Source organism: Cupressus sempervirens, chromosome 9, assembly GCF_028749045.1.
Source record: "Cupressus sempervirens isolate cs-2001-9-10 chromosome 9, ASM2874904v1, whole genome shotgun sequence".
NCBI classification, from domain to species: domain Eukaryota; kingdom Viridiplantae; phylum Streptophyta; class Pinopsida; order Cupressales; family Cupressaceae; genus Cupressus; species Cupressus sempervirens.
The window spans coordinates 78737482-78809570 of record NC_143126.1 but is presented as its reverse complement, the minus strand read 5'-3'; the positions used below and the strand labels follow the sequence as shown (position 1 = coordinate 78809570).

The following is a 72089-nucleotide window of genomic DNA, read 5'->3' as shown; positions in this document are numbered from 1 at the left end:
GGTAATGAACTTACTTCTATCTCTAGTCATGTGATGTGAACATCCAATATCAATGATCCATTTGTCATTCTTGTTCACACAAGACACAAGAACAATTACCTCATCTTCATCAGATTAATCCTTCATTACAACATACACCACTTCATCATCATGTTCATCATTTTCATCTTTTGTTTCCTCTTTAGCAATGTAGCAAGACTTCTTGCCTTTGTCTTTGTAATCCTTGCTATTTTCATCTCTTCTAATTTTGTACTTATCACCACCTCTGTAGTTCTTCTTCTATGGACATCTAGTAGCAATACAACCAACCTCATTGCAATTGAAACAAATGATAAGTAATTTACCTTTGAACTTGCCTTTACCTTTGTGGAATCTTTTTCCTAGTAGTGCTTCAAATTCATCTACATCCTTCTCTTTTGTATCACTTTCATTGGACACATACTTTATGTTTTTCTTCTTCTTCTTCTCATCAAGTTCCTTCAATGACAACTTAGCTTTGAAAACAGATTCAACATTTTTTAGGTTTTTAATTATCAAAGTTAGATAGCTCAAAAGTAGTGAGCCTACCTACTAGACCTTCAAGTGATAGATTATTTCTTGGTATACATCTCAATTCTTGAATTGCAAAAACTCTAATATCATATATGTGCATCAATGTTCTTAAAATTTTGCTTCATATAGTATCATCACCTATTATGCTAGTAGCTCCTCTTATTGCATTAACAACATCTTTTATCCTTGAGGTACATTGAGCAATATTTTCACCTTCTTGCATTCTCATATCATCAAACTTACCTCTTAGACTTTCAACTTTAACTCTTAGGACATTAGTGTCTCCTCCATAGATGGTGGTTAAGGAATCCCAAATTTTCTTTGCACTGTCAAGACTTTTGATATCATCAAATTCAGCACAACTTAGGGTAGAGTCAATCTCCAATATTGCTTGGTTATGTTCTTTCTTCTTTTTCATATCCTCGGTAGTTGAGCCTCCAGTAGGATCAACATTTTTAGTAGTAATGGTAGATTGTGCATGATCTCAAAGTCCTCTTAGGTGTAGCTTCATCAAACTATTCCATGTAGGAAAGTTATCTCTATTAAGCTTGGGTACATCTCTTTTTGACATCTTGATCTTTGTGCTTCTAATACATTCAAAACTAGTCCTCTTAAGAAGACGGCTCTGATACCAATTGTTGGAATTCTTTAGAATAACTGTGAGGTGGGGGGGGGGGGGGGGGGTGAAATAGTTATCTAAGGTCTAGATGTTTAAATAAAATTTTTCATAGCTTAGTGAACCCATAAAAAATTTATCATCATGCATGAATCCATAATATTATGCAATCACTTAATACTTATAGGTTACTGTCAAATTAATTTGTAGAAATGTAAATATGAAACATAAAAAATTCAACAACACAATTGGCACAATGATTTACATGAAAATCTAATTTGGAAAAAATCACCAGTAACATGCTACTCTTTTTTACTCTTCTGAAGTGATGCCTTGTGAAAGGCCAACCCTATTAAAGGTTACAATACACACTATTAAATGTGACCCTATTAAAGGATTTCAATCACCTTGTTAGAGGACTTTAGACCATTCACTTGGAATGTCACCCAATTAAAGGATTTACAAATGACTCTTAGGTCAACCTTAATCCAAAGGATTTACCCTAGACTGATACAATTATTAAAGAGTAACAATAAGGCTTGATCTGATAATAACTTACAAATCCATTTTCAAATTACAGATCTTTGTTTTAGTACTCCATTGTGCTTGAATTTTAGACATTTAAGCTCTGATAGCTTGCTCACCCTTCAAGCATTCACACCCTTAAGCCTTCTTTCTTAACATGCAAATGCAGACTCTTCTTTTAGATCATTTGATGAAGCAAAACCCTTGACTCCTTGTCTTCCTTAGGTTCTCACACATGACAACCCTTTCTTGTAACCAACCATTCCTATAACTAGGAAATTAAGATCTTTTTTCATTCATTCTTCATCATCCAATTTAGGGCTAGGATAGATTAGGTAGGATTCAATGAATATACCCCTCATTCCATATCAATTCTAGAAACTTCTCCTTTAATCCTCTTTGAACTTGCCTCAAAATGGTTTACCATGAATTTTGTGCCTCCAACTCATCAATATTATCTTTGACCTAGTTCACATAATCCATGAAAACAAACTTGTCAGCTCAGATCCATCAAATTCATGATCTTTTAAATAATGCAGTCACTCGATAATAACTTGCTTCTGATGCTCAGCATGCATTGCATTGCTTGACATCCACTAAAAAATACTTGGCATTAAATAAAGTTTACTAGTGCTCGACATCAACTAAATTTTACTAGACATCTACTATTTTTCTCGGCATACAGTAGAATAGACTTTTACTTGGCTCATACTAATTTTCTACTCGGCTTGCACTGACTTTGCTCTGCTCCTACTATCCACTTGGTCAAGATTTGCAGACAATTTTTTTTTAACTTGTTCTTCTAAACTTGCTTAGTGTAATCAACCTTTGCAACCATAAGTAGATTATCAATGCACTATGATATCACTTTCTTAACTGATTCTTGTACTCCTTTACATAACATAACTCAACCTTTCCTCTAGGTGCTATTGTTACATCTTTTGATCAAATCCTCTTCATCAATCAAATTAGTGATAGTAATTAAATCATATAAACAATTATCTTACCAGAAAATAGCAGGTTTGACATCAGTGACAAAATAATTATTGAAACATATTTTTCATACTTGTACCAATCTGTTCACAACAATTTCCTTCTTCAACATGTCTTACTTTCATGGAAAGAATTCTGTGAGGGAAAGAAATACACAATTTTCTTCCCACAAATAGAAAAGTGGGATGATTCAACTAAAAAAGAGGCTTTTCATAAAGGCAAGAGGAGGTATTTTGCAAAGATTAATGACACTCCTTGTGACATACCAGAAGCTGATCCAGATGCATTTATTAATGGAATTGATTGGAATCCACTTGATATTAGAGATGTTGACTAGCCATATGAATATGCATTTGATTCAAAAAATGTAAAGAATTGGTACAATGAAAGCCACATGATGGAAAATCTACCAAATTTATATCAAGATATGACAATATCTAAAAAGGAGAGATATGAAAAGAATAAAAGTCAGTAGAAGGAAAGACCTTTTGGATATGGGAAAATCTACTGTCCTAAAATTCTCAAAACACGTACAATTATTTACAGGTTTGTTGAAAGTGGACTTGTGGTTAGAAATGTCAATGTTTCATGCAATCAAGAATGGTTTTTGAGTTTATAGGTAGGGTTCAAAATTTGAGAACAAGAAGGAAGTAATATGCTATTGAGCTATTTTTCCTTTTTAATAAGGATACATTTTCTAAAAATGTACTCTTGAAATTTATAGCAATGATTGATTTCATGAATTCTTGATTATAGATTTAACTTCATCATAGCAAGTAATCAAATAAGTATAAATCATTACAGATGTTTTACTATCTTGTACTTGAAATAATGTGGATTTAAAAAGTAAGGTTGACAATCAAAAAAGATTCATAAGAAAGAAATTCAAATTATGATATTCCAAATAAATAGAATACAATGATATTCATATTATTATTAATTTTAAATCTAACAAGACATTTACATATCCCAAAAATAGAACTAATAACTATTCTCACCTCATTACTTAGAATATTGTAGTGGGACGATGAGTTACATTGAGGTCCTCTTCCAATAGTAAGCATGGTGTTGAAAAAATTGGTTGATTAAAATAGTCTTTGGGTGAGCAGTGGCTTTGAGAAAGTAATCAACCACCCAACGAATTGCATTCCTTGCATGTGGGAGATTGTCACCCATTTTTCCTCCAAACTCCAAAACACTCCATGACAACATTGTGGTAGTGAACATCATTGGCAACCCAAATTTTACATTATCTCCTGCATCATAATATCCTTATGTCAAATCTACTTGTCACAACAACAATGATAATAAACTATATAAAAACATCAAACTACATTATTTTTAATAGAATAGAGCACCTGAAGCTAAAGAGACAAGGTATTGGACATAGTATTAGACCACTATCACTTAAAAGGCTTACCCACTTCATTATTATTGAACAAAAACTATCAAAATTAGTATACTTAAGCTTTCAAAGAATTTGAATGTACCTTTTTAGAAGACCCATAAAAAAGGCTAATATATCCTCGCCATCTCATTCTATAATCAGCTAGAATTTTCCTAGAATGTTGGCCTTTGAAGAAAAGAAGAGATTTAGTGAGAGCATCTTTGTAGTTATGAGACAAAGAAGAGCCTTGCCTGGCATATACATAGCACATATTATTTTAATAGTTGGCTTCTGGTGTGATAGCAAAAACCAAGAACATTATGATCACAATGCAACTCCCACTTTCCATTGCAATTCACATTTTTTTTTTGCCACAATGGATTGGTGGTGAAATCCTCGAGTCACAATGTGGTGATTTATAGAAAAATCAGCGAAGATAAAAGTTAATGCAAAGCAAAGAGCATCTAGTTCATTTTCAGGCCAGTCCACTATAGGATGCCACTTGCCTCCAAGCTAAATGTCTTGTTTTCTCCCAAATTTATAGGTTTAGTTTGAGCTTCACTTGGTTTCGAGAATCCCTTCATATTCTCTACTTAATAAGGTCAACCACGTGAAGGTGGAAGCTCATATGGCCTCTACCCCCCCATAATCATTCTAAATTCCCCATTAACAACTAAGTAAATATTTCATTAATTCATTTTATAAACATATCATTGAATCATTACAATCACATAACATTCATTAACATGACACACAATTAATACATACATACAAACATTCATCAATAATTTGTGAACACATCAATCATTATATTCACATAACATTCATTAAAATGACATATAATTCATTAATACCTATAAAAATTCATCAATAATTCATGAACACATCAATCATTATAATCACATAACAATATTCAATAACATTACATAAAATTCATTAATAAGAAACATTCATTAACATGACATACAATTAATTAATACGTATAAACATTCATCAATAATTTTTGAACACATCAGTCACTATATTCACATAACATTTATTAACATGAAATATAATTCATTAATACCTATAAGCATTCATCAATAATCTGTGAACATGTCAATCATTATAATCACATAAAAATATTTGATAACATGACATTAAATTCATTAATAAGCAACATTCATAAAAATTCATCAACACATTCATCATCAAACAAGGTTTTTAACATTCATTTCTTCTTTTTTCTTTTTTTCTTTTGTTGAAGATAAAGGCTAATATGCACATCATGGCTATCTTCAGCATTCTCCTATGGCTCTTGTTGTTCTGATCTTATGACATGAGGCTTCCTCTTCTTTTTTTGAGGACAAGGTTGATGCACCCCTGTAATAAGAAATAAATGGGTTTAATTCTAATTTTTTTATGATGTTATAAGTATTTCATTAATCTAAAGAACATAACATGGATTTTTATTTACCTGATAGTGCCACATCATCTGCTCTCACATTTTTCTTAGCCTCAACCTCAACATGCTCAAAACTGACATCACACTCTGCACACTAAACAATTATCACATAAAGGTTACACCAATTTCAATTTAAGAGGTTAAATTTTATTAATAATTACATGACTAATTTTCAATAGAAATTGAATATGCACTTGTATCATTATGATGCACATAAATGTCTTCGTCATGTGTAGGATCCATGCCTTCATCATCATGACTAACATCTGTGCCAGGAGTAGTAGGCTGCAGTGAAATTTCATGCATGCATTGTTATCATTGTTTGAAATTAGCATCAAACAGATTATTTCTCATGAAGTTCTCAATTACTGTTATTATTCATTAGGCCTATTTACTTGTGTGTGAATTGGTGCACCAAGATCTTCTACATTTGTTTGGCCATTGGAATCTTTACAATGGCAGACAACCACTACTTTATAGCCTTACTTGAAGCCAATTTGTTTGTACTCTTTTGTGGGTGCTATATTTGAGGCCACTTTGTTTGTCATTGTAAATTTTGACCAATTTTTCTTTGTCACACCTTCCATCCAATATTTTACATAGTGTCTCTGCTGCATTCTTTCTAATATGCATAGCATCAAACAAATACACGATTGGGAGGTGCTCATAGTATGACAACCTACTAAATTGTCTAGGAAATTTTTTAGGTCCTTTTGGAAGTTGCTCATCAATGCCTTGATGACCTTCATTAAAATCAATTATATCATTATTATACAAAAGACAATATCCAAATTTAAATTTCATATGAAAACCTACATTAGATGGAATGACATTACCTTGATGATTCATTCTATTGTATTTCAACTTCCACATGTGAGGTGTCATTATTTGTGGCTTTGATGTTGTCTCTTCTTTCTTATTGAAAATATTTTTTTTGGCAATTTGATACTTATTCTTTTTTTTGAGAAAGTGTCTATGCTCATCGAACACTTGCTTTCCTGAACTTTTTGAATGATGAGATTTCATCTTTGGACCACAAATTGGATAGGAAAATTTTCTCTTTGTCTGAAGATCTACAAGATCGTGTATAATAATCTGTAGCCATGATAATGAACTTATGTCCATTGGAAGAGGTTGGGTGAATTTGCCCCACCAAGTCGAAGGCCCATTGTTGAAATGGCCATGTTGTAGTAGAGGGAATCAGCTCTCTGGCTGGAGCGTGAATGAGATTTCCGTGTAGCTGAAATTGCTTGCAGGACCTAGCATACTTAACAGCTTCTTGCTCCATTTTAGGCTAGTAGTAACCATCATGAAGGAGTTTGCGAGCGAGTGTCAGGCCATTGGAATGAGATCCGCAAATTCCTTCGTGAACGTCAATTAGTGCATGTTTAGACTCGTCAAGTTCTAAACACCTAAGGAGTGTTCCATTGAGACCTCTCCTATACAGATCATTAGCAATAATGACATAATGTGAAGCATTATGGATTAGGTAACATTTCTCATTCTGGGTTAGACCTTCTAAAATGGTTTGATTACAAAGGTAGGAATAGATGTGATGGTAGCAGGATGATTCTTGTCCTATAATAGAATAGATCATCTTGGAATCAGGTGTGTCATAGGCTGGGTAGTGTAACGCCTCCACCAAGAACTCATGTCAGAGATCATTTTTTGGCATTTGTAGCAGGGAGGCCAGAGTGGCCATGGCATCAACCACTTTATTATCTGTGCATGGAACTTGTTGGAATGTGATGTGTGCAAAATACTTTGTCAAGTCATCAACCATGCATTTGTAAGGAATTAGTTTCTCATCCTTTGTTTGACACACATCATTTACTTGGTTGATAACAAGCTGAGAGTCACCGAAGATTTCCAACTGATCTACTCTCCATTTAGCTATAATTTTCATACCATTGATCAAAGCTTCATATTCAACAATGTTATTTGTACAAGGAAACAAAATCTTGTAGGCTTTGGGCAATGAGTATCTTTGTGGTGTAATGAAGAGTAATCTAGCACCTGATCCTTGTTGTGTGAAGGACCCATCGAAGAACATAACCCATGTATGTTGTGTGAGTGTCAGAATTGACTCATCTGGGAAATCAATGTTCATTGGTAGAAGACTTTGTATGGGTGCCTCAACCAGCTGGTTTGCAATTGCCTATCCCTTTATAGCTTTGCGTTCCACATATTGGATGTCAAACTCACTCAGTATCATGACCCATTTAGCCAATCTTCCTGTGAGAGCTGCCTTACTAAGCAAGTACTTTAATGGATCTATTTTAGCCACAAGCCATGTAGTGTGGGCAAGCATGTAGTGTCTCAACTTTTGGGAAGCAAAGACAACTGCCAAGAAAGCTTTCTCAATAATACTGTAGTTTTTCTAATAAGAGACCAATGTTCAGCTCAAGTGATAAATAGCTCTTTCTTTGTTGTCATTGTCTTCCTGAGCCAACAAGATTCCCAAAGATGTTTTAGTGGCTAAAATGTATAAAAGAAAAGGCTTCCCATGCATAGGAGGCATCAGGATTGGTGGATTGACAAGATATTGTTTGATCTGTGTTAAGCTTTGCTCACAATCCTGGCTCTAATTGAATTTCACACCCTTATGTAAGGTCTTTGTGAAGGGTTGTGATTTATCTGCCAATTGTGAAATAAGCCTGCGAATAGATTGAAGCCTTCCCTGTAGTCCTCTCATCTGACTGATGTTTCGAGGTGGTGGCATGTCCCTTATTGCTTGTACTTTTTTTGGATCTACTTCAATTCCTTTTGTAGAAACAATATATCCCAACAATTTCCCTGATGTGACACCAAATGCACATTTCTTAGGATTGAGCCGAAGACTAAATTTTTCCATACGATCTAGGATGGGACCCAAATCTTGTAGATGGGTATTGCGTTTAGCACTTTTGACCAAGGTATCATCAACATAGTCCTCCATGGTTTTATGCATCATGTCATGGAAAATTGTAGTAACAGCCCATTGATATGTAGCACCAGCATTCTTTAAACCAAATGGCATCACATTCCAACAAAAGGTTCCCCATGCACATGTGAAAGCCATTTTCTCCTGGTCTTCTGGTGCAATTTTTATCTGATTTTATCTAGAAAAACCATCCATAAGTGAGTACATCTCATATCTAGCCATCATGTCAATGATTATATCAATATTAGGGAGCAAAAATTCATCTTTAGGACATGCCAAGTTAAGATCACAGAAGTTTGTACAAACTCTGATAGATTTATCGTGCTTGGAAATAGGAACAATATTGGATATCCATTCAGCATAATCAATTGCACGGATGAAACCAACCTTTAGAAGTTTCTCCAATTCAGCTATGACGAGCAATGCAACATTAGGGTGCATTTTTCGAAGCTTCTGTTTAACTGGTTTGATGCCTGGTGCTATGGACAAGTGATGCATGATAAGATCAGGATCCAATCTTGGCATGTCAGAATATGTCTAAGAAAAATTTATTTTCTTTTCCTTGAAAAAGGCAATGAATTGTTCCTTCTCTTCAGGTGACAGTGACTGTGCCAGATGTATCACATGATGATGTTCTTCTATGTCCAGGTTAATTGGTTGCATTGGCTCTATTAACATTGATGATCTCTCCTAAAAGTGACTAGGAAGGACATCAAATATCTCATCCACGGGTGCCTCAAAGAGGTTTTCACCCTTGGATATGTCTTTTGTTTTTACTTTTTTGGGATCCGACACTGCCACAATGTGGTTTTTACCATCGGACCTCTTGCATTTTTTCTCAGCTTGATTTCAACCAATTCCTCTAGAATTCTCATTCTCCTTTTCATTCTCAGCTTGAATTCATCAAAATATCCATTCATTGCATTATCAAAATTGTCTCCCAATTGAGTAATAAACTCATTGATTTTCCATGTTATTGGTTTATCTTGATCCCATGCAACATTTCCTATACCAGGAAAATACTTCTAAATATAAATGAATGTACAAAAAATTAAGGAACCAAACTTACACATTGAATTCTTTGCCTTTTTATTGATGATAGATTTTCTAGTAGTTGTAACATTTGCAACTCAACAAGATCATAGTCATGATCTTTCATCACAATCTTCCATGCTTAGTCCACAACCATACACGACACACTATTCATTCTACTAGATTGGTAGAATTTGTGAGCAATGTCTCTCACTAAAAATTCTACGAGTGGATCATAAATGCTTGTAATGGATAGACCTCATCCATTCCACTTGGCTCCTATATTAGCCTCAATTTCTCCTTGGCTCAAGCATCGCATGGTTTTCTTCCTATCTAGGGTTGGATAACCTATAACCCTAGGCATCATCATCTTCATGATCTCTATTGGTCCATTCTGTAACTAGTATTGCATATCATGAACTCTTCTTAAAATAACATTGATCCATTCCGTTCTAAAATTTTTCAAAAATTCTAGGGATCGAGTTAATCCTTTCCTCTCAACAATTTGAAATTCATCTTTCAAAATTTCTTCATCACACTGATTCTCATAAGCTTCCCTAATTTCATAATCTCCCATTTCTCCAATTTTGCACATGTAACAAATTTTGACATTGTGAATCATGATGACTTTAGGTGGTATCGAGGATAACACACCCATTGAGCCTCCTTTTACAACAGTCTCTAGAATAGCACAAAATTTAGGTGGAGGACATACATCACTCTTCACTAGTTGAATTTTACTAACCTTTTGACTCATTCTAGTAGTTGATGAAGATTCTATGATCGTGGTTAGGGTTTGACGATCTTCCTTCTTTGTATACTTGACACTTGTTCAAACTTCTTGATCAAATTGTTCCTTGAAATCTTTGATAGTTGATTGAAATTACTTAACTGCTAAATCACTAAATTGCTCAGAGCTCTTCGAAAATCTAGATGCAAGGTATAAAGTAATGTATTCAAAATTTGTTATATAACTCATCTTTTGATTGATCAGGTTTGCCATTAATGCTGTGTATTTTGTTGAGTGGAAAGCCAACTAGCAGAACAACTCAATCTCTATTGGAATGCTTAGTCTATGTTGCAATACTTAGTCAACACATATATTTTATTGATACTCGACAACCTTTCACAAAATTTATTCTCTTGCATCTTTTATATCCAGATATGAACTTTTGCACACATTTATGTAAGGAATTGATGTATGATAAATCATTTAAGCATACAGTTCCACACATACTTCTTTTGCTTAGTTAGAGATGACATGATCACCCTCGATTAGGTGACCTCAGTTCCATTAGTTCCACTATTTCCATCTTGTGTTCTCTTTTTTATTTCTAGTTCATTTCATTCCTCTCTCAATGTCCATTTTGCCTTTTCCTTTGTCCTTTGTCTAATTTCCTAAATGTACTTGAGTTTTTCAATTCTTGCTTTGATGTCCAAACTTGTGACATTTGGAACATGTATTGTTAGGTGCATAATTTTTCTTTCTCTGATTTGGCCAGTAGGGTTTTGTTTTTGATCTGCATTCAAATGCCCTATGCCCATACTTTAGACAATTATGACAATATCCTTCAAATCTAGGTGTAGTAGGTGTATTCCTTAGTCTTGACCTACACTCATGTATTTGATGTCCTTGTTTCTTGCAATAAAAATAGTAGCCAATAAACTTAGGTTTTAGAATTTTGCATACCATATTTTCTTTTATGTATATTTGTAGTATGATCATTTTTTCTAGAGTGATAGCATGTTGGTTTGTCTTTTTCCTTTTCATTTCGAATTTCTCCATTCCTAGATGATTCTCCTTTCTTAGTGCATGAATGTCCTGATCCATTAGAAAAAAATTGATGACTTCATAAGTTCTTCAAAATATTTCATTGCTTCCTTTGGTTTGTTGAATTTATCCATAGATTCCTTCTCATTTTTTAGTTTATTCTCTAGTATCTCATTGTGTGATTTTAGGTTTTCTATATTCACATCCTTATGATCCAGTTCCCAATTTTTAGTCATTAGTTGATTCGTCAGTCCATTTGTGTATTTGTGAGCTTTTGTACATGTGATATCCTTTCTTCAATTCTATTAGCCATTACCCTTTTTCCTTTTTCTACCACAGTCCTCTCTTCTTCAACTTTCTTCCTTTGTTCTGTCACTTCACATAATCTTACTGATTGGATTTCATGTTCTCTTTTTAGTGCTCTTATCTCTTCATTGAGGAATTTGTTCCTTTCAAGTAATTCAATAGATACCTGTCATTAGGATTGAATGGCTCAAATAGTCCTTCATTCTCAACTTCTTCATAAGAGTATTGCTTTATTTGGATGGTGATTTTTTTTCTCTTTATAAGAGAATCCTTTATATCTTGTCTTAACTTTTCAAGTTTCTATAGTGTGAGTTGGATGTCAACCACCTAATTGTCAATAGTCTTGTCCAACATGCAAGCCTCCATCTCCAAGATCTAATTTACAAGCCTTTAAGATTCTTTTAGAGAACTAGAGCTCTAATACAAATTATTGATTTATGGAGGTGTAATTAGATACTAAAAGGGGGGGTGGGGTGAATCAAAATTTATAACATCTCATACTATTTTCAAAGATTCATCCACATCCAATAATAACTTGTGCATGCAAAACTATAAATGTAAACTTTTCTATAACATGTAAAATAGTTCAATCACATGCATGAAAGTAATAACACATAACACAATATTTGTTACCCAAAAACCCTCCAAGGTGAAGGTAAAACTGGGGTGGGGTTGACACCCACAAATCTTCACTACTACACTAATAAAGCTAACTAGTTAAGGTTACAACATTTGACCATAAAATATGATCTACCATGCAAGGAGTCTATCTTGTTAAAGACTTTAAAAATTTTTAGGTTTCACCTAGTTAAAGGATTTGACACTTACAACTAAGTAAGGACTCTATTAGGAGATTTACAAAGATCTCTTAAGATCACTCTGTTAAGAGATTTACCTTGATTTAAGTCTGTTAAAACTAACATAGTACCTAATTCTTAGTTTTCTCCATAAGCTAATTTTGAGTCTTCTCCTTACTAACTAATCCTCTCCTTTGATATGAAAGGTGAGGTAGAAGCTTTGAATTTTGTTGAGCAATATTTCTTTTTGGTGCAAGTAATCTGCTTTAACACCTAGTATATTGATTAGGCTCATGAGGTAAGCAAGATTCTGTCCAATGCTCTTTGTACCAAAAAGTTCTACAATACATTCTATATGTCCTCTTTCCTTATTTACATGTTAGCTTCTTTAAAATTATGGCCAGGCCTCCCAAGGGTGGAAATTTTTCTTGATGGTGTGGAATCTTATGAGTTTTACCCATGCTTACAATTGGAAAATAGCTGTGCAGAGTATGTGAAATTTAATGATGCATTCACCGTGAGAATTTGCAAGGAGCTATAGGGATCTCTAGAGAGGAGATTCAGTCCTTAAGCCATGACAACCATTAATCATTTTGGAAGTTATTTCATCCAATTCTCATCCTTTTTGTTATTTGCATCTTGCATCTTTTGATGGTTTCCCCTTGAAGCTGTTGAAATATCCTAGTGATATGATCATGTTGATCAAGGTCGTGTGACAAGCTACTCAAGTGAATGTGTTGACCAGGAGTCTGAAGAAGAAAGGGTATGAGTTTCTCATGGAGGTGAGAGACTTTAGTTGTGAAACCCATTCTAATGCCAAGAATATGCTGAAGGTGTTTGAAATGAAGTATAAATTAGAGCTGTATGAAGTCTTGAGGCCCATGTTCGATCCAAATGGGTATGCAAGGGAGGTTTTGAAGATTGGAAGTGTTATCAAGAACATCAATAATATTGAAGACTATTGGGCTGATTGCAAAGACAAGTTTGAGAGACGTGATCGTGCTTTTGCTATATTGATAATTGATTAAGTGAAAATGTATAAAATCAATATAGATGTAGAAGGAATAGAAGATGATGGTCAAAACATGTATAGTAATACTTACCTAACCAAGTTAAGAGGAACTCCCATAAGCTTAGAACCTTATGGGGATATAAGAGAAGAGCTAAATGTAATGATGGCTTGGATTATCAAAAGGATCAGAAAATGGGTTGAATGGACCACATCCAAAAGGATTCAAAGTAAAATTACATCCGCTCAATCTTCTCTAGTAGTTGCAATAGCTTCCACCTCTCAAGGTGGCACATCAGGTGCAACCTTGGCCATTACTCAAGGACCAACACAACCATTAGGTGGAGGTGATCAACCTCCTAAAAAAAGTGTTCCTTTGGCTAAGATTTTCCAGGATGGCTATCTCCTAGTGATCAAAACACAACCAAAAGCTGAGAAGAAGAAGGTGGATGAACCAAAAGATGGTGTGGTTACTCTTGCCCTATCACATCATGGTAGTCCAATCCCATATATTAGTGTTTCACTTCTCCTTTTGAGTAGTGCCCAAGCACAAGTAGTAGATCTCATAGAAGGTGGGAGTAGTGAGAGTGAGTCACCTAAATCTAATGAGGCAATGAAGAAGAACTTAGAGGTGGAGAAAGGCCAAGGTTCTTTAAATCTCATTTCATAGGCCCCCAAATAATCCTCTCTTTTTCCACAAAAGTAATCACCCTGGTCAAGAGAAAGATGTTCAACAAAGACTCTCTTGGGACTACCTCCAAGGTGATAGGAACAAATTCATGGCTGGAGGGCACTCTAGTAGAAAGAGAAAGATGAAAGATGAAAGAGACCCCAACAAAGATACCTTATCTCTTGCTATCCGCTTTGGATCAACACTGAGCAAGGTCCATGCTCAGACAAGATCCCAAAATAGGGAATCTGACAATGGAGATTACAAAGCCTACCAAAGAAGGAAGAATCAAAGATTTATCTACGAATGATTTTTCCTTACACTCCATGGATCTCGAAGAGGCCAAACATGACACTAAGGTTGGCTTGTGGAGGTCAACAAAAAAGGTAATAGAGGGACAACTTGAAAGCCTCAAATTATGAAAGGTTAGAATGAATGCAAAAATCCAAGAACTGAACAACTTCATCAGGCAATTGGTCACCCCATTGGAAAGCATCTCTGGAATGCCTATCACTAGTGATCCTACTACTACCAATGTCCAAGAACTCATCTCTAAGTGCCAAGAATATAAACACTTTGGAAAAATTAGTAGAGAATGGAGTGAGAAACTCAAACTGGAGGGACTCACTATCATAGAATAGATTGGCAATGTGATACTGAGGCTAGAAATAGAGAAATACATCATTTTGGCTAATAGAGCTACCCTGGCAGTAGGAAAGGTTAAAAGAAAAGATTGTGTCTCTTTCCTAAAGATGATTATCCGTATGAAGACTAAGGAAGCCATCAAAGAAATGATTTTTCCTATAGGAGATGAACCTTTTTTTGAGTGGCTTCAGAGCATGTAGTTCAAGTCTGAGATGATCATGGCAACAGAGGAAGGGCTTAAGGAAACTAAAGCTAAAGTGAAGAAGGATTAGGATAGAGACTATGAAATCTTAAGAGGTGTACATAAAAATTCCCAAACTAGTGGACAAGGGAAGGGAATCATTGGGATAACTATCATGCAAACTAAATTCTCCAACTTCATAGATAGTTTGATAGGTGTATCTTTCGGTCACCAAAATAGAGTTTCTAAGCTCCAGAAACTTGGCAGGTGTGTACACATGGTTATGGAAGAGATAAAATATTGGTCAAATGCTATTAAGGATTTAGTCAGAGAGCATTCTGAATGGTTCTTAAGATATACTAATGAACATGTAGATAGGCATGAGGAATTGATTCCAATTATTGTCACCACTAAGGCCTACAGGTCCAAATCAGAAAATGGAAAGAAGACAGAGTGATTCATATTCTGCCTCTTTCATATTTTGATGTAATTATTATAATGGAAAAATTGGCTCCTTGCCATTTGTCATTTTTGAAGAGATGAAACAATTTAAATTCCTTTGTAACAGTCATCTTGGAATCCTATATGTACTAGAATGAAAGATTAATAAAGGGTTGAACAAAGAATGAACAAAGCTTCATTCCCCTAAATTAAAACAAGGAATGAACAAAGCTTCATTCCCCTGTTTTGAGGTAGAAAATTGAATATGATAATATTGTCATCATAGGTTCAAGAGAAATCCTTTTTGTGTTTTCCTTCAAGTTAGTCCTTCTTTCTCTATAGTTAATTTCCTATTGAATTAGTTTAGTATTAGTTAGTATACACTATAGAATCATCAAGCCTTATGGGTTCAGAAGATGTGTTAATTCATAGAATTAATCAATCTTAAATACCATTTCTTGCTAGAGTTAGTTCATGTTTAGGCATAACTTGGTTCACCTCTCTTGTTGTTTTAAACTTAGAAATAAACATAATTCATTGCAAATCATACTGCAATAGTGAGTTGTACCTAAGAATTCAGAGGACAGATAGTATTTTCAGAAGTAACTTTCCAACTGTTGTAACTAGATATTGTTCACAAATTTGGGCATCTAAGAGTTAAATCAAAAGAACAATCTATTTACCAACAAATTTTTGGTGACTCTATTGGGGAGACAAATAGTCACTTGACTAATAAACCTATTTAACACGAGTGGAAATGGTACTACCTCATGAGAACATAATCCTAGTATTCCAACCTGATCTTGGTTTCCAAGATTACCAAGAGGATATAATTTCATCCCTTAACACATTTATTTGGAGAAATCAAAGGAACATAGAACACTATAAAAATGCTAGCTAGATATTGGAAGAAGAAGAATTTAGGGTTGAAGTGTTAGAAAGAGTTTTTCAGAGGAGATAAATATGAAGAGGAAAAAGAAAGTTAGAATGTGAAGCCTAGAGGTGACATTAATCTAACATCTTGGAACAAGCAAGGTTCCTTAGAAGTTCCAAAGAACAAGGTGGGAAAGACCCTATTTTTGAAAAGCTTACGAAACTTGGTTTCCCCATCTTAGACACTCTTACGTGAAAAGGTAACAAGAAAAGTTGAAGCAGACCACCCTCTCCTATTAGAAATCAAAGTTCTTCACATGCTACTTGTTAGGTATTGGCCTTACATTAAGTAGTTGCTCCTCTAGTTGTCAATTTTTTGCCATACCTTGCTAGAACAATCATGGCTGCTCTTTGGGCTGCAACAACAAGTCGATTAACATTGACAACTTATTATCCACTTCCATTTGGTTCGAGGAAGAATTTTCCTAAATTTTCATGTGATGGGCTAATGAACATATTAAGGCATTTTTTGTAGCTACTCACATCTTAGGAGTATCTCACGAAGATGTATATGTACGGTTGTTTGTAGAAACTTTGACGAAAAATATGACGGATTAGTTTTATCATTTAGACAATGGCTCAGTCCCAAACTAGGACAGAATGAGAATGGCCTTCGGAACAAGATTCAAAATGGTAGAAGATGAGCACATCCTATTAACACAATTGAAATCTATTAAAAGTAACCTACCATGAGTATGAGGGATTTTGTTGCAACTTTTGACAAGATTACTAGTAAGATTCCCACTGTTGATAGAATACTATTGGAAATCTAAAAAATTTCTTCATAAGTGTGATGTTGCTAGATATCAATTACAATTTAAGGAGGTCCCATCCCACAAATTTAGTAGATGCACAAAAGAAGGCGGTCGAATTTGAAGATGACTTGATCTCTATTGGGAAATGGAAGTGAGAACTTCAAACCAAGGGAAGTTCCAGTAATACTACTTCATCTGATGAAATGATTCAAAAGTTGTCAAATGAGTTGGTAGTCGTAAAGAGGCAAACTTGGATTTAATCATTCTTCTCAACAAGACTATCAAAATCTACTAGGGAGGAACAATGATCGAATTTTTTTGTAGCCTATAGGTTCACAAGCAAGGTTGGCAATTGAGGCCACACCTAAGAAATGGAATATGTGCATGTTTCATTTAACAACAAATCATGATAGTGAAAGCTGTCTGGAAATAACTTGTATGATGCAATTGTTATCCACTAATGAGTTGAATACTACAAATCCTTTCTCTGAGTTATATTTTTACTCAACTAGTGGCTCTGGAAATTTTTTTTTGGAGTACAAGTTAGACTATGAGCCAAAGGGTGAATGCTATGCAACTATTGATGGAACCTCACACACAATGTTAACCTGGAGTCAAAAGCACAAAAATCAATCTTCTAGTCATATTCCAGGAAATGCTCCCACCTCTTCATCAAATACCATTCACATCAATCAAGGAGCATCGATATCTCAAATAGGTAAGGAAAAGAGCCCTTTTGATTTCATCCAATTTTGTAAAGAGTCAAAGATCCAAAATTTCCCCATAGATTATTTGAAATATCATCCCTCTAAGTTAAAAAGATTAGTAGATCATTGTAAAGGTGGTACTTCAAATTTGAACCTTAATGTTACCACTGAATAAGAAGATGAACCTTTGACATCTAACCTTTTTGATCAAGAAGATTCCACTATCTTAGTGACATTTCCTAAGCAAAAACCTGACCCATTCTATGTCTCACTATACATCAATAGATGGAAATTAAGTAATTGCATAATAGATTTAGATGTGTTAGATAATGTGATGCCTTTTTCTATAGCTAAAGCCCTGGGCCTCACTCTTAGTAAAGTTCATAAAATATGCTATTCAATGGATGCTAAACAAGTCCTGTTACTTGGATGAACCAAAGATGCTCAGGTGACTCTAGCATCTCATCTGGAAAAGAAACTATTATTGACTATCTTGGTTATAGATATTCTAGAAAGTTATGACCTGCTCTTAAGTATAAGTTTTTGTAGAGATTTAGGTGGAGAAATAAAGTTAGATTGGTCTCAAGTAGTCATACCTATAGGAAACAAGAAGGTTAAGTTGGAACCTAAAGAAAAAGAAAAAATTATTGTCTTAAAGTCAGATGATCCTAAAGCCCAAATTCTCTATCAAGAACTATAGTTTGACAAATACATGTTTTTTACTAAAGATACTCTGAATGAGCAAGAAACTAAAGACCTAGGAATGGAATCCTCAGTGAAGAAGAAGAGCCATCATCTATATTGAAATTGGAGTTCAATGGAAGCTCCTCCTTGTCAGGATTTGGTGTAGGTGTAGTATTAATACCTCCTAAAGGAGGACCTGAACCCATGGATTTCAAATTGGGATTTGGAAATATGGATAACATAGTAGAATATGAAGCTCTACTACTCAAGATAATAGCTATGAGAGATCAGGGAATAAAGATCTTGAGAGCACGAGGCGATGTAGAACTCATTGTGAGACAAATTAAGGGGCAATACTCTATAAAGAATCATAAGTTAAAAAATTATAAAAATAGGGTTTGGGATGAAATAGAATGCTTTGATGCATTTGTTATTGAATCAGTGCCAAGAGAGATGAATATTAAAGTAGATTCACTAGCTGTGTCTACCTCCTTATTGCTTCCTCACCTAGAATGCAAAGATAAAAAGTATCAAGTGGAAATTGTGTATCGACCCTCTATTCCTGACAATGCAAAATTATGGCAAGTTTTTGAAGACAATAAAAGTTTGCAACTGTTCTTATAAAATGACAAAACTTCATGCAAAAGTCAATCCAATGATTACCATCAAGAAGAACCTGACCATAAGAAAAAAGAAGATCAAACTGACGAAGTCCAATTATGAGGTAATATCATTCCTCCATACTTTATATCTTTTGAAAAACTATTTAATAGGTATGATGCCTACATAAAAAAAGAGAGGACAGAAAAGGGTCTTACTACTAGAGAATACAAATGGGTGAATATTGGAGACACGCAAAATCCTAAGATGATCAATATTGGAAAGTGTTGCTCATCTGAAGACAAGGAAGCTGCCAATTTTTTTTTTATAGAATATCAAGATGTTTTTTCCTGGAGTTATGAAGATTTGAAAAGCTATAGATGAAAGAATACAAAACATCAGATTCCACTAAAACCTGATGCAATTCCTTTTTGACAGAAGTAGAGGAATTATAATTTGATAGTAATAGATGCCATATTCTAGAAAATAAACAAGATGTGGAAGGTTAGCATCATTTATCCCATCCATCACTCCACTTGGGTAGCTAATATAGTACTAGTTAGAAAGAAGAATGGAGAAATAAGGATATGCATATATTTTAGAAATCTTAACCAGGCATCTTTGAAAGACAACTTTGCTCTTCCTAACATGGATTATCTACTATAAATAGTGGCTGGAGATGAAATGATGTCCATGCTTGATGGGTTCTTGGGATACAATCAAGTAGAAGTGGAAGAGAAAGATCAATGCAAAATGACTTTCACCACTCCTTAGGGTATGTTCACATATCATAGAATGCTCTTCAGTCTCATCAATGCCGGTGCTACATTTCAGAGGTGTATGAGTAAATATTTTTCTGATCTAAAAGATTAGATTATCATTATATACCTAGACGATCTCACTGTGTTTTCAAAGAAGATGAAAAACCACATAGAAGATTTGAAGAAGGTATTGCAAAGATGCTGGGAACACAGAATCTCACTAAATCCCAAAAAGTCCATTTTCTATGTGATAGAGGGAAATCTAGTTGGTCATATAGTTTCTCAAGAAGGTATCATAATTAATCTTGAATGAGTCAAAGCCATTGAAAGATTAAGCCTACTAGGAAGCAAAACAAGAGTTAAGTCATTTTTTGGGCAAGTAAATTTCCTTACGAGGTTTGTACTAGACATTGCAGAAACCACTAAGTGTATTGTGGATATGATGAAGGGAAATTCAAGTTTTAAATGGAATGAAGTTGGGAAACAAGCCTTCCAAGATATATAGATTTCTATTGCTAATGGTCCAGTACTTTGTCATTTAGAATATAAATTGGATTTCACTATCAACTATTATGCCTTTGAACACAAATTGTCAGCCATCCTTATGTAGGATAAAAAAGAAGGAATACAAGCTCCTATTGCCTTCATGAGCATACCTCTGAAAAGTCATGAGTTGAAATACTCCCATATCAAAAAATATGCCTTTGTGGTAGTCAAAGCACTAAATAATTTTAGGGTCTATATCTTGCACTCACACTTTATGGTTTATGTACTTGATTTAGCAATAAAAAGTGTATTAACCCAACAAGATGTAGGGTGCAATGCCAAAGGAACATGGATAGAAAAAATGCAAGAGTATGACATCAAAATCAAGCCTACTAAGCTAGTTAGGGGTAATTCTTTATGCAAGGTAATTGTAGAAAATAGAATCTCTGAATAACCAAAGGAGTTGGGAGAGAAGAAGTTAGTTTTGGCAGTAGGCCTACAAGACTCTTGGTTCAAGAACATTAATTATCTACTAACATATGGAGAATATACTGAAGGCATGACAACAAAATGAAGAAGAGATCTCAAGTTGAAAGCTGCCAAATACATAATTTGGGATGACAAATCATTTAAGAGAGCTATAGATCGTACCTTTCTCAAATGCATGGATAAACAACAATAGGAAAAATTATTGAGAACATTCCATGATCAAGCATGCGGTGGACATTTCTCATCCTCGGTCATGACTTTCAAAATACTAAAACAATGTTATTATTGGCTAGATGTGTTTAAGGATGCCTACTCCTAGGTGCTGAAATGTGAAAAATGTAAGATGTTTATAGGTAGACCACAACTAGCCACTCTGCCTCTTAGGCCAGTCATCATTTAAGGTCCTTTCCAATAATGGGGCCTTGATTTCATTGGTCCTATCAATCCAACATCCAAAACTGGTCACCAATATGTTATAACTACAACTGACTATTTCACCAAGTGGGTGGAGGTCCTAGTAACTAAGAGAACTACTTCCAAAGTAGTTTTCAAATTCATCAAAGAAAATATACTGGTTAGATTCAATGTACCCATCAAACTGGTAATGGATAATGTGGCATACTTTTCTTCAGTTGAAATCACCTAATTTTTTTTTGAGTATGGCATCATGACCAGTCATTCATCTAACTATTTTTTGCAAGGAAATGGTGAAGCTAAATCTAGTAACAAGAATTTAATGAATATTGTTAAGAATTTGGTGTCAAAAAATCAAAAAAGTTGGCACAAGAAGATTCAGAGGCATTGTGGGTAGATAGGGTGACACCAAAGAGGGAAATTGACATCTCTCCTTTTGAATTAGTCTATGGGACTAAGGCTAATCTTCCATTACCCCTAGAATTGGCTACAAGCAGACTAAGATTAGTAATTGAAGATGATACCTATAAAGATGGACTATAAAAGAGGATCTTGTATTTGAGAACACTCAAAGCAAAAAGAGAAGAAGTCGTGGATCATTTCACAGAGCACCAAATGCACATGAAGATCCTGTTTGGTAAAAGGGTGAGACCACAAAAGTTCATGGTGGGAGATAGTGTACTACTATGGGATAAGCAAAAGGCACCAAAGGATATGCACAAGAAGTTTGATACTATGTGGAAAGGTCCATTCACCATTTATCATGCTTTTGAAAACAAATCATTTAAATTGGCATATTTGGATGGCGAGGTACTGCCCTTGACATACAATGGTCAGGATTTGAAGCTCTATTAAATTTCAAACTAAAAATAGGTAACCCTTGTATTGTACTATAGTTACATTTAGTTTCCTTTCTTGTTTTCCTAGTTAGTTTCCCTTGTTTCCTTCATTTCCTTGTTTTTACCTTGCTTTAGTTTTGGTTGTGTAGCCCCCTTCTACTTTGGTAAAGCCAAATATTTTGGATTCCTTGCTTGGGTATGGCTTACCCAAGTCCCCAAACAGAGCCAACTGTTGCCCCACTTTTCATCCTCTAATCGACTAGTTAAAGTGATTACTTGTTTTTTAGTAAATTTTTAGTTGTGTTTGAGTCTAGGTCTAAGTTCCCTTAGGTGGAATGGATCTCTATTAGATCTCTCATTTTCCCCTTCTTCACATTTCATAGCTAAGTGTTCCTCCATTTTGTCAAAATGATCTTACGAGTAGGTTAGTGCCTAGTCCGATGGAGATTCATGTTGCTCATAAAATGATCATTTACAAGTTATATCCACTTTTAGCCTATCACTTTATCATCATAAATAGAAGCTTGTGGAAATCTAGAACTTGTCTTCTCCTTGATGGGTTTTTTGACCCATGAAGATGATTTCCCACGAAGGGTACCAAACGATGCATATAGATCAAAAACAAGAAAATAGCAAAGTATCCTATGATGAATCCACGTTCACTTTATGATTACTACCTTAGAAAATGTTAAAGATTCGTCAAAACTTTCATAATCATTTTTTGTAGAAAACTTAGAATGAACTTCTCCTCAGTGGGTTTTCAACCCATGAAGTTGGTTTTCTACAAAAAGCAGTTCTGAATGAAAAGAAACAATAAATGGGCCCCGACAAAATTTTCACACCTTACTTAGACATTTTTGAACCCAAAAAGGACAATGGTTTAAAGGTCAATTAAAAGGGAAGCATTGGCAGAAAAATACAAACTATCTTATCCTCGGTGGGTATTCAACCCATGAAGACAATTTACAGGATTTTAAAGAAAATCAAATTAGTAAGCGAATTGGACCTATAATTTGTAAATAAAATGTCTGAAGCTGAGATTAGAAAGAATCTAATCATTGTGGGAAAGAGGTAATGAGCATAATCCAACTCAGTGGATATTTCCCCCATGAAGTACTCTAGTGCTAACTTCCTAAAACTTAAAGGAAAATAGGAAAGTAAGTATGGGGAGATAGAAAGTTACCATTGGGCCAATGGATCAATGAAAAGACCCCAAGATATACATTAAAACCATACATTTATTATTTCAATAGATCTCTCCTTCAATTCATTCATGTGGAATGGATTATGAAGATTAATGAATGGATCGAAGCTTTCATATATATGGAAACATAAATAGTTGAACAAACTACAACTCTTTCTTTGAACTGTTATTTTGTTAATGTGCATAACCTTTTTCAAAAAGCTAGTATCCATTACATTAGCTATTCTCCTTAGTTTCTTAATTCAAATTCATTCTCAAAGCCATGGCCACCAAGTTTGTGGATTTTAATGGTTTGAATGGGATCAAATCTCAATTGCAGAGCTTCATAGATACATCCCTTCATTTTTATGACATGAAGGATTTCCAAAGGAGAGTGAAGTCAGAGCTGATCAATCCCATTATTGAGAAGATTTGAGGATGCATGTTAGTCAAAGCAACTAGTTTTCTGGTTGCAGTCTAGGCCCCATAATTGATCTATGAATGTATTTATCATTACAACCCAGACACAAGGCAAATTGCGATACTAGATGACACAATGTTGATCTCCATCGACATGAAAAATATTGGAATTACCTATGAGTTCTAAAATGAGAAGACTTCTTAGATTTGAAATTTAGAGGAACCATTTTTGAGTTCTCAATAGAGAAGATGATTTGGAGAAAGGAAATCATGTAGACATGGTTCCAAAAACTACAGAGCGCCAAAAGTAAGGTTCCTAAGACCTTGTTTGGGACTAAATCTTAAACTAGAGATCATTGATATCTTGGTCCTTCTACATAGACTAAAAGGTGAGGTAGACACTTTGAATTTTGTTGAGAAATATTTCTTTTTGGTGCAAGTCATCTACTCTAACACCCAATATATTGATTGGGCTCATGAGATAAGTGAGATTCTATCCAATGCTCTTCGTGCCACAAAGTTCTACAACACATTCTATATGTCCTCTTTCCTCATTTACATGTTAGCTTCTTTACAATTATGGCTAGGCCTCCCAAGGGTGGAAAAGTTTCTTGATGATGTGAAATCTTATGAGTTTTACCCATGCTTACAATTGGAAAATAGCTATGTAGAGTATGTGAAAGTTAATGACACATTCACAATGAGAATTTGTAGGGAGCTACAGGGATGTCCAAAGAGGAGATTCATTCCTAAAGCCATGGCAACCATTAATCATTTTGGAAGTTATTTCATCCAATTATCATCCTTTTCTTATTTGATGGTTTCCTGTTGAAGTTACCAAGATATCCCAGTGATATGATCATGTTGATCAAGATCGTGTGACAAGCTACTCAAGTGAATGTGTTGAGTATGAGCATGAAGAAGAAAAGGTACAATTTTCCCATGAAAGTGGGAGCCTTTAGTTGTGAAAATAATTCTTATGCCAAGAATATGCTAAAGGTGTTTGAAATGAAGTATAAATTGGACATGTATGAAGTCTTGAGGCCCATGTTTGATCTGAATGGGTGTGCAAGGGAGATTTTGAAGATTGGAAGTGTTATCAAGCACATCACTACCATTGAAGACTATTGGGCTGATTGCAAAGATGATTTCAAGATCCATGATCGTGCTTTTGCCAGATTGGTAGTTGATCAAGTGAAAATGTATAAAATCAATATTGATGTAGAAGGAATGGAAGATGATGGTCAGAACATATATAGTAATACATACCTGACCAAGTTAAGAGGCACTTTGATAAGCTCAAAACCTTATGAGGATATAGGAGAAGAGCTAGATGTAATGATGGCTCAAATTATCAAAAGGACTAGATAATGGGTTGAATGGACCACACCTAGAAGGAGTCGAAGTAAAAGTACATCCACTCAAGATTTTCTAGCAATTGCAACAGCTTCCTCCTCTCAAGGTAGCACATCAGGTGTAACCTTGGCCATTACTCAAGGATCGACACAACCATCAGGTTGAGGTAATCAACCTCCTAAAAAAAGTGTTCCTTTGGCTAAGACTTGCCAGGATGGCTCCCTCCCAGTGATCAAAACCCAACTAGAAGCTGAGAAGAAGGAGGCATATGAACCAAAAGATGGTGCGGTCACTCTTGTCCTCTTACCTCATAGTAGTCCAATCCCATCTAGTAGCGTTGCATTTCTCCTTCTGTGTAGTCCCCAAGTGTAAGTAGTAGACCTTGAAAATGGTGGGAGTATTAAGAGTGAGTCAACTAAATCTGACAAGGCAATGAAGAAGAACTCAGAGGTAGAGAAAGGCCAAGATTCTTAAAATATCATTTCACAAGCCCCAAAGAATGCTTTCTCTTTGTTCGTGAAAGCAATCACCTTGGTTAAGAGAAAAATGTTTAGCATACACTCTCTCAGGACTATCTCCAAGGTGATAGGCATAGATTCATGGCTGGAGGACACTCTAGACATAAAGAGAAAGAGGAAAGATGAAGGAGCCCCCAAAAAAGATACCTTATCTCTTTTCATCCACTCTAGATCAACACTAAGAAAGGTCAAGAAGTAGAAGACCTTGGCCATCCTCAGACAAGATCCCCAACTAGGGCATCTGATAATGGAGATTGCAAAGCCTACCAAAGAAGGAAGAATCCAAGATTTGTCTACAAATGATTTTCCTTACACTCCATGGATCTTGGAGAGGCTAGACATGACACTAAGTTTGGCTTGTGAAAGTCAAAAAATGAGGTAGTAGAGGGACAACTCGAAAGCCTCAAATTATCAAAGGTTAGAATGAAGACAGATATCAAAGAACTGAATGGCTTCATCAGGCAATTGGACACCTAATTGGCAAGCATCTTTGGAATGCCTATTAGTAGTGATCCTACTATTGTCGATGTCCAAGCACTCATCTCTCAGCTCCAAGAAGATAAACACATCAGAAAAATTGGTAGAGAATGAAGCGAGAAACTCAAACTGGAGGGGCTTGCTACCATAGAATAGATTGGCAATGCCATACTGAGGCAGGAAATAGAGAAAGACAATATTTCAGCTAATAGAGCTACCTTGGTAGCAGAAAAGATTAAAAGTGAAGATTGTATCTCTTTGCTGAAGATGATTACCCATATGAAAACTAAGAAAGTTGTCAAAGAAAATATTTTTCCTAAAGGAGATGAAACTTTATTTGAGTGGCTTTAGAGCATGTAGTTCAAGTCTAAGATGATCATGGTAGTAGAGGAAGGGCTCAAGGAAATGTAAACTAAAGTGAAGAAGGATTAGGATAGAGACTATGAACTCTTAAGAGGTCTACATACAGATTCCCAAACTAGTGGACAAGAGAAGGGAATCATTGGGATAACTATCATTCAAACTAAATTCTCTAACTTCATAGATAGTTTGACAGGGATATCTTCTAGTCACCAGAACAAAGTTTTCAAGCTCTAGAAACTTGGTAGGTGTGTATACATAGCTATGGAAGAGATATAAGATCGTTTAAATGCTATTAAGGATTTAGCTAGAGAGCATTCTAAATGCCTCTTAAGATATTCTAATGTACATGTACATAGGCATGAGGAATTGATTCCAATTATTATTGCCGCTAAAGCCTATAGTTCAAAATCAGAAAAGGGAAAGAAGGTGAAGTGATTCATATTCCACCTCTTTCATATTTTGATGTAATGATTATAATGGACAAACTGGCTTCTTGCCATTTTTCATTTTTTAAGAGATGAATAGATTTAAATTCCTTTGTAACAGTCATCTTAGAATCCTATATGTACTAGAATGGAAGATTAATAAAGGTTCGACTAATTTTTGGTGTGAAATACTTGATGTTGTAGAGACAATTAAATGGTATTTGTGTCAATTATTTTCTATTCCATTATGCTTTGTGTTAATTGTATGGTTTCTCTTCCATCTGAATTAAAACAAGGTGCAAATAGAGCTTCATTCCCCTATTTTGAGGTAGGGAACTAAATATGATAACATTTTCATCATAGGTTCAAGAGAAATCCTTTTTGTGTTTTCCTTCAAATTAGTCCTTCTTTCTCTATAGTTAATTTCCTATTGAATCAGTTTAGTATTAGTTAGTATGCACTACTGAATCATTAAGCCTTATGGGTTCATAAGATGTGTAAATCCATAGACTTAACCAATCTTAAATACCATTTCTTTCCTAAGTTAGTTCATGTTTAGGCCTAACTTGGTTCACCTCTCCTATTCTCAGGTTAAGAACATACCCTATTTTAAACTTAGAAACAAACATAATTCATTGTAAATCATACTGCAATAGGGAGTTGTACCTAAGAATTCAAAGGATGGTTTGTCTTTTTAGAAGCAATTTTCCAACTGTTGTAACTAGATATTGTTCACAAACTTGGGCATCTAAGAGTTAAATCAAAAGAACAATCTATTTACCAATAATGCCAACATTTAGCCCTTCCCCATTTTTCATCACACCATTTTTTTAGCTTTCCTATTGCAAGCCAAGTTCCTCCCCATTTTAGAGAGAACTCATTACTTTCTAAAATTCTCACCTTCTCCTTCTATTAGCTTTGCTCTATTATTACATTTTCTACTGTGCATCTCTTGTACTACAGATCTTCAATCCTCTATTTTTCCTAGTTTTTCACTGCTTGTGTTTTCTGTAATCATTGAGCAATCTTCCCAAAATCCACCTTTCTCCCCAAGTTATAGGAGGTAAAACACTACACTGGGTGGCCATTGTTACCAAAGTTTCTAATCCTCCTACTCCCCTCTTGCCAACCACCTTCCCCAATATTCCCCACTTTTCTCCGATGAGTTTTCTTCTTACTTTGTCTTCCATCCTTCTACCATCTACCATTCATGTGGCCCCAATAGGTCAAACCATCATGACTCTAAAAGGGCTCAAATCTTCTTTGTTGCATATTCTTTCAGTGATGAATGTTGTAGCCTACATCCTTCCAGCCATTAAACCCTACACCTGACCAATCCCACATCTTACTTCAGTTCAAAGATGAGTATAAATTAGTAATATTTGTAAAATCTTAAATTTATGAACATGTTTCTTACAAAATATTCATATTTCTTAAAATATTCTAAATCTCATATGTATGGTTTAATCTTCAACTTTTGGATTTTTTAAATTTTTATTATAAAATTTCTTAAAATATTCTATTTTTTATCTTCATGATGGGGCTATAGCTGAATGGTATCAAAGAGTGCCCAAACAACCTCAGCAACAGGGGAAGTGACGGGTGAATCGAGAAGGGCATTGGACTCCTCCTCATGGATTTCTTAAAATTAACATTGATAGTTCTTCTTGCGGGAATCCAAGACTTATTGGTATTGTGAGAGTGACTCATTTTAGCTCTGGTGAAGTTAAATTGTTTTTCTTAGTGCATAAGGTTTTCCATACTAATAATCTCATGGAGGCTTTGGCCATTTTATATGATGTGGTGTAATTTCCCCATGTTTTGGGCCCTCAATGGAGTTCTTAGCTTTTCTTTCTCTAAAGGCTAAATGGAGAAATAAATTAAATTAAAGTCAACAAATGGTAAAGGTTAGGTTTTGGTGGAGAGCAATGAGAAGCAGTGGATAAAGGCTGGGCTAGGGTGCAATCCCTTGCCCGTGTTTGTTGTTTGCCTCTTTTGCTGATATTCTTCACTGTTCTTTTTGAATTGACAATTACTGGACAAAGTTAGTGTGGATTCTAGCTTTTGGAGAGCATTTGTGAAAATTTTGGATTGGAGTTTTTCTTGTTTACATGACAAGGCCTGGGATTTCTTCTACGTTGGTGAGGGTAGATGGTTCTTTTCCCATTGTGCATGTAATGAGATCTAAATCATTCTATTAAGGGGAGAGCTCCAAGATGAAAAAATTTAATGGTTGTTTTCTACGTAGCCATGATCTCCCTATTCTAGTTATTCCTCCAACAACAGTGATGGAGGAAATTGAATATTGGACAAATCATGCTTTGATATGCAAATTTATTAGAATATGGATTTCCTTATCTTCTCTTGAGGCATGGATCTGCTGCTCATGGTAGGTGGAAGTAGATATGGAGATCATGTTGGCAAGGAATAGCTATTTTTTTGTTGTATTCTCATGCATGTCTAATTGTGATTGTGTTTTTGAAGGAGGCCCTTATTTCTACAACCATGTGGGGTTATTTGTTGAACCCTTGCATTCAAGATTTAATTTTGCTGAGGATCTCCTTTCAACAATGTTAGTTTGGGTTCACTTGCCTTGCCTTCCCCTGGAATTTTGGTGAGAAGACACCCTTCATCAAATTGCTTCTTTGCTAGGAAAGCCGGCTGCAATTGTGCATCAATCCCTTGATAAAAAGGTTATTTTTTTTGCTAGAATTTGTGTTGAAATTAATTTGAATAACCCATTACCAGATTTTTTGGAAATTTATCTTGGGCTTTCTTCCTGGGTGCAACAGTTAGATTATGAATCCCTCCCTTTCTGATGTAGGATATGTCATGAGTATGGTCATTTATAACATCAATGTCCTCACAACTTGACTTCCAAAGGAGTGGATGGTTCTACGACCTACAATGGTGGTGGTTTGGTAGATACTGTAGGGAAAGGAAAAGCTCAGATGGATAATACAACCAAGGGAAAGTATCAGCCATATGCTATAGGAAAGGGAAAGGCTCAACCATAGGATAAGGATGGATTTACCCCTACTCGCCCACGAGCTAAGGGGTTTTGTCAAAAGAGGCTTTTAAAAGATAAAATATCTGATTCAAGATTTAATCACTTTGAGGTGCTGGATAGTATGATTCTAGAGGAGGGTATTCCTCCTAGTGTCTCTTCTGACCCAATTTGCCTATATGAGGGACTTTCACCTAATGATGCTTGTGGGGCATCCCAAGTTGTGGTACATCAGAACTACGAGGTCCTTGTAGCTCTTGCGTTAGATGCTCTAGTGAAACTTTTGGTGTTGGAGGATAATGACATTTTTTTGGCTGACTTGGTTAAGGATGTGCTAGCCTCTGGTAAGGGTAAGGGGTCTCCTCTCCCCTTGGGGTTGATGACTAGACCCTTTAAGCGAGTTTCCTTTACTCCTCCTCCGAGGAGTGGGTGCAAAATAGACCAAGATAAGATTAAACTCACATGAGATATATTTATAGAGTCTGGGTCCGTAAAACCATTGGATGCTCATTTTCCCCATTCTACTCAATGATGATTATTCTTTCATGGAACAAAAGGCTATTCAAAATCTGGTGGTTGATCATTCTCCTAATGTTTTTTGTATCCAAGAGACTAAGTTCTCTGTGGAGTCTATGGTTGAGCATGCCTTTAGTATTTGGACTCGTGTGCAATGCTAGTGTGTTGGGGCTATGGGAAGTGCTGGTGGTTTGGCTATCTTTTGAGATCCAAAAAAAATTTCTCCCCTTGGTTAGGTGTCTTCTCACTTAGCTCTCCCTATGGTGGCCTTTGCTTTGGACTTAGGAGAGGTAATCATGATTACTAATGTGTATGCACCTATTGATTTTTTGGGAAAGGAAGAACTTTGGAGGCATATTCTATATGTTAGAAATTGTCACCCTTTTCATCCTTGGGTGTTAGTAGTGGACTTCAATTCAGTTTTAAGTCTGGAGGAGAAGCAAGGTGGTTTGGCTAGATTGGGGTCTCTTCTGATCTTCTTTGGCAACACATATTGCTTTTGCATCTCTCTAATATTAAGCCTTCTAATGGTCTCTTTACTTGGAATAATTGAATGACTAAGGCTGTTGCTATCTTAGAATGTCTGGACATATTTCTTATTTCTTGTTTCTAGGTTAGTGGCACCCTTACTCTCTCTTCGAAAATCCTAGACTGGAGGTGTTCTGATCATTGGCCAATCAAATTTTTTGCTACTGGGGCTTGTATTCCAAAGCATCCACCTTTTAAGTTCCAGTTGATGTGGCTTCATGACTCCTCTCTTCATGATTTTTTTAATGTTGGTGGAGAGATGGCATTCTTGCATATGGTGCTACTATGTTTTCATTTTCTAAAAGGCTTCAATATGTTAAAAGGCGGCTTAGAATATGGAATAGACAATGTTTTGGGAACCTTCAATCTATGAAGAGGCTTGCTCAAGAAGATCATGATGTCATCACAAGATAGATTAGAGATCAAGGTTTCTTGGAGAGTCTTGGAAGGGCTGAATCCCTTGCTTCTAGAGCTCTAGAAGAATGGGAACTTCAAGAGGAAATTTTTTGGAAGCAAAAGGCTAGAGTTGATTGGCTCCATGAAGGTGATCGAAACACTAATTTTTTCCATAAAATGGTGCAATCTTGCCAAAATCAGAGCAATATCTCTTCTTTGGTTAATTCTCGAGGTATCCAATTGACTTCATTGCCAACTTTGTTCGAGGAGGCTACTTGGTACTTTTCTACCCTCTTCTCTGAGGACTCTCCTCCTGCTGATAATTACAAAAATATTATTTTTTCTTGTATTCCTTGCCTTATCACTCAGGAAATAAATGATTATCTCATGTGACCAATATCTTTGGAAGAGATAGAGGAGGTGGTCTTTGGCATGCCTAAGGGAAAGGCTCTTGGTCCTAATGGCTTTCCAATTGAGTTCTTTTAGGAATTTTGGGACATCCTTAATCATGATTTGTTGGAGGTGGTTAAGAAATCCTATTTTAACAAGCAGATGCTTCAGGCTTTAAATTTGACTTTCTTGACTCTTATTCCAAAAAGAGAGGGTGCTAATCAATTAGATTTTTTAGACCAATTGACTTATTTAATGTGGTTTACAAAGTCATTACTAAGTTGATTGTTGAAAGAATTAAAAAGTGGCTCCCCATTATTATCTCAGAGGAATAAGGTGGTTTTTTTCCTCGAAGACAAATTTTGGATGGGGTGGTTATTGCTACTAAGGCTATTCACTTTATGACTAGTTCAAGGGAGAGAGCAATGTTTGTTAAGCTAGATATGGCTAAGGCCTACAATAGAGTTAAATGGAGTTTCTTAAGGAATATTCTTCTTACCTTTGGCTTTACCTCTGATTGGGTGAGTTGGACTATGAGTTGTGTTACTTCTGCCTCTTTTTTAGTTCTTCTTAATGGTCAACCTTACCGGCTATTTGATGCCTCTAGAGGCCTCTGCCAGGGTGACCCTCTTTCCCCATATCTATTCATCCTAATGGCTAAGGGATTTGAAAAATTCATTAAGTATAAGGTATTCTAGAATTCTATATAGGAGTGGTGGTGGGGTAATGGTTTACCTACTCTTTGTCACCTTCAATTTGTTGATGATTCTGCTCTTGTGGGTCTTGCTAGGATCAAGGAAGCTAAAGCCTTTTTACATACTCTAGATATTTATTTGGTAGCTTCAGGCCAAAAAGTTAATGCACAAATTTTCCATTTACTTTTTTAACACTCCTGATTCTATTTAGCAAAGAATTGCTGATATTCTGTGGTTTCAGACTGGGTCGCTTCTTTTGACTTATCTTGGCATCCCTATTGCTATTTCTAAGCAGCCAGATCTCTTCTAGCAATATTTGAGTACCAAGCTTTAGGATAAGGTAAATCATTGGACTCACAGATGGATTTCTACTACTACTTGGGTTCCTCTTCTTCAATCTATTATCCAAGCTCTTCCTACTTATAGAAGCATGGTTTAGGCTGCTCCTATTTACTTTCTCAAGGAGTTTGATGCTCCTTCTTAGTAATTCCTTTGGAGTGGTAATTTACATAGTACTAAATGGAGTTTTATTAGCTAGGAGACTATTTGTGGGCCTAAAAAGGAGGGTGGTCTTGGTCTTTGATCAGCTCTCTTGAGTAGTCCAGCATTGGCCGCTAAGCTTTATTAGCAATGGTGCTCTAGACAACATCAACTTTGGGCTCATATAATCACCTATAAACATTTTCATGGTGTTGATCCTTGCTCTGTTTCTACACTTCCTCTTGAAGATTATGGCTTAATGGTCTGACATACTCTAAAGACTAGTGTTGTGTTAGTCAAGAGAGGTCTGTTCTGGACATATGAGGGAGGCTCTAAGGCTTTGTTTTGGTCTAATGCTTGGGATGGATGCCCATCCATATTATCCATGTACCCTCATCTTCAGTCTCTTTGTGATTCTTTTCATGCTACTGGTTGGTATAAAGTGGCTCATTACAAGACTCCTTATCAATTGGGACTTGTTGTTGGTTATAGATGGAAGCACTCTTTTGATTGGCCTCCTGGAGGCACAGACATGGATCTTCAATAGCTTTCTCAGATTTTAGCCTCTAGGGAGTGTTCCTCTTTGCTAGGTCTAGATGTTTTGGCTTGGGGAGGTAACTTGTTTGGAAAATATCATGTCACTGTTGGGTATCAAGAGATAACTAGACAATTATTTAGGGATGCTGAGGTCCTTTGGTGGAAGCAAGTTTTACAATAAAGTTTCTTGGTCCAAGTGCAATTTTTTCATGTGGCTGGTGGCTCACAAACATTGTCTTATGTGGGATAATCTTTGTAAACATGGATTTCAGGGCCCCTCTTATTGTGTTTTGTTTGCTAATGGGGAGGAGTCTATCTTCCATCTGTTCTTCCATTGCTCCTTTTCTACTCAACTATGGCACCTTTGGTGGAGTGCTTAGGGTTGCTCTTGTAGGCATGCTTCCTCTTTGCCTAAGTTTTGGGCTCGCTTGGGTAGTGCTCCCTCCAAGTCTTCTCTTCTCCATGTTGCTTGGATTGTTGCACCATCATTCATTCTCTGGCATATTTGGCTAGAGAGGAATTTTCAAATCTTCTGAGATGTTCAACTTGGTGTTATGCATCTTTGGTGGAAGATCTCACATTCTCTTTAGGAAACTATTCAAGTGAAGTGTGAACTAGATGGGGGTATGGATCCGGTTGATCTTTCTATATGAAATCACCTCAATTTTCATCTTCAAGATGGGGTTACAACTCAAAGGTTTCAAAGCATGACTAGGCAGCCTTGACAACAGAGGAAAGGTCAAATCAGGATGGGCATTGGACTCCTTCTCCCCATGGAGTTATGAAAATTAACACTGATGGTTCTTCCTGGGGGAATCTAGGCCCAACTGGTATTGGAGGAGTGGCTCATTGCAGTTCCAGTGATGTTAAATTCTTTTTCTCAGTGCATAAGAGTGATTACACTAACAATCTCATAGAGGCTCAGGCCATTTTATATGCTATGGAACAATGTTGTTTGTAGGGATGATGCAAGATTATCTGTGAGTCTAACTCCCAAGTGGTGGTGAACTTGCTTTCCTCACAAGAGCTTGAGGATTTAGTTGATAGTTGGCTACTATTGTTAATCAGATTCTTCTCTTTTGTACCTCTCTTGAATTCATTAGGTTTACTTACATTTATCGTAAAAGGAACCGAGCTGCTGATTGTTTAGCCAAATGGGCTTCTGGTCATGCTCCAAGTTGGAATATTATGGATAGGGGGAAACTTCCCTTTGAGATGGTGTAAAAATTTGATAAACTTGTTGCTCAGGATAGAGGTCCTTGTTGTAACCTTTCTGTCTTAATAAATTTTTAACCCTTTTTTTCCGAAGTCAACAAATAAATAAATCTAAAGGTGACTTTATATTTAATTAATTTAATTTTCTAGAAGTACAACTAATTATTGTATTGGAAAGGGAGAAGCTTCTAGAGAGTGCATTTTCTAGAAGTACAACTAATTATTGCATTGGAAAGTGGGGAGCTTCTAGAGAGTGCAATTAAATAGTATTTTATTTCCTTCTAGAAGGGTGAAGGAAAATAATAAATAGAGGTGAGAGCTTCACTGTTAGGCATCCAATTATCATCAATTGCATTTGAAATGAACTTGGGAGAAGAAACTAAGGGTCTCTAATTTTAGTTAGCCATTGGAGAGCGTCAATTCTTCAGTGTTGCAATCATTTGAGGTGGTGAAATATCCACTGAATTTGGTATTCAAGAGAGCTTCATTTTGGAGTTCTATTTGTGCTTAAAGTTAAGGAATAACAAAGGTTTTGAAGAATATTGAAGGACTATCGAGTGTAGACCTGAAGATTCATCTTTGGCAGCCATTAGTAATCATTTTTTCCCTTGTTGCTACAGTACGCGTGAACAGTGTTGTGCTATAGTATTAATGCTTGATTCTAATTATAACTTTCATCTCCATCTTTGGGCATCACTATTATCAAGTTCCTCTTACAACTATTAGTAGTTAGCATTGTAATCTTAGGCATATAATTTTGCTGTTGCAAGTGATAACTCAGAATTAGATTTGGCATTGTTGTAGTCATTATTGTAAGCCAATTTGTCTTGGCAAATTCATAGCAACATTGTACATGAGAATAAATTCAATAAAAGAGATATATGTTGCATACCATTTGTTTGATGAAATGTCCATCTAATAGCATATATGATTAGCATAATAGTTGTATGCCAATGTTTGTCAAAATGTCAGTTGGTTGTAGGTATGCATTCCATAGCTAGTTTTCATGTATATGCATTAAAAATACTAAACAGAACTGCACTTGCATATTAGTTCATTGTAAGAGGTATTGTAATATCATCTATGAACATTCTAAATTTTTTAGCATCATTCAAGCTATATCAAACAATCTGAAACACAAAAAAATCATAAAAGAGAAAGGCAGCATACAAGTGTTTGACAATACTATTAGTCGGTTTGGGCAAGGGATATTACATTGGTATCAGAACTTGCTTGCAAAGTATTTGATAAAATGTCAAACAATTGAATTAGAGAAGAATTTGGTATTTCACGAAGTTATAATTAGATGGGGTTATTACATGTGGAACAATGTTGTTCGAGAGGATGGCGCAAGATTATCTGTGAGTTTGACTCCCAAGTGGAGGTGAACTTTCTTACTTCGTAGGAGCTTGAGGATGTTAGTTGACAACTGGCTACTATTGTTAATTAGACTCTTCTCTTTTGTACCTCTCTTGAGTTCATTAGGTTTACTTGCATTCCTCGCAAATGGACCAGAGCTGCTGATTCTTTGGCCAAATGGGCTTTTGTTCATGCACTGGGATGGAATGTTATGGATAGGGAGCAACTACCCCTTGATCTGTTACTAGAATTTGATGAACTTGTTGATCAGGACAGAGTTTCTTGTTGAGCTCTCCTTGTTGTAATGCTTTATGTCTTAATAAATTTTACCCCTCTTTTTCTATTAATCTTCAACTTTTAGATTTTTTTAATTTTCATTTTAGAAAAGACCCATGTTTACATTATTTAATGTTCATTCAATATTTTTGTTAAAATCTCATCTCCTGTGGGTGCACTCGTTGCATGTACAAATGTATGCAACTGCTAGTCTTAGAGATTAAAGCTTTGCAAATTATGAAACCATCATCTCATACAACTATTTTGACGAATCATTTTTCTAGCATATTATTCTTTTCAGCATTTGAGTGCAAAAGATACATATTGCATACCACTTATATGATAGAATGAATGAGGCTATAAACCCCCTCCACACTCAAACACTAATGGTGAGTACATGGAGTAATTTTTTTGGTATGTGCAAACACTATTTGTCTTTATGAAGAAATAAATCTACTCATAAATATAGAAGCCACTCCATATCTTGGATGAATACAACATCTAAATCTAGATGTGAGTCTTTGATTTGTAAGTATGGTATCTTCATGATGACAAAACACATCTCCTCCAAAATAAGAATTGTGTTCCATTTTTGCCAATTACTATTGTATTTGATACTACTTATTTTTTACAAACAACTTTACTAATTTTAAATTGACTCTCACTGAAGCCTATTAGTTTACTTTGTATTTTTGAGATATTGAACTCAATATAGAAGGAATTGAGAAAAAATGTATCATTTTTATCTTTCCAAACTGTTATACAAATTTTTCTTGCATTTATAAGAAGTAAGATAAATGTGAACTCACGTCACTTATGAATTTATGTTTCAATCCATGAAATTTGTACTACTTTGAGAGGGATAAGAGCACTAAAGGATAGAGCATATGCGCCTCTAGGAAATCCTAAAGAGGACATGAATATCAATCATAAATAATTGATTATTCTATTAAATTTGGGGTAATTGATTTATGATTTTTCAAAAGTATAGCCATCATATTTATATGTTGACCTATATATATGTTCTTGTTGATATGTTAGCTCCCAATTGGTTCATATATCTAAATATAGATAAACTTGTATGTTTGTAACCTTTGGATGTCATACAACACACTTTATCCATTAATGTTTAGGCAAGTCATGAATCTTTATAATATAAAGTCCGCATAATTGAAATGATCTAAGCATTCATCTAATTGGTGGAGCTTGACACTTAAAACATAAACTAATCAGCTTTCACTTATCCATTTTGTACCAACAATTAGAAATAACACGACTATAAAAACTATATTAAATACAATATATTCTAACTAAAAGAGGGGTAAAATTTTTATTGAATATCAAAGAGAGCAGAACAACACAAGAAACAAAGGAAACTACAGAGTTTTATCCTAGTCCACAAGTTGAACCAACATCTTAGATAATCAAGAGGAAGCGTCCTATGATAAATAATACAATATATTATTTACTTAAAAGATCAGCAATTTATCTTTAAGCTATCTTTGACATACTCATCACATTCTAAAATAAAGTTAGTAATGAATTTCAATATAACAAACACCTTCTTAATCCAAGATTAATCTCAAAGATAAATGCCTTTTAATGCTAAAGAGCATCTTTGATCATGCCTTATGATGGGAATGACCTCTCCCAAGCTAAAACCCCTTAGTGAAGACTAGATAGTTGCTTTTACTAGACACATATATAAATCAAAATATTGATGACCAAGTTCAATGTACCATAACAAGTTGATGTTTGTATATAGGACTGTTATATATTTTCATGCATTTCTTGAGATGTGATTCAAAACCATGAAAAGAAGACCAAGTTCAATGTACCAGACTATGCCATTGCTTACAAGTATATAATGGGTACACATTATGATAAGGTTTTAGCTGAAAAGCCCATCACAACTCAGCACTTAGGACAGGCACCATATCTTATCTTGGGTCACTTCAAACCAAAAGCTTGTTGCATTTTATAGTGCTTCATTTCGTTGACTGTGACGGTGCAACTGTGAAGATGTCCCCAATCTTGGTTATGAATTACAAGTTGGGTGTTTATAATGGAGGGCTCCAAGTTAAATGTAAGACAACCTTGTCCTCTTTGAAGTTTTGTATTCAGGGCTTGAAGTTTTGTTTCACATAACAAAACAATGGAATGGAGGAAAGACTCCCTGGATCTTATATTTGTGCCCTTGGGTCTTCTACTATCCATCTTGTATCATTTTTTTTTGTGGTATGAAGTTAAGAATCACCCTCTCAAGACTGCAATTGGTGTAAACAGCATTGGAAGAAGGCTTTGGGTTAAAGGCATCATGAGGGCAAGGACTTATATTATACGACTTCTACTCATTCACTTTCCTATCATTTTTCATTTGATCCATGAATGTTAGATTGCTTTACTGTAGCCAAATTAATAAGGAAAAGAAATATGGATGATTTGAGGACATGTTATTACTAGTTTAGAAGTATTTTGTTACCGTTGACTAATCATGATCTCATTTGTTCCATATGTAGGATGGTGAAAAGAATGGAGTTTTAGCAGTGCAAACATTGAGGAACAGCATAATGGGATCCACCTTGATGGCCACAACTTCAATTCTATTTGGTTGTGGAATGGCTGCCATGATCAGCAGCACTTATAGTATAAAAAGACCCCTCAATGACACAGCCTTTGGCTCTCAAGGGGACTTCATACTGGCAATCAAATACTTGCTAGTGCTCATGTTTTCTCTTTCATCTTTTCTCTGCCATTCTCTCTCAATCTGCTGCAAGTGTGAAGTTGGCTCTTTGATAGCTACACCAGTTAAAGGTCACGAAGTGGCCAGCCTGATCAGTACAGACCATGTTTCTAAGGTGTTAGAAAGGGGTTTCTTTTTTAATATAGTTGGCAATAGGGCCTTTTATGGGGGCTTTCCTTTGCTTCTCTGGGTTATTGGGCCTCTGCCAGTTTTCCTAGGATCTTCATTGTTAGTGCTTGCTTTGTACTCTACAGATTTTGTTTCCTCTGGAATGGTTAGTAGAAATAGAGATCATGAAACAAGAGAGAGGGAAGAATGTTTGGAATAACTTTGTTGGGTATTATATGGCCGGCTTGCCAGCTTAGGGAAGGTTGCATACATGTAACAGATGGAATTCAAGCGTAAATAAATTTCAGCATTGTTAAATAATTCAATATATTAAAATCATGTTATAATTATTTGATTTGATGCTGAATTGGAGATTCATTTTGTTGTCTATTGGTTGATTGATGGGAATTGCAGATATAAAACATTAAGATTTAAGCGTGAATATTTATTTAAAGTTTTCTCTGAAAGAAAGTCAGCACGAGGACAACCAAGGGACTTGATGATGGATATACTTAAAAAAGAGGATTACTTTAAAGAAGTATAATATATTTCATTAGTGGGAATGTGTTTGGAAATAATGGCAGAGCAACAAAACAGAGCAAGAAGGGAAAATTAGAGCTTATCAGGAACATAGAGTAACAATTTGAGAAGAAATAAAAACAATTACTAAATACACAAATACACAAATATCCTGCTGAAAACTGAAAACTGGTTAATTCTTATTAATCAATCACCAGTAACATTCTATAGCTTCAGATTTCATTACATTACATTAACCCTCTACAAAATAATGCATTGAATGTATAAAATACAAGACTAATAGAATCAGAGTGCCAAAAACCAATTTGAAAGTCCAAACTAAGCACCCGCAATTCTTACGTTCGCACACTCAGCAGGTTAGCATAATCTTTATTTACTTCACACATATAACACAATGAAGGAATTGGAAGAGAAACTCACGAGGATGATAATAGAAAAAAATAAAACATAACCATTCATTCATAATAAATTTAATAATTATCAATATAATAAAGGTAGAGATGGAAGAGGTAGAGGAGGGTCATTTAGAAAAATCTTTTATTTTAGGTGTGGATGTGAAGGTTAGTGAGACATAAGAATATATGGTTGAATATTTTGTGGAGTTTTCTAATTATAAACACGGAATTATGAAAAAAAACTACTCATATTTTGGAAAAAAGAGTTTGCAAAGTCATAGAAGTTTCAGAGAATCTATAGAATAAATTTTTTTGTTAAGAAATTTTTGTAAATTTGAGGGTCAATATTTTAAGATGATTATTGATAATGATAATATTGACAATTTTCGACTATTTTTAACTTTCAACCTCGGTTCCTTGAAATGGCCTCATCTTTTGTGAGCAACGAGGGGTCTTGCACTCAGCAAGACTTGATCACTTGTGGGCTCTTTGTGAGCCTTTCAACTTCAAGAGTAGACCAAAAGCCCTTTGACTATAAGATTCATTTGAATCATTCAACTTCACGAATAGACCAAAAGTCTATCGACAAATTGGAGTTTGTAAAAACACAATGTAACTATTTATATTATTAAAGTTTTCATGTCTTTTCTTCCTTTTTCTCTTCAATTATATTTTCTAAATATTTTCATATTATTTTATTTCAATTCTGATTTGAAAATATCTTTTTATTTAAAAATGTATCAGAAAAATTGTTCACAAATCCAATATCACTATTATTGATTGAATGATTTTGGATGAATAAAATCAGACATCACTATTTTTTGATTGAATGATTTTAGATAATCTTTACTTTTGATTAAATAATGTTAGATAATTACTGTTTTTGATTGAATGATTATAGATAAATAAAAGTATAGACATTACTTCTGTACTACTTTAAAATTTCATAATTTTTTATAGACGCTGATTTAAAACAATGATAGACCTTGTAAAAAAAATATTCTGACAATCATTCGTATGAAGAGTGACAGTAATAGTTGAAAGCAATCTCTGACACTCTCGTAAGTATTTGTGATGGGTATTCACCTGTTCTAAGTAATTGAGATGGGTATTCACCATTGCATTTTATCTATATTCTTTCTACTTCAATTTAGATGTTGAATGCCCAAGCAAGTCATTGGGAAGAACAATAAATCCTTTATCGCATTATATTCTTTTGTAGAGCACAAAGTCTGTTGTGTATGTGCATTTGATTGTCTTATTGATTGATTGAAAAATTAAATGTGTATCTTATGAATTTGTTTAAAGAACAAGCTTTCCCGGGCGGTGCGGTAGTTGAAAATAATAGTTCATGACATTATAAATTTTTGTGATTGATGCACCCTTATGCCCACCATGAGATATTCTTTTACTAGTGGCAACATTCTGTAGTGGTTTTGATCAAACTGTGCACGCCTTTACAATTTTCAACGTAGTATTAATAAAAGCTTTTACAAATTACAAAATCCTTTCCAACAACTTTCAATTACTCACAAAATCTATATATACATTATAAACTAATGTAAATTCAATCAATATTAAGAAAATAATTACATATACCAGCCGCATCACAATAATCATTAAGGTCCATTCCGCAGCGGGAATATGAGTGGAATAGGCATATGTAAATTCTTAAAATTTTAAAATTTTCATTTCGGTGCACTAAATTGGAATTGTGAATAGGAGTATGTATTCCAATTTTGGTTCAAAATTGAGCATTTGCAATTCCACCTAAATAGGTGGAATTGGAATACATATTTTCTTATTCCAGTTTTATTTATTTTAGAAAACATAGATTTTTGGGTTTGTGAATTCTCCATCAAATTCCGACTAAACAAAACAAGAATAGGATACATATTCTTATTTTCTATTATATAATAATAATTCTAGAATATGTATTCCTATTCGCATGTTCTTATTCCCGAAGCCAAACAAACCCTTGCTATATGAAATGCCTATGGAATCCCCTCAACACTTTTTCCTCTTATCCAACTTGATCGTTATTATTCCATCTCTTTATTCACTATCTCCTTAGTTATGAAACAACAACATATTCTTTTGTAACTACTATTTTCTGGATAGATTGTTTTGAGGAGGTTTTTTGGGCTATTGGATTTGTACTATTTTTATATATGCATATATATAGCTACTGCTACTGAATACAAACAATTCAGAGGATAAATAATATAGAGGTTATGTTGAGAGTGCATGTGTCTATAAGATGAACCAATATAAATCCTTTTGTCTCTTTGTCTATTATATTTTCCAAAATTCAATGTGTTCTATGAATAAGTTCATCAACATTTAGTATCGGAGTTTGGTGGAGAAGTTTAGTGTTGAAACAATTGAGATGAATCATCTTCTAGAAATAGGTGAAGAATCTTTAGAACTATTGATGATGCAGATAGATGAAAGAATGAGATTAAGTGGGGTCTCTCAAATGCATTGGCTATAAAAGCTAAAGGGCAATGCGCTATTTAATATTTCAGTTGAAAAGACAACACAAGAGCTATAGGATAAACTTTCTTCAATGTACTAGATGACATCAAAATCAAATAAAGTATTTATTATGAAGAAGTTATACAATTTAAAAATGAGCGAAGGAGCACAACTCTCAAATGAGAGAAAGTGGGATGATACCAAATCACCTTACTAAATTCACTACTTTGGTCACCTTATTGATTTCAATTGGTATAAATTTAGATGATGAAATCAAAATAATTGTGTTATTACTTTCTTTATCAGTTGGGAAGGATTTCTAATGGTAGTTCTACTCTTCTTAGTGAAGAAACAAGGAGAAAAATGCTAGAAAGTAAAGTCCACCAATATAACTAAGAGGAGAGCAGGGGGGTGGGGGGTGAATCAGTTATACTACTATTAAAACACTTATAAGCCTTATTAACCTTTCAGCATGTGAACAATCTAATTAGCAACCATAACAAGATACTCATACACAATAACACCAAATAAGTTAACTAGGGAAACCCTTGATTAGAGGGAAAACCCCGATGGGGATGGTACCCACAAAATGATGTACTAATATAAAAGTTCCTTGTTAGAGGATGGACTTTGTTAGGAGTCAATGAAATACATTCAGTACATATTAGTCCCTGTTAGGAGACTCTGAATCCCTGTTAGGAGTTGTAGAAGGCAGATGGTCCCACTATCCAAAGAGCTTCAAAGGTAAGACCACCAAACTCACTGTTCAACTGGTCTCCCTCTTGTTCCTTACAAAATAATAGAATAAACTATACTTAAACTATCCTGTCAACTAGACTTCTCCTCTTTTGATCTTGTAACTAGATCACCAACTTTGCATCCAATAATCCCTTCGATTAATTAGTCACATATACCAAATACTCTATCTTGTTCACACACTTCACACTTCATGCATATCCCACTCACACTTTACCAAAAGAAAAATAACCTTCCTTTATACTATGTCCTCAAAATAATTCCTTGAGTCGGCCTTGAGGCTTTCTCAATTAATTATAATGGGACCTCATTAAGATAATTAATTATTTTACAATTACATAGCAATATTTACAACTTCTTACATGTGCGACACCTTGCACACTTGCTGATTTCATCATTAGGCTGTCTACTATTACTGTCTAACTACATGTATCACTATTTTATCTCTATTAGGAGATACAATCCAGACAACAGAAGCTGCTTCTTAGGTACTATGTCTATATACTGTTCTTTGTAAATCAATCATATCTTTTGCATATCTTCAACTTTCTTGATGCACACTTAACCATTTCATTAGGACATAATGTCAAACACATTCGTAACCATGCTTGACCTGATCATCATTTCTCCGTCCATACGACCTCATTCTCTGACTGCTAATCTGCTAGTCTTCACAGAGATACTACTATGTTGACATCAATGACAAACATAGTCATGAATACAACATGTCAATCATACTATCAATTTCCCACATGCTCTAGTAGTGTTTAGAATACTCCCCCAAAGGAATACCATCAACATTCATGCTAACAATCTCCCCTTTTGACATTGATGACAACATAGATGAAAAAAATCTAAGTTCCAAGAATATCAAATCAACACCTTACTGTTGTTGTTGTTGTCTTCTTTTCAAATACTCTTCATCAATCAAATTTGAAATCCTCTGGAATGTTGCTCTGTCTGCATTTGTTCTCCCCCATTAGAGGATCTTCTCCCCCAATCATGATACTTCTCTCTCCTCACTCATAGGATATGTTTTTCATGCATACTCTACCCCATTAACATCAATGACCAGGGTTCACTATAATGGCAAATATTTGCAAAATGGTGATTGTTGCTCAGTGACCAACATTGATTTGGCGAAGTTTTACACATATGTGGGTTGGCGTGTCACCCCAAGTTTACCAAATATAAGTCAAACCCATGGCCCCATCGCTAGAGGATTTATGTCATTGGATCACATTTCGAAATAAAATAGCCAATCATAAATATTTTTGGCACACGACAAATTAAACACATTTGCCTATGATTTCCCAGGTGGATATTTTTGGATGACCTCAATTCATCCTCAGTTTTTAAAATGTTTTTAGGAGAGGGACAAAATTCACCCCCCAATATACAGATGCATGTCCACACAAATTCAATTTTTCCATCTATATTATTCATGGCCGTATAATGGACAAACCATATTCGGCTTGGAAATTCTAGAATATAGGTTTTTCTTACGCGAGCTTCGCCAAATATTTGGTATGCTCTATAATATTCCCATAGATTTTTCCATAAAAGGGTGGTATAAATACATTCATAGATTAGTAGGTTTTCTCAATTCCAATCATTATTCAGTAGCAAAGTCTCAATTTCTCATATTGCCGGGCAAGTCACAAGTGCAATGATTGCATTTTAGCCAAAGGTAAGAAACTCAGACCCCTATCTATTTTTTCCTTGTAATTTTAGTTCATTCTTATATGTAGTAGATACAAGTTAGACTGTTAGTGGTTAGTTATCAATTGGGACTAGTACAACAACTAGAGAGACTTAGGACATCTATATTTTAAAGTGTAGGTCATACAACCAATGATTACTATTTAGATAAATATATGTAATAGACTATATTAGTCAATTGTCAATTTTTGAATAACTTGAATTTTATGGTAGCCTATATTTCTTCAGAGATGTCAAACATGAACAAGGGTAAGAGTCCTACATGTGGTGGAAGTGAAGAAAGGCCAACCAAGCACACTCGCACCTTGACATCATATTTTGGTGGTAAAAATTAGGAAGCAACATCATCACAAGTGCATTTACAAGATTTCCAACCACTGCCACTACCAGTGCCACTGACACATAGTGAAGAAGTTGGCAAACCTGATATCTTTGATCACGATGAACTTGAAGAAGATATTCAGATAAATAGCTAGAGTAGCCAAGATCCACAGGTCAATACCCAGAGTAGCAAGAATAATATAATAGACTTGGATGATAATTCCATAGATGGTGATGGCGCATGGCCAGGGAAGGGAAAAAGGAAATACAATGCAAAAACTTATACGAAATCCAAAAAAAATCAGCATTGGGATAATATCAATTAGGAATTTTCAAATAGAATGGGCCTCAAAGTATCCATTCATTAAGCCTATATGTAGTCCAAAAGAAGGTGAGCCTCTAGTGGAATGCAGATGTACGATATGCTCAAGGATAAATGAAAAGGAAAAGAGGTTGTAGCTAAAAATTGACACCATAGAAAAGCATATTGGTAAAGTTTATGAGAAGAAAATTATAGATGGAGTGGATAAATCAGTTACAAGATGGAAAACCCAAGAGGAATGTCAACATATTAAGAATGCAAAAATATAAGAATTTCAAGAGAAAATACAAACGAAGCCTACTAAAGTAAAGGGCTCCATGGAATCTCTTATTGAAAAAGCAATGGAAGTTCAAGTGTTATCTTCTATATTTTAAGCAAAGGGCATGCCATGACAGACAACCCATCATTGAGTAGTTTATTACACTTTGTAAAAGTTCATTGTTATGCAAGGAGTCACTAGCCAATAAACAATGGATGGGAATGGGCAAGTTGTATTGTTGAGGTTGAAAAGGAAGATATCAAATAAAAAATTAAAGATTCAAATTTATTGCATTATCTTTGGATGAGTTGACAACAATAGATGATACTTCCTAGGTATGCATGCATGTCTATACTGTACACAATTTTGTTCGACAACCCAATCTACTAACTATTGTTAAAATGAAAGATAATTCAACAATGGAAAACATATTTGAACTAGTAAAGAGTTCCCTAATTGAATATGGAGGTATAAATGAAATGAAGATTGTCCAAAAGTTGGTGTGTGTTAGCGCAGATGAAGCTTCAATAATGCAAGGCCATAAGAATGGTCTTGTCGCAAAGTTAAAAGAATTTTTTGCACCTTATGTTGTTGGTATTCACTGCATGGCCCATAGAATGAATCTAGCTTTTGGAATTATCAGCAACTCTCCACAAATATAAAGAGTTGAATTTTTAATCAAAGAGATCTATAGGCACTTTTGTTGAAGTCCTAAACGATTCAAAGAATTTCAATAGTTTGCCACTAATGGGAGAAAGCTGCTTAAGGATAACGATACCAAATGAATCTCTTTGGATGGACCAACTCATTAATTTCTTTTTGAATATCCATCATTGCTTGGTACAATGGAATCAACTCATGACGATCAAGGTGGTCGATGGAAATATGGTGATCTGCTTGAAAGGTTAAGTAATGTAGAGACACTCTTAACTTTAGCAGCCATTCTCCCCATGCTAGAGGAAATGAGAAATATAGTGAAGAAGATCCAACAAAGATATATGTATATTGTAGAATATAATATGCTGCATAAAATGACATGTGCAGTCCTCAATAATCTCTATAGAAATTCAGATTCATTTTCTATTGATGAAAAAATTTCAGGGTGGATGAGAATCATAGATTTGGATAATCCTAATAACTTTCTAAAGATTGATGTAAAGGGGGAATTATGTGCCAATATATAGGGTATTGAGATACCAATGCACTACTATGGAAGGCCTATGTCCACAAGAAAACGAAAGAAACCCACACAACAAAAATTAACTGTTACAAAGGAAGTGTTTGAACAAATTGTTGAGTTTGTAATGAATTTTGTGAAGGATATTTCTTATAATCTTTCCTAAGAAGTTAGAGAAATATTGCCTCAAGATGAATTTCTTGAATCAATGTGTGTTGTGTTTCCCCATTACTGGAGTTTAAGAAATGCTAAAGATTTTTGAGATAAGTTAATGTTTTTGATAGATCAATTTTGTAAAAGAAAAAAAGTCAATGGGATGACTGTAAATGGAGTTTTAGATGAATCTCATTTGAGAGAGTAGTCATGTCATTTTTCCAATACAATGATGGAATAATATGATCTTATGTAGAACCCCAGAGAAGAAGGATTAGTAACTAAAATTTGGACAAATCTAGCTCAGAGTGAAGTGTTGTGAGATCCAATACCAAAATTTTTCAAGCTTTTCGAATTATGTTTGAAGATGATATTGGGGTCTATGGAGGATGAGAGAGTTTTTAGTGTTTTGGGGTTCCTAAAATCAAAGGTAAGAATTAAACTATATGAGAATTTGAAAAATTTTCTAAGGTTGTATACATCTATATATGAAATCAATGCTTTTCCTTATGAGAGGGCACTAAAATTGTGCATGAAGAAATGCTAAAGAAGAGGTTTGGGCAATGTTTCAAACAATGAGATCAATCACTCAAGTAGTGGTGTTGGTAGTGGTAGCATTGATGTTGAAGCTGAGGATTACTATCAGTATGACAAAGGTATGCCTATTGGAGAAAACATGGAGCATGATGGACTATTTGAACTTGATGCCGAGGAATTAGAAGATTCAGATGATGAGATGATGTGGCAAGTTTAATAGTTATGGTATGATGTGTCAATTCTAAATTATTATTTGAATCTAATCATGATTCATCTATCATGCATAAAAAGTTATATCATTTTTTAAATTTCTAATGTCAAACAAACAAGTACATTTTAACTTAGATGATACCATGATTCATGAATCAAGATTCATTCAAATTTTACCATTACTATTATTTTTATTTTGCATCATTATGCTCATATAGTACGTTGTTATGGTACAATGACAATCCTTGATGATTTTTGTGAAAATATAATAATTCAAATGATAAAATTCAATGAATTTAATTTGCAAAAGTTAAAATTGAATACCCAATTTCATAATCATGAGTTAAAAGTAATAAATTTACAACTATAACATCTAGCAAATGACCATGAATTACCTTCTATACAAATATAGAAATAAGGTAGCAACAACAACTTCAAGTCATTTTGCCTCACAGGAAGAGTCTTAGACTAGCACCAAATTCAGTATCAAAAACATTTTTTGCCTTTGCATTTGATAGGCTTGGTAAGCAAAATAAAATTTAAATTCTACTACATTTATCTTATTCAAGAAATAAAGTTCAAAATTTAAAATCATATCAAACAATTACAAATAGAAATAAAGTAAACACTACAAAGATGATTAAAATCACTTTCCAAGTGTTGCATACTCTAATGCCTAATGGATGTTTTATGATATGACTAAAGATGACCTTTAACTTCATCAAAATTCCATATTTGGAAGATTTACTTGAAACCAATGCTACATCCAATAGTGCATTCAGATTCACCAATGGTTTGATGCAATTCAAAATGCCTTCAGGAGTTGAATCTTGAGGAAACTTGACTACTTTAGACATCATTTTGGCCTTCAACTCTTTTTGTTAAGCTTCCTTGCGAATAAATGTCATTGATGAATTACTAGAGAAAGGAGTAGGCAAACCAAGACTTATCATTAATTTTTCTCTATCATCCATCTCGGTGCATTTTCTTTCAATTGAGTTCAAATATTCCTCTCCTTCCCTTATACTCTAGCATTATTGAATGATAGCTGATGAATTTACTGATGTATTAACATAGTCATGAACTCCTTGGCTAGCCAAATACCTATCACTATGTGTGTTGATTATGTCTATAATTTATCTTGTAGTCTTCTCAAGCTTAAAAAGGTCATTATTCTTCTCAATCTCCTCTTTGATACTCTCGCAAACAACTCTAAAAATTTGATGCAATTCAAACCAATCACACAACCTATCAGTATTTGCCATAATTTCTCCCCACATTTTTTCTTTAATTAGCTTGACTAAATTTTTTATTTTTTCATTTGAGTCAAACAAGTTGTTCTCAAAGGTTTTGATTGTTTTATTTGCCTTCTGTACCTCTTGCACCATTTGTGACAACTGATTTTCACTTTGTTTCTTTTTTTCCTCTGCTTTCTCTTCCCATTGTTTTTCTTTTTCCTTCTCGTTGTCTAATTCCTTATTTATGTTATTGATTGTATGCCCACTAGACTCCAACTTTTTGAAAATGTCTACTACAGATGCACTTTCATCCTCAAGTTTTTTATTTGTTTCTTGCAATTTGTCCCCAAGTTCTTTGAATTTTTCATCAGCTTCATATAAATTTGATTCAAAGTATCACTGAGTTTCTTATTGCTCTATTCCAATTGTTCCTTCAACATCTTGAGTTCTACTTCTCTCTCTACATTTACATTAGATAGATTTTTATTTCTTTCTTCCATTTGTTCCTTCAAATTTTTCATTTTTGCCTCCATATTTTCTAGCTGAGACTGTGCACTTGATCCTTAAGAGGAAGCACTTGTATTCCTTTTCTTTATTTCTTTGCACCTACTATTTGCTGCTTTCTCCTTTGCCTTTGCATTTTCTAGGTCTACTTTTAACTTTTCAGTTGCCTTCTCCAGCCTTTTATTCTCTCTCTCCACATTGAACAGTGAATTGTAGACCATAGAGTTGCTCTTTTTTGCCATATTGACTTTGTCCATATTTTGTACTTTGGAGAAATCCATAGATAGTGTGCTAAAATGAAAATTTGACAGATTTATCTCACTCTCTAGTGGATTATTATCTAGTTGAGGGTGACACACAATCATAAACTCCATTATTTCTTTATTGGTATTATATGTTGGAAATATCCTACTCGATGCAGGTTCTTGAGAACAAAAAGTACATCCTTCTTGAATGCCTTATTATTTTTCTATTCATCTTTGTGGTTTCTTAAAAATTTGATACAAAATTATTGAATTAAAAATTTGGGTCTACTGATACAATATGATGCTTAAAAGGAGAAAGATCACTTGCAATATTGTACTTGTCTCCACCAATGCTTGAGGTTGTAATAATTGTATTTTGAGGATACCAATACCAACGACATCACCCCTTCCTAATCCTACCCCACTGCCACTAACAAGTGGATTTTTTGGACTGTTATGAAGGTTTTGTGTTGAGGGAGTTGAGATTAACATTGTATTAGTATGAGTATCTGAAACCTTTTTCTTCTTTGCATAGTGACCTTCAACTCCAATGGCACGGATCTTGTCAAATTTGAGTCGCATTGTATCTTTTCTAGAGGAAACAACTTGGGAGGTTATATATCCACCTTGGACAAAAAATTTCTTGGGTTCACCTTTTTTTAAAGAACCTGATGGGCCATCTGACTCATCTCCAATGTTTGGTTTATGACCATGTTTCAGTACATCTAGTACTGGGAGTGGATACCAATCTCCTTGACCTATTATGCCCAACTCATTAATGTTTGGTTTATGACCATGTTTGAATACATTTGGTACTAGGAGTGGATACCAATCTCCTTGACCTATTATACCTTGTCCACCATCACCTGGATAATCCATTTTTTTGATTAAGTGCAACATATTGTATAGTTGAATCAAATGTACTACTACTTGGAGTAGTGGATTCAATGGAACCAGTGATAGTGCCTGTGGCTATGGATGAAGGATCCTTACAAACCTCATGCTCATTGCCTTCATCAGTTGCATTATGTTGTGCTACTGTTGCATCTGGATGCTCATTATCCCATAATTTTTTAAATGTTTCATCCTCAAGAAAGTCTTCAAAATCTACAGAGGTGTTTGGTTTGCCAAGATTCTTCTTCATCTCCCAAAATACATTAATTTTTTATCAACACCACTTTGTAGCTACACAATCATGATTTATGGCATTTGGAAGATGTTTTTTTTACTTGGATGATCTTCTTCTTGGTAGAAATTGTAGGATGTCACAAGCTGCACTTGTTCTTTCTTTTTGTGCAATTCTTTAATTTGTGCTGACAATTTGCTTATGGAGTTCCCATTCTGTACAAGTTTTGTGTCAATTATGCTTAGTGGGTCATACTACTAGTTCCTGACAACATCAAATTTAAAAATTGCAAACAATTTTTGTACCACATTGAATTCTCTTCTCTCAAATGTGAACCCTCTACATCTGACATGCAAGGAAGGAAAAATGGTTTTCTTTTGCTGACCATGCAACAATACATCTGTGCTTTCCACCTGATGTACATATTTCATTGCAAATACCCTCTTTGTCACATGTATAGGAATTTTGTAGGGTTATACAATTGAATCATTAAATTTGAATACAATGTACTCTTCCATAAAGTACCAGTTGACCAATTGAATTTGACTTCCTAGTTGAATTAATTGTTTACAAGACACATGAAATCTAGGCATTGAAATGCTTGTAATTTTATGATAAAGTGGTGCCAAAAAGAAGTCTACAAAGTGGTTATAGTTCTCTTGGGGATCACCCATCCTAATCACAGATGTCCATTCAAATGTTGGTTTACCAAAATTAAGATGAAGCTTTTTTTTTTCAAAGATTTGATGATGCTTTGATAATAGAAGATAACATAAGTAGGTTGTGTATCTAAATGTCTTCTAAGATAGTGGTTCTACCCCTCTTTTAATCATTAACAATTGTTTGTTCATGTAATGTACAATGTGCCCAATACAATTATATCTTATGAGCTACTTTATACAATGAATATTGAAAATCATTTCCAAAATGTTGGCACCCACTTTCTCATTACTTTCCAAAACTAAACACATTGATAACAGAGATACAATATCCTGAACCCATTGTGAAAAAATATTCAATTCGTATGGAGGTTTATGATCATGGGGAAGATTGAATGCATTTTCTCACCCTTTGATATAAATATGTTTTTTATTTGAACCTAACTTGTCATATGTTTCTGCCAGTTTTTCCAAGTCAATGTAGGTTGGGTTTTGTTCTTCAAACCCTAGGTCCAATAGTCTACCAAATGCACTCCGTGTGATAGAAAAAATTACCTCTTGTGTATTTTGATTCACAATTTCCTTTTTAGTTTCATCATAGTTTTTAGCACAAACTATTACAAATTCTGGACAAGGGAATACTAGAGGGAACCCCGAGTGGGCAATTCCACTAGTCCACGTTGGAACTTTGTTTACAATGCACCCTATCATGGTATTCAATTTAATATATTTTTATTCTTTTTATGCATCATTCCACTTATCTTTAATTGCATATCTAATTTCCTTAATACTCCTTCCATAGATAACAAGATCTAAAATATCATGGAATTCATCAGTAAAACCTGGCATTTTAACAAGTTTGTGCATGTCAAAAAATAGTTTCTGGGTCCCCTGTATTTTCTTTTGGGTTGCAATTCCACTGCTAGTGCTACTCCTTTTGTATGTTTTTGCCATCGCTAATTTTTTTTATAGAATTATACACAAACACAAATTACAATTTACAGACATGAATACCATTTAAACCCTAAACTGTATTTGTAATTTTTAACTTTTCAAGTTACACAACCACTAAAAAGCAAACAATTTAGGCCTACAATGTACGATAAATTGGAAATTAAACCCTGAATTTTATAGGCAATACTAGTTACTAAACTATCCATAAAAAATGTGTTCAAGAATCATGATCTTACCTAAAAAGTTTAAACTCTAATTGATAACTATTTTTTGTGACGTTATGAGTTGTATAAGAAGACTAGGTGTTTGATGCTCACAACTCCACTACTTTTATTGAATCTTGGTCCTTGGATTGGTAATTTGTGCACACTACAGAGATATAAGATTGCATAATGAAAACTAAACCTTACGATATGCACAAAGGAAAATTACTCGAGCATGTGTTTGATATTAATTCTAACGTACATTGTATAGTGGACAATTGGTATTATAATTATTTGTGAAACCATAAACATATGATGCTATAGTATAATTGAAGATTAACTCTAATAGTTATTGCTAATTTTTGAAGACTTCTTTCTGAAGACTTCTTTTCCAATGAAACTTAAAAAAAATTAAAGGTAGCCAAATTCGGCCCAAAATGAATCTCGAGCCATCGATCTTTGATGCTCCAATGGTGTTAGCCATTGTTCCTTACTTGTCCCATTATCACACCATGGTCTACATCAACTCCATGTGTCTTCATTTTGACTCGATTCATGTATGACACATGTCTTCTTTCTATGACATTTGAGAAAGCAAGACTACTCTAGTCAAAATTAGCCCCAAATATGACTAGGGTTAGTCGATCTTTGTTAATTGAATGGTGTGTAACACTTTAAAGGATGTGGATACGGTAATAGATGTTATGTTAAGTATGCCACATGTCCTCTTCCCAAGGAATATGTGAATACAAGTTGATTGTTGCCGAAATCGACCATAAATTCATTTGGAGTCATTGATCTAAGTTGATCGAATGGTGGTCAGCTTGATTCCCTATCTCATGTGTCAGTATGATATCCATTGTCCATGTTAAAATGATTATCAGATAGTAACTAGTATTACATGTATGCCATGTGTCTTCTCTTTGAAGTGATTTGGGAAAATGAGTTGAGTGCTGCCCAAATTGGTCTAAAATACATCTCAAGCTTTTGATCCTTTCTCATCCAATGGTAGTGGTGGCATCCTCTTTTTTATATTAACACTTTCATCATCATATTAAATTATAATTATAATTTAATATTATTATATTATAATAATAAAATTCTATTAACACATGTGCATTTGTGCAACGTGCATTGAATTTCAAACTAAACCATTTACATTAACAAAATATTTATCTTATTTTATGCTTTTGATGATGCTTAAAATATAATTAAGGACCTAATACAATAGAGTTAAATCATTCTAATTCATATAGCATACTTAAAGTTTTAATTAAAAAGTCATTACAATATGAATAGTTGAGCGTTCTTATATAGCATATTTATTAGTTATTAGAGACTAGAGATGACAGGTCTTTTTTCTGGTTGCATTTATAAAATTGGTTGAGTGTGCCCCAATTTACCCGAAAAGTATCTTTGGTCGTTGATCTTTGTTCATCCAATGGTCATCGTGATATGACCTTTATAATATTACTAACATAGTTCTCAAATATATTAGAATATTTATAATTTAAAAAATGAAATAGTTTTTTAATGATACTTTAAATTTGATTGTAAAATAAGCTTATCCAATGGAGAGTTAAAGCTGATTGTAAAACTAACTATCGATTATGTTCCACATATTCTATTATTCTATACTGCTAGTGCTGAAACCAAATATTGAAGTAAGTGTCAGGTGATTTATTAATTAAATTGATTGTTAATGTGAAACCTCAATAAGTTAATTTTAAATCAATGTTAAATGTTATATTTTGTTTCTTAACAATTCAATAGAAAAATTGGAAAATGAAAAAATATTGCATAAGCAAGCATAGCAATGAAATACAATTTTATATGGAACTCCAAAAATTTCATTGTCACTTAAAAATTACAATTTGAGGTAGAGTCTAGAGACTCTAGAGCCATGTACAGTGATTGTAATTTGATTAAACAAAATAGAAAGTGAAAATAGACTTAAGGGGAAAACCCTAGTACTACTGTACTAGTCACTGTAGAAAGCACAAGACTAGACTAAGGTTGTGAATTCTTCTAGCCATGGATTTTCCTATGCCACTTCATCCAAGTTATACCATTTTCAAAGAAAATCCAAGCCAATTCATGCCCATTTCTTGTGGTGCTTCAACTGCCCAACAGTTGAGCCTAATAGAAATGGTTGTAGGGCCCCATTCTGGCCAGGTTCCAAAAGCTTGTGGATTTCATCCACCCAAGGGATCCCCACCCCTAATTCTACATGAGCAATAATATCAATGTCATCACCCAAGTATTCTACTTTAAAAGTCTTCCTCAAGGGCAACAAAATGTTGAACCTGGCTTCTTTGAGGTCAAGCAGAGAGGCTAGGAAATGAGATGTAATGTTAGTGTTGACACGATACCTATTCTCATTCTCCAAAAACTCACACCCCAAAACCATTTTCACAGCATGAATAATGAAGTTCATAGCAATAGCTATAGCAGGAACAACCTCATTACAGATTGACAAGAGATTTTCGTTAGGGATTTCACCTAAAAATGCCTTATGTTCCTCTTCCAATTTGCATGTTAGGTGAATTGGAGTGGCCATCTTGACTATAAAGCAAGGTCCACCACTCTGCTAGATTACCACCAAGTAAACTAGACTAGAATTGAATGAGCACTGAAAGTATATACCTATTACTAGACTATTGACTACCAAAAATGAGATGAGAAATGATGAAAGAAGCAACTCAATTGCTTATAAATAAGCTGAGTGGTTGAGAAATGGTCCCAACTCCCTACATATTTGTCCATCTAGCTTCCAATTCATTTTTTTTAAATTATTAAATCTTCACAAACCTTCAACATAAATGCAAGTTCATGCCAAAAAAGTTGTTATGCATGCAAAGCCAATGGAAGAGGGAATGCTACTAACAATGACAAGACATGCATGTACTATCCATTGCAAGTGGTATAGACTAGAAGGAAAAGTGTCACCATTCTATAGACTTGAACAAGGTTGAGGCTTTATTCCAAATGTTTAGCCAAAAATAAACCTTCAACCATTGATATATTATCATTCGATGAACAATAGTCTATAAATGGATGTTACTTGTTACACACGCATGTTGGAAATATGAAATGTTATAGAAACATTTCCCAAAAAGCCATTACTACATACATCAATTCCTGGTTGCATGCAACATGTGTAGTATGTACTATGTACTACTACTAACTAGTAAGTACTTACTAGAAAGTGAAATTATGGTTCACAAAAAATTAGAAAGTAAATTTACGATTACTGTAGAATAACTAGAGCCCAAAAAAACACTATGCCCACTGAAATATCAAATGTCAACAAAAAGGGTTTTACTTAGCATTATATTCTTTACATATGCTTTACATTTCATCTTCATATATATATATATATATATATATATATATATATATATATATATATATATATATATATATATATATATATATATATATATATATATATATATATATATATATATATATATATATATATATATATATATATATATATATATATATATATATATATATATATATATATATATATATATATATATATATATATATAGCGGTTGTGGTTTCCCTCAAAAAGGGAAGCAACAAAGCTTTGAACTATTACATTTCAAATTCATACCCTTTTGACAATATGTTTAAAAAAAAAAACCCAACTAAATTGATGATTCTTTGTGTAACACTTCTTTTATCCTTCAAAGCATCCCAAAAGTGTTGAAGTTCTATTTTTTTTGTTCCACTGCATTTGCAATTTGATCTTCAAAATTAGCAGGGTCAAGACCCATTTCAACAAACATTGATTAGAGGTCTTCCTTTTTCATGCTCCTTTTTGAGCTCTTTGATAGCATCCATAGGATTAGTAGAGAGAACTTGCGAAGCTACAATGAGCCCAGTAGTAAGATCACTTTATTCCTCATCCTCCTCCATAGACAAATTTGGATTGACAATAGGGCTTGGATCTTCATTTGACGATCCCTCTGCCTTAGACAATCCCATTTTTGGCAACCAACTACTTTTCTGATAATGACAACCACTGAGTATGATGTCTACAATTTAAAGATTTTTTTTTCAAACAGATTCCACCTGTGAGTGTTAAATGTGGGCCTCTGTGATTCACACACACTTCAACATGACCCTTATATAAAGAATCATTCTAGAATGAACATTGGATTTTTCACCCAAAACAACTCGACAAGTCGATCTATTGCCTCTAACTAGAATGATTATGCTACTACTCTCAGATCGAGGAGCTAGCAACTAGACATCTAGAATGAATGATTTATAGCTAAATGAGATGCAATAGTTAAGCTATATGAGATGCAAGTTTAATCTAGAAATAAGAAAAAACAATTAATCTAAATGAGTGCATTTAAACTAAATGAGATTACTATGCAAGAATAACAATGCTATGAATGTAAATTCTTGAGTGATGAATTCAACATAAGTTTGATACAATTTAATTTTAACCTATGAAATGAGGAATCAAGGGCTTATTAAATAGAATCCAAGAATTTGATCAATGGTTGAGATCAAATTGAATGAACGGTTGAGATATGAAGAAGATTCAGTCAGAATAGAAAGTTTCTTTATGAAAAGGTAGTTAACTGATTTGCTTTTGAGAGGAATAAGGAGTTAACTGATTTAATTCCTTTTCTAATTTCAGTCCACTTAGAGTTTCCATTTTTTAACTGAAGAGAAGATTTGGAGAATATATTTAATTTAATAAAATAGGATATGACCCCATAAATGCATAATCTTAATTAATTGAAAAATAAAACTCAATAATTAAAATGAGGATATATTTAATTAAATTAAATACATTTAATTCCTTAATGTGTATTTTAGCAAAAAGGGTAAATTTAATTAAATTAAAGTGTTGGAACTCATAATTAAATTAAATTTATTAATAGGTTTACCTTTGCTAATTCGATTAGACTTAGGAATTAAATAGAGTATGTAATTAATATAGATTAAGGATTTTCTACATTTGACACTTAGGTCAAGTAGCAATTATTAGAATTCAAAATTTCCTAGTAGAATAGGACTTTAAGATTGATTAATAGACTAGAATTGGTTTAGCATAAAAAAATGTGCCAAATTTGGGGTATTACACCACCATGCCATAAATACAATAGGACATTCCACATACGTGTCACCTAGCCACATTTGCCAATGCATTATATATGTTTTTTCAATAGATAGGAAAAATCACCTAATCAAATTTATATTTTTTCCAATAAATGAGAAAAATTGCTTAATCAAATATATATATTTTCCAATAAACGGGAAAAATTTCCTAATGAAATATATATTTTTCCAATGAATGGGAAAAAATTCCATATACAATATATACACTTTGTATCAAAAGGGACTTTTTGTAATGGTCAAAAAAAAATTGCATCTAACATTAAACGTTTCGTGACATCAAAAAAATTTTTGCCAAAAAAATTTAATTTTTCCCCTTGAAAGTAATTTTGGATTTTCCACAAATTTATATATTTTTCAGGGAGGGGGTTTCTTAAAGTTAGCCCTATCAATGACAAATGCTTCATTGTGTCAATCATCTATTCCAAGTCTTCAATCAACTTGAGTGTCCAAAGACACTCTTCTAAACCAACTACCAAGAGTCCTAGATGACTCTACTCATCTTAGACACCCCCCCATATAGGAAGCATCAAAATTTAGTCCAGTCAAACAAGTGCTAAGTACCACTGGATTGATGCAATCTCTGCATCATTTACTTAGAAGTAGGAAGGGGCATAAGCCAAAGCATACCTCACAAATACTCAAATGTATCTTTAGGTAAGGGCTTCATAAAGATGTCTGCAAATTGATCATTTGTACTACATACTCCAATTTGATCTCTTTCTTTGCAACTTTCTCTCTCAAAACATGATACTTAATAGATATATGCTTAGTCTTAGAATGCAATACATGATTATTAGACATACTCATTGTACTTTTTTTATCACAATGCATGATAATAGGATCTAAAAATTCTATCCCAATATCTTTCAACATTTGCTTCATCCACATGATCTGATTACAATTATCTACTACTGCAACATACTCTACTTCAGCTATACTTTATGAAATACAATCTTGTTTCTTGCTTAGCCAAGAAACCAATTTTCCTCCAAGGAAAAATGCTCCACCAATAGTTCTTTTTCTATCATCCATACTACTTTTCCAGTTTGCATCAGTATAAGAAAACATAGTAAAATCACTTGATCTATCATACCCTAATCTATAATCATGCATACCCTTTAGATATATGAATATCCTCTTTATTGTTGCATAATGAGATTCCTTAGGATCAGTTAAAAATCTTGGTACTACCTTAACTACATTTACTATATCTAGGTTGGTGTGAGTCATCTATTGTAAATTTCCAATCATAGATCTATACTTCTTTTGCTCAACTGTAGGTGTCTCATCTTTGCTAGATAACTTATGGTCAATTATCATAGGTATACCAATAGGTTTAAAAATTTCCAAGCCAAATATTTTCAACAAATATTTTAAATACATAGCTTCTGATATGAAAATACCATCATTGTTTTGTACAATTTATAATCCCAAGAAAAAATTCATTTCTCCAATCATACTAATCTCAAACTCATTCTTCATTTCATTACCAAACTTATCACTTGATTCATCATCACCTCCAAATATTATATCATCAAAAATATCACAAAGATCAACAAACCATTCTCAATTTCTTTGAAATATAAATTACTATTTGTCGTACCTTTAGCAAATCCTAGTTTTGCCAAATATTTGTCCAACCTTGCATACTAGGTTTTGGGTGCTTGTTTTAGACCATACAGTGCTTTCTTTAATTTGAATAGCATATCCCATTCTTTTGTCAAAGGAAATCCTTCAAGCTACTCAATTTAGACTTCTTCTTCAAGCTCTCTATTCAGAAATGTTGACTTTACATCCATCTAATACACTTTAAACTTCTTATTTGCTACATAAGCTAAGAACATTCTTACTACTTCTATTTTGGCTACATGGGAAAATGTTTCTTCATAATCTATACCTTCTTGCAATGAACATATTTTGGATACCAATCTCACTTTATTCCTTACGACTTCACCTTGTTTATTCATCTTGTTTATGAATACCCATTTTGTTCCTATAACATTCTTACCTTTAGGACTAGGAACCAATTCTAATGTCTCATTCTTCACAATCTGGTCTAGTTCTTCCTTCATTGCTTGAATCCAATGATCATCCTTACATGCCTCGTCTACATTCTTAAGTTCAACTTGAAAAATTAGACATAATTCCTCATGTACTCTTTTTCTTGTCATTATTCCTTTCTCTATACTTCCAATAATCTGTTCTACAGGGTGGTTCTTTGCCAAATTTCTATTTGGTGTAGGAGTTTCTATCTGAACTCTTGTCTCTTCTCTTGGTTTTGATCTATGTTTACCTCTTTGGTCAACAATTTTAACTTCATTTTACAAGTCATTGTTAGTCTCAAAGAAAATTTCAACATTCTCTCTAATAGATTTAAGGTTATCTTCCTCATCATTAGAAACATAATCCAACATTCCTTGTTTAACTCCAAACTTTTCATCCACTTTCACATTTTCACACTCAACAATTGTCTTAACTCTTTGAAAACATTTATAAGATTTTATTTTCAATGAATAGCCAAGGAACATACCTTGATCACTTCTTGGATTAAACTTACCAATATCTTCATCTCTCTTTATGTAACATCTTTACACCAAAATCATTCTCAACTCTATTCTTAAACACCTTAAAATTTTCAAATGCCTCAGATTTTTCTTTAAGAATTGCTACCCACAAGAGGATTCTATGGAGAAATAAATTTTATGATTCCTAACTCGTCATCACTTTCACTCTAAACTATTTCATCAGGTTCATCATCTTCATTTGCATACAACTAATTTCTAGATCTTCTAGGCTTGAAATTTATCTTATAATATTTCTCTCTTTTAGAACACTTAGAAGCATACTGAAAAAATTCATCACAAGTCCAACATTAATTTTTTTTCATACCATTTGGTTCTCTTCTAACAATTAGGGCTATTCCTTCTTCAATATTTATGTCTTCTTTAGATCTAGATCTGTGTCTGCTCGTATAGTCTCCATTGGTGCTTTCACTTCTTGTAAAACAAGGATGAATACTCAATGCACTAAGAGTTGTGTCCACTCTATTCAATTCTCTAGACTACCTCAAACTTGATTTTTCTACTTCTAATCTTTCAAGCAAAGTCTCCCTGGTGAACTTCTTAGTACATGGTATCAAAATTTCAATCATCTATGCTACTTTCTTGAATGGTGATGTTAAGGTTTTTAGAATCTTCCATACAATCTCATCTTCCTCTTTAGATCCTTCACAAGACTAAATTCCTACAACAATCTCATGTATCCTACCAATATAGCTTCTCATAGATTCATCTTCCATTATTTTAGCATCTTGAAACAAACATATTCAATTTTGTAGCCTTACTCTCTTAGCATGCTTATCTCCCTCAAAAGTAGTTTCTAAAGCCCTTCAAGATTTTATGAGATGTTTCCAAAGATCTTAGCTTACTGTATTATTTTTTAGGAAGAGCTGACAATAATGCTTTTTTGGCTCATATATTGCACATAAATAGATTCCTTTTAGTTTCAATGCATTCCTCGAGCTTGCTTTCTTCCACAATATATATATATATTTTTTTTTGTCAAAAGCCAATATCCTAGATCCATACATAACAAATGAGTCTTCATCTTCTCCTTTCAGTTGTCATAGTTAACTCCATCAACCTTAGGACTTTTTTTTATGAAGTGACTTTCCATTGATCTCCCAAAATTGTTAAGATTGCTCTTCAGGACCTGATGCTTTGATACCAATTGTTAGAAAGTAAAGTCTACCAATATAGCTGAGAAGGGGGGAGGGGGTGAATTAGTTATACTAATATTAAGATACTTATCAACCTTATTAACCTTTAAGCATGTGAAAAATATAATTAGCAACCATAACAAGATACTCATACACAATAACACTAGATATGCTAACTAGGGAAACCCTTGATCAGAGGGAAAACCCCAGTGGGGATGGTACCCAAAAAATGATGTACTAATATAAAAGTTCCTTTTTAGAGGATGGACTCTGCTAGGAATCAATGAAATACATTTAGTACATATCAGTCCTTGTTAGGAGACTCTGTATCTCTATTAGGAGATTCCAACCCTATTAGGAGTTGTAGAAGATAGAAGGAACCACTATCCAAAGAGCTTCAGGGGAAAATAGGGTCCTCAAGAAGATCTACAAAGATAAGTATGTGACAAAATTTGATGCAAATGAGCTTTTTCTCTCTACCAATTAGAACCCATAACATTAAAAAAGATATACAAAGGGGTAAGCGCACAATTATGGGGGACCAAAAAGATGTCACTTTTATTTTATTTTTCCAGTTGAAGACATTCTGCAATTAAAACTATAGTATGTACACACTATGGCTTGGGCTTCTCAGCCTTAGACTTAGAAAAAATTCAAAACATAACACACACACCCTATAGCATGTGCGCACTATGTAAAATGATAAAAAGAAAAAAAAAAAGGGTTGAAACTTCATTTCTCCCACTCTTTTCTATAATCTTGTGAGTATGGTGGAGCAAAAATTATTAAGACAAAGTAACATTACATTGCACATAGATTTATCTTTTGGAAACTCAAGTAGGGTGAAAATTACAGTGTGTGAGACTATCCTTACAAAGTTTGTTCTCTCCTGAAGTGTGCCCTATTAAGAACATATCTTTGTCAAAATATTACAAAGACATTGTTAAGTGTCACCTGATCAAGGGATTTGGCATAAAATAGTGAAAGTCTTGCCTAGTTAAGAGCAACCTGGTTAAATGTCTTGGAACAAAAAATGATCTATCAACCTATTAGGGAATTTGATACAAAGAAATTGTCAAAGTCCACCCTAGATGAGATTTACCATTGTGGTGATTAGAAAACAATAGAGACATTTACCTAAAAATAATAGCTACTTCACTTATCTTGATACATATCACCTTGATGCTCCTTGTACCTATCAAAAACTTTCTCTACTCTCTTTCTCAGCTTTGCAACCCAAACATAACCAATAATGTGCTTAACTCTACTAGCTACAATGCACTCAATCACTGTGTTGTTTGGCACATTGGCTCTCATCAACACACTTTACCTTTACACCTTGCTCTTATCTCTTACTTTTCTCATTTTCTTTGAGATTACCCTTAGCTCATATTTCTATCATATTTCTTATCAATTTGCAACCCTCTTTCTTGAAATAACCATCTTTTATATAAACCTTGATCACTCAACTACATTTCATATTTTTAGAATTCAAAATATGAATTCACCATCCTATGTTTAACATGTACTCATGTTACTATCGTGTGCCATTCTTGTTAGATGTACATTGTACTAATAAAAGTCACATATGTTCTATGACTTCAATAGCTTGTCTATTTGAAAAGAATTCAAATTTAAATTATTTTATCTCCCATTGATCTGACAATACCAAATCTATTAATTGAAATGTCATGCATGATCCACCTCCTTTGTGATGCATCAAGCACATTGTCTTCCTTCTTGACTCAAAATAACTCCAATGGCACTTCCACTAGCATCATAGTCAACTTGAATTTTTTTATTGAAATTAGGTAAAGCAAGTGTAGGCGATTCTACAAATTTTTGTTTTAATGCTTCAAAGCTCTTATGTGCTCCATGTGTCCATTTGAAATCCCTTTTTATTTGTCCTCATAGTCTCAGCCATAACATTACATATAGAATTGAAATTTTTGATGAATTTCCTATAAAAACTTTCCAATCCATGAAATGATCTTACCTCTCCAACATTCTTAGGTATAGGCCAATCAAGAATAATGTTTACCTTCTCAAGATTCATCTTCAAACCATTAGATTAAATAAAAAACCAAAGATACACAATATCTTCCTTCATAAATAAAAATTTCTTTAGGTTAATCAATAGTTTCTCCTCTTTCAATCTATGTAATACTTGTCTAACATGCTCAAGACACTCTTCCTTAGTCTAACTGAATGTCAAAATTCCATCCAGACATACAATCACAAATTTACCCAAGAATATTTTCAAAACCTCATTCATCAACCTTCCAAAAGTACTAGGTGCATTAGTTAAACCAAAGGGCATAACCAACCATGCATATAAACCTTCATTAGTCTTTAAAATAGTTTTCCATTCACCCCCTTCTCTAATTCTAATATGATGATATCCACTTTTCAAATCAATCTTAGTAAAATACTTCACCCCACTCAAACTATCCATTATGTCATCCATCCTAGGAAAAGAAAATCTACATTTCATTGTTATCTTGTTTATAGCTCTAGAATCAATGTGAATTCTCCATTTCCCATTCTTCTTAGGTGCTAACACAATAGGTACTACACAAGGACTCAAACTTTATGTAATCAGACCCTTCTCAAGAAATTCTTGAACTTGCCTATTCAATTCAACCTTTTCATTAGGTATTAATCTATGCAGTGCTTTGTTAGGTAAAGTAGCTCTAGGTATTAAATCCATACGATGACAAATGCTTCTCACATGTGGTAAATCATCAGATACATTATTAGAAATTATGTCTTGGAACTTTGCTAACAAAGACTCGATCTTAGGTGCATGCTTTAACTTATATTGTTTCTCATTCTTTCTAGTAATCAAAGAAAAACAAATATTCTACTCCTTCATATCTCTAGAAAATTGATTACCTTCAAGGAAACATACTTTAACTATTGTACACTGATTCTCCTTAGGTTTCTCTACCAAAGGTAATAATATTTCTTTCTTTCCATCTACCCAAATAGTATACTAATTCAATCTACCATCATGCAAAGCTTATCTATCATACTACCACCAAGGTCTACCCAAAAGAATATGACAACAATCCATAAGCATAACATCACACAAGACTTCATCATGATAATTCCCAATTTTGAATTTAATAAGGCATTGTCTACTTACAAGTAATTTATGCTCATTCTAGATCCAAGCAACATGATAAGGCTTAGGATGTATCAGTTTCTACGACTATAACTTGTTAACCAACTCCTTAGAAGACACATTATTAGAATTTCCACTGTCAATGATTACCTTGCAACATTTTCTAGCTACCTTAAATTTGGTTTTGAACAAACTTATTAAAATAGGTTCTCCATCAGTTTCCTCATTCCACAAGATTTTTCTTAACACCAACTTCTCACCATTTTCAAGTTCATTAGGCATTTCAAAAACTTCTTCACAAGCCAAAGTGCTTATGCTATTACCTCTAATCTTCTTCCCATAGTTACTAGATTCAAAAGCCCTATGTACATCTTCTCCACTTTTATAACAATTATTTTTATACCAAGATCTTTGTTCCCTTTTTCTATCATTATTATTCCTAGTGTAACCAATATAGCTACCTCCAGTATAGTTACCTCTTATGCCATCAGGTGTTGGAATTACTTTAGAATAATTAAGAGTGGGGGTGAGTCAGTTATTCAAGATCTAGATGTATAAATAAAACTTTTCACAACTTAGTGAACCCATAAAACATTCATACTCATGCACACATCCATTATGTATTTACTAAAACTTGTATGTTACTATCAAATCAATTTGTAGAAATGTAAAGCATGAAACACAACACATTCATCAGTACACTTGACACAATGATGTACATGGAAACCCAATTTGGAAAAAAACACTAGTAACATGCTACTCCTTTTTACTCTTCTGAAGTGATGCCCTGTGAAAGGCCAACCCTGTTAAAGGTTATAATGCACACTATTAAATGTGACCTTGTTAGAAGTGAGCCTTATTAGAGGACTTTAGGCCATTCACTTGGAATGCCACCCAGTTAAAGGATTTTCTAATGACTATTAGGTCAACCTTACTCCAAAGGATTTAACCTTGACTAATACAATTGTTAGAGAGTAACAGTAGAGCTTTGATCTGATACAACTTAAAACTTCTCTTGCAAATTACAAATCTCTATTCACTATTCAATTTTTCTTGGCTTTCATACTTTGTAGCTCTGACAACTTATTCACCCTTCAAGCATTCATCTCCTTAAGCCTCCTTGCTTAACATGCCATTACAAACTCTTCTCTTGGGTCATTTGATGAAGCAAAACCCTTAATTCCTTTTCCTCCTTAGGTTCTTGCACATGACACCAACCTCTTTTTTCTTCATGAATAGACATTCCTATAAATAGGAAATTAGAATATTTTCCCCCTCATTATCCATCGTCCAAATCAGGGTTCTGGATGGATTAGGTAGGATACAATGTATCTACCCCATATCTTGTCTTTTCTAGAAAATTCTCCTAGAATCCATTTGAATTTGCCTAAAAATGGTTGACATAAAATTTTGTGCCATTAGCTTATCGACCTTAACTTCCTTCTAGTTCACAAATTTCAAGAAAACAAACTTTTCATCTTAGATTTGGTGAATCTTCGATCTTTAACATAATGTAGTAGCTCAACATTATCAACCTTCTGATGCTCGATACATACTGCATTTCTTGACATCAATTATAAAATCACTCGGCATCAACTAAAGTTTTTTGGTGCTCAGCATCAACTAAATTTTACTTGGCATCAACTATTTTTCTCGGCATCCACTAGAATTTGCTTTTACTTGGCTCCAACTGACTTTCTTCTTGGCCTGCACTGACTTTTTTCAACACCTACTATCCACTCAATCAAGTTTGGGAGACAAACTTTGTTTAACTTATTTTTCTAACTTTCTAAGTGTAGCCAGCCATTTTATAACCTTAAGTAGATAATCAATACATCATGTTATCATTGTCTTAATTGATCCTTGTACTTCATTACATAATCATAACTCAACCTTTTCTCTAGGTGCTATTGTTACCTCTTATTGATCAAATCCTCTTCATCAATCAACTAAGTGAAAGTACTTGAATCTTATAAGTAGCTGTCTTACCAACAAATAGTAGGTTTGACATTAGTGAAAAAACAATGATTGGAACACATAATCTTCTTCAACAATCTCCATCTTAGAAATTTCTCTTATCAATGATCTTTTCAATCAAATTTCAACAATCTCCCTCTTTCGCATTGATGGCAAACCAAACTGATCAACCAAGTCAATCAAATGATGAACATCTTGTTTAACCAAACTAACTAGGTAAAATTAGTAAGACAATACCAAAAAGAAAACTTGTATTCCTCCCTCTATCAATAGCTTCCATCTTTTGATTAGGTTACAAAACTCTTTCTTAAAACTCCCTCTGAGTTCCTTCTTATATCTCCCTCTAACTAGGTAGATTAGGATCTCTCCCTCTTTCTTTTATACTAGATTGATCAGCAGAGTATCTCCCTCTGATGATGATCTTTTTGGCTCTTTGATCAATGTTCTAATCAATGTCTCGCTCTTTGTTTTGACTTAATTCTTTGATCAATGTTTTCTCTCTGATCAACAAATTAGTTTGGAATTTTCTCCATCTTATTTCTTACACTTGATCAGTAAAACTCTTCTTCTTCTGATGATTAGTTTAATTTACTTTCTCCCTCTTTGACAACAATGCCAAATATCTATACCAAAAACTTGTCATCCTTAAAATATGCAGATATAAGCTTTTTCAGTTTTCTCAGTTTCTCCCTCTATCACCTTGCTTATGTTTGATTTGAATTTTTAGCTCTATGATTAATTTAGGTAGTTCCTAAAGTAAGATCCACTACATTGATTTGTATTATATGAACATCAACTTGTTTGATGCAAGGCAATCCTTCTATTTTTTAAATAGCCTTTAATAGGGGTATCACCCCTAGTTTACCTCTTAAATACTCATGAGCATCCTTAGGTAATGGTTTTGTGAAGATATCAGAAATTTTCTCCTTTGTGTTAACATATTCCATCTTCACCTCTTTGTCTTGGACAAACTCTCTCAAGTAATGATACTTGATTGCAATGTGCTTTATCTTTGTGTGCATCACTGGATTCTTTGATATATTGATAAGACTTGTATTATCACAATAAAGTATCACTGCTTCTATGATTTCTTCCTTCAATCCTTTGAGTAGCTATTTTATCCATACAATGTTTGTGCAATTTATAGTAGAAGAAACATATTCTACTTCCATAGTAGATAGTGAAATACAACTCTTTTTCTTGCTTGTCCATGTAACTAGTCTTTTCCCTAAGAAAATTGCTCCATTAGTGCTCTTTTTTTCATCAATGTTTCTAGCCCAGTTAGCATCCATGTAGGCTCTTAATTCAAACTCTTCATTCCTCTTGTAGTATAGAATAAATTCTTTTGTTCCTTTCAGATATCTCATTATCCTCTTCACAGACATTAAGTGATTCTCCTTGGGATTAATAGAGAATCTTGAAACTATCCCTATAGATAATGCAATATAAGGTCTGTTATGTACTACATGTTGCAATTTTCCAATCATAGACTTATACAATGTTTGATTCACCTCAGTTGAATCATCATTCTTTGACAACTTGTGTCCTATCACCATAGGTGTACTTACTAGTTTAGAATCCTCTAATCCAAATGTCTTCAATATCTCTTTGACATACTTTGACTGAGTGATGTATATACCATACTTCAACTAATATACTTGTAATTGTAGACACCTAAAAACCTTTAGAAAATAAAGTATTTTTATTTTCTGAAAAAGTCCTGATGACATCATCATTAATTAATTAATTAATTATTTAATTAATTAATTAATTTTTATGCCATTAAATCCCTTTATCTTAATTAAAAATATTTAATTAAGAAATCCCTCCCAAAAATGTTTAAATCTTATTTAAACATTATTTTCTTATTTATTAATTATTTAATTAATAAATTGACCAAAAATCCTAAAATAAATAAAAAATTTATTTTTTGCCCAAAACTTGGCCAATTTCCTTATGACCAATAACCTCTTCCAAAATCTTCTAATCCTTCTTTAATTTCGATTAAAGGCTAATCTCATCATTTCCTACCCCTAACCCCAACTCAAAATATTTAATTAAAATTAAATATTAATCCTCATGTTTATTAAAAAAGTTTTAATAAATATCTCCTCAACCCAAACCCTTGAAATAAATAAAACTTTATTTATTTCCTAAAAATCTAATTTATCCTCACCCTAAGAAGTTCTAGACTCTTCTAGAAAGTCTTCATCCTCATCCTAGGAAATTCTAGACTATTCTAGAAAGTCTTTATCCTCATCCAAAATCTAGACTCTTCTAGAAGATGTCTTTAAACCTAATCCTAATCCCCTCCTAACCTTGTCACATTCCCTAAACATGGGTTAAAACTTACTAACCCAAGCCAAAGTTAACAAATATCTCTTCTTTCACCCACCCTCATTAAATGCCATCCACTTGCCTATCCTTAAGCTAATCCTAAACCATCCTAATCCATCCTCTAATCATTTGCACAAGCCTAAACAAGCTTAAAACATTTCTAATCAAGTCCAAGTCGAATTTGCTCTCATCACCCTCAAAATATCTCAACCATAAAACTTTATGAAGTCCACTAGGTCATAAATGACTCTTACAAGCCCTTTTATTGCTCTTACAAGTCATTATGAGGGTCTTTATGAAGATTTTATCTCTTGAGCCTCCTTTGTTGACTCATCCTTGCCCTTTCCTCCATCCTCTCACCATGTGACATGTGTCACTCCTTGATTGGCTATAAGGAAGCACAATCCATGTGCTCTCCTCTCATGCAATCTGAGCCTTCCATAAGCTTTTTCCCATCCTTGCATCTTAGCCCTCAATCCCTCAAGCCTCTTGCCTATAAATTGGATCCTTCCCCTTTGCAAAATAACACAATCCATGAAGTAAAGTCATAATGCCATTTTGAGAAGCCATTTTACATCAAAACCATACTAAAGCCATCTATCCACACTAAAAATCCACAATCATCCATTGAAGCCTTTGGAAGCATATTGAGCATACATCCTATCTATTTAGACAAAGCTACTCAACAAGAGAGCTTCTCATTGAGAGAGCCCATTAATGGCTCATATTCTCAATTGAGAGCTCATCTTAGTCTATCTTGAAGTTTATGAATTTTGTTTAGTTTGTAGAAGCTTTATTTAAATTTGGTTTCTATTAGCATACTAACATTGCTCATATACATTTTGGCAAGCCCGGTGCTCATTTTGGCTAATTTTTCTTGTTTTTGTGATTGGTAGGATTGTATAAATTGGTTTTGTAGGTCCACATGAGCATGAAGAAGACAAAGGAACTCATAATCTATCTCATAGTGTTTGCAGATTTTTCAAGCTTATAGGTGGACAAAGAACTTGAAATTCTTCTTCCTCTTCTTGTCTATATTCTTCTTATTCCATCTACTTCTTCTTCTTCTTCTTGTGGGAGATCTTGGCCATTTTTTTTAAAGGAAGCAAAATCATACACACTTCTTTTTAGTGCTTAAAATGAACCCCCAAATCATACTTAAATCCATTGAAAAATTAAAAATTTGCAAAAAAGAAAAAATCTTTTAACAAATGAAACTAAACCAATCTAATCATTTGCATCCTTGCAACATCAAGGTTTTAGATGCATTCATGCAAAATTAGGAACACTTCATTTTTGGGAATTTAAAAAGAACTTCAAGTTTCCATTTCAAAAGGTTCAAAATCAACACTAAGTGCACACTAAAGTTCTTTTTAAAAAATCTCATGAAAACTAAGAGTCCTAAATGGTTGCCAAAAATTGTTCTAAAAGCTTTGTTATTTGTTCCAAACAAATGTCTTATTGCAAAATCTTGAATGTTTCTTAGGTTTTTCATGCATCAAAACAATCTAGGAATATCATTTTTGGGCTTAAAACATGCAAACTAGAACACAAAATCTTGAATGAAAAGCAAATTCCAAAGAGTCATTTTCACTTTTGAGTCCAAAAAAAAAAATCTTGAATGATCTAAGGTTAAAACAAAGAACTTCAAAGTTCTTAAAACAACACACAAAATCTCAATCTTGAATGCTCAAAGGAAAAAACTTGAATGTTTAATCACTTGTCTTTGAATGCATGTTGCTAAACACACTCTTGAATGCCATGGATTAAAATCAAATTTTCCTTGAATGCATGATTAAAACAACAAATATCAATCTTGAATGCCTAACAATCAATGAACATTGCATGGTTTTGATGCATTTTAATGACGCTCGCATTTCTTATGCTGACGAATTCTCGATTTTCATTATGTTGACGACGCTGTCAAGTTGGAATGAACATTGTATGACATAATCACAAGTGTCTTCAATCATAGCTTACCAAATCTAAATCATCAATTGGAAAAGAACTCTGCTTTTTAGCCCAAGGTCATCTGAATCTTCTCTCCCCTTGTCGCCTTTGCAGGCCATCTTGGGTTCATAAGACTAGGATCCAAAACCTTGTTTTTAGTTTTAGGAGGCCTGCTTGGGGATTTCATCACCCCTTGGGACGACCTCAACTCCAGCGTTCCGGCGGAGTATAAAGATCGGGAGGTGAATCCAAAGACACCTCTCTTGGGATCAAATTTTTGTCACTCGGGCTAAGCCTCAAGGAACTTTATACCCTTGAGAAGTGAAAGAGGAGAAGTGGGTTACCGCTCCTCTCGGCTGTGTGACATCTTTTTGGTTTCATCTACGGATTTGGGCCTCACGTACCTTGCGTATATCGAGGACTCCCTAGCTAAACCAAATTTCATCCTTGTAGAAAGCTTCCTAGGATGTTGGTGTGTTTGACGTGCTTGCTGAAAACTTTTGTCTGCTTGTCTGTTCATAGCTTTTGAATGAATGTTTGCCAATTTTGGTCGAAATCCCAGAAAAGCAGAAATCTCCCAACTCAAGGCTTACTTAGCGTAGTCACTGCCTTATCAGAAAATCATCCAAGCTCCTCCGCTGCAACCGAATCTATCTAGTTCTTTGCCTTAGAACAATCCCAAATCCAAAGTCCATCCAAATCATCCCCCTAGCTAGCTAGCAACCCAATCCAAAATCACCCAAGCCTTTAAAGAGTTGTTGTCACTTTGCTAGATTTTGCTATCCAATCAATCCGACCAATCCACCAGCCTCACCAAGGTTATCCCTTTGATAGAGCATTGTCTAGGGTAATCCAGTTTTGTCATTTGTATCCCTCATCACCTTGAGCTAAAGGTTGGGATCCACAAGTGGTCAATCTCGTGTCATGCCATAGGATCACTAGTCTATCCTTAAGTTGACACAATCTTCACCAATCCAGTGCATAGGAAAGCAAAACTCTCACTTTTTGACAGCATACCCTTGAAGTCTTCCACCCACAGGAAAGCCAAAAATCTCCAGCCAATCCTCCTTAGGTCTGT

At 34.1% G+C, this 72089-nt stretch overlaps 1 protein-coding gene across 1 annotated transcript; it reads left to right on the top strand.

The window, feature by feature from the left end:
* The first annotated feature begins 38109 nt into the window (after positions 1-38109).
* LOC149537703 (uncharacterized) lies at positions 38110-39273 on the top strand. The gene is made up of 2 exons (XM_089801630.1): positions 38110-38424; positions 38621-39273. Exons 1-2 carry the CDS (start codon positions 38257-38259, stop codon positions 39170-39172), a joined length of 720 nt encoding a protein of 239 aa, XP_089657756.1. The 5' UTR covers positions 38110-38256; the 3' UTR covers positions 39173-39273.
* Positions 39274-72089: the final 32816 nt, after the last annotated feature.

Coding starts and splice junctions, on each gene's coding strand:
- LOC149537703 (XM_089801630.1), top strand. CDS start 38,257: ATGGAATGGAGGAAAGACTCCCTGGATCTTATATTTGTGCCCTTGGGT. Junction 38,425..38,620: donor GGGTTAAAGGCATCATGAGG/GCAAGGACTTAT, acceptor TTCCATATGTAG/GATGGTGAAAAGAATGGAGT.